This window comes from Rhododendron vialii, chromosome 11a, assembly GCF_030253575.1.
Source record: "Rhododendron vialii isolate Sample 1 chromosome 11a, ASM3025357v1".
NCBI classification, from domain to species: Eukaryota; Viridiplantae; Streptophyta; class Magnoliopsida; order Ericales; family Ericaceae; genus Rhododendron; species Rhododendron vialii.
In genome coordinates this window covers 21,010,702-21,082,790 of record NC_080567.1, presented here as the reverse complement: position 1 = coordinate 21,082,790, position 72,089 = coordinate 21,010,702, and the positions used below count along the sequence as shown (strand labels likewise).

The 72,089-nt window shown below is 37.9% G+C and overlaps 4 protein-coding genes and 1 long non-coding RNA gene across 9 annotated transcripts; 1 reads left to right on the top strand and 4 right to left on the bottom strand.

Annotated features, from left to right (window-relative positions):
- The first annotated feature begins 14,851 nt into the window (after window positions 1-14,851).
- On the top strand, window positions 14,852-22,329 carry LOC131307425 (probable alkaline/neutral invertase D). Of its 2 annotated transcripts, none has more exons than XM_058333920.1 (5): window positions 14,852-15,067; window positions 18,015-18,427; window positions 18,688-19,119; window positions 19,924-20,482; window positions 21,809-22,329. In XM_058333920.1, the coding sequence occupies exons 2-5, from the start codon at window positions 18,044-18,046 to the stop codon at window positions 22,102-22,104; spliced, it is 1,671 nt and encodes a 556-aa protein (XP_058189903.1). In that variant the 5' UTR covers window positions 14,852-15,067; window positions 18,015-18,043; the 3' UTR covers window positions 22,105-22,329. The 2 variants fall into 2 exon arrangements, with proteins under 2 accessions (XP_058189903.1, XP_058189904.1); XM_058333921.1 differs by lacking the exon at window positions 14,852-15,067 and adding an exon at window positions 17,530-17,662.
- Window positions 22,330-25,523: 3,194 nt separating this feature from the next.
- On the bottom strand, window positions 25,524-28,147 carry LOC131307424 (uncharacterized). The gene is made up of 2 exons (XM_058333919.1): window positions 27,891-28,147; window positions 25,524-25,939 (listed from the first exon to the last, which is right to left on the bottom strand). Exons 1-2 carry the CDS (start codon window positions 27,964-27,966, stop codon window positions 25,716-25,718), a joined length of 300 nt encoding a protein of 99 aa, XP_058189902.1. The 5' UTR covers window positions 27,967-28,147; the 3' UTR covers window positions 25,524-25,715.
- Window positions 28,148-33,207: 5,060 nt separating this feature from the next.
- LOC131307422 (probable LRR receptor-like serine/threonine-protein kinase At3g47570) lies at window positions 33,208-44,522 on the bottom strand. 4 transcript variants are annotated; one of them, XR_009194127.1, is made up of 2 exons: window positions 34,899-34,964; window positions 33,208-34,062 (listed from the first exon to the last, which is right to left on the bottom strand). XR_009194127.1 is itself a non-coding variant. In XM_058333915.1 (2 exons), the coding sequence occupies exons 1-2, from the start codon at window positions 43,311-43,313 to the stop codon at window positions 33,722-33,724; spliced, it is 1,161 nt and encodes a 386-aa protein (XP_058189898.1). In that variant the 5' UTR covers window positions 43,314-44,516; the 3' UTR covers window positions 33,208-33,721. The 4 variants fall into 4 exon arrangements, 3 of the variants coding, with proteins under 3 accessions (XP_058189898.1, XP_058189901.1, XP_058189900.1); XM_058333915.1 differs by lacking the exon at window positions 34,899-34,964 and adding an exon at window positions 42,494-44,516; XM_058333918.1 differs by lacking the exons at window positions 33,208-34,062; window positions 34,899-34,964 and adding exons at window positions 41,036-41,139; window positions 42,494-44,522.
- Window positions 38,551-40,194, bottom strand: LOC131307423 (uncharacterized). The gene is made up of 2 exons (XR_009194128.1): window positions 39,957-40,194; window positions 38,551-38,751 (listed from the first exon to the last, which is right to left on the bottom strand). It is a non-coding gene; the product is annotated as an uncharacterized LOC131307423 (long non-coding RNA).
- LOC131306986 (putative receptor-like protein kinase At3g47110) lies at window positions 43,350-45,148 on the bottom strand. The gene is made up of 2 exons (XM_058333420.1): window positions 44,582-45,148; window positions 43,350-44,525 (listed from the first exon to the last, which is right to left on the bottom strand). Exons 1-2 carry the CDS (start codon window positions 45,131-45,133, stop codon window positions 43,350-43,352), a joined length of 1,728 nt encoding a protein of 575 aa, XP_058189403.1. The 5' UTR covers window positions 45,134-45,148.
- Between the last annotated feature and the right edge of the window lie 26,941 nt (window positions 45,149-72,089).

Genomic DNA, 72,089 nt, shown 5'->3' with positions numbered 1-72,089 from the left:
TGCATGGGGGTTACTAACCTATGGGTATTGATGTGTTGTTGAGTTGAGAGGGATTTAAGGAGTAAATGGAGGGAAGGGTTGGAAACAGAATACAACAAAATAAAATTTGATGTGAATATATACCATGTCAACCGAAACAGAATACAACAAAATACAAAGTGGGGAAGGGTTGGAAAAATGCTCCGGTACAACACATGTGCACACAAACGATTACGGAATATTTGATGTGATGCCATAAATAAAATTTTGCATTAAATAAACTAACGAGCAAAATAATTTTTTGTTTTGATAATAATAATTATTTATTAAAAAAATCGGATCTTTACACATTGCAAAGCGGTTCCACCCAAACCCAATTGTAAAGGTCCCCAAGGCCGGCCCCATCACCAAGGGCAAGCGCATTTGATTTTCTCCAGCCGCTCAAGATGTATGACCCCATGCATCCCATCACCATGGGCATGCGCATTTGATTTTTCCATGCCGCTCAAGATGTAAGACTCCAAGCAGCCCTCGAATTCAATGAAACAGTGGGATTTGAAGAATAATGTTTTGGAGGATAAAAGGAGACTGGAGGGTGGTAAGGCATCGGATGGGACGATTGAGAAGGTCTTGAGATCGCGTAAAGTAACGTATCTTTTCGTGGATAAAAGGGTGACGCGAATGACGTTTAAGGTAAATGGCGATTTAGAGAAATAGGAGAAAAGGAGGAGTTTACTGGAGTATAGAGACCTTTATTTAATTTAAATAATTGAATGTTTTATAAATGATTAAGTTGTGATAAATTCGGTATATGTGGTGAATAATTGATTTGGGGTCTAAGTGATATAATTTCGAATTTTGGATGTTAATTGGAAGTGTGTAGAGTGGTGGGGTATGAGTGCAATTTATGTGTTTGTAGACGCACACACCGGTTTCAATTTTCTTACTATCCGCATCTCTCATTTCTTGATCAATTTGCGATGATCTGAGTATTCAAAATGTGATTTTAATGGTTCTCGCGAGAAATCGAAAAAAAATATGACCGGGAAATGCTTGATTTGCGCAATTTTTTTTATCGAACTGTTCAATGAAAACTGCTCGGATGAAGTCTTTTTCGGTCATATTTTTTGTTGATTTATTGATGTGACCCTTAAAATCATATTCTGATTACATAAAACGGATCAGATCATCGAAATTTGATCTGAAAAGAAGAGGTAAAGACGGTAAGGAGTGTGGATTAAAAAAATTACTCTATATGTGTGCGTGGATAAGATTTCAATTTTCACTCTGTCACCTCACGTCTTCTCTCTCACCCTCTCCTGATCTCACTCTCTCTGCCTCGCCCGAGCTCTCTCTCCTTCACGTTTATACCTCAAACCCACATAGATCGTCTCCCTCCTATTGTGTTCAAGCAAGGTTGGCTCTCGGTTCGCGAGGATTGAACTTGGAGTAGGTGTTCTTGGAGGATTTCAAAGCTTGGATTCTAGGGTTTGCTTGATCTTGGAATTCGGCTCTTCTAAGTTTGAGGTAGAGATTTCTCACCTCTTTTTTGTGTTTATGAGTTGATTGAGTGTCAAAATCGTGTTTAAAATGTTGTCGAACTTGAACGAAATCTTTCACGTCTGTGTTCTTCGCGTTCAAAACCTAGATTAGTTCCGGAACCCCTCTTTTGCCTAGTTCCAGAACCCTTTTGTCCAGTGGTGAATTTTCAAGTTTCTTGGGTTGAGTTTCGGAACCCCTGTTTTTGCCATTTCCGGAACTCGGTCAGTTCCGGAATCCATGTTTTTGCCAGTTCCGGAACCCAAGACAGTTTTTCTAAAACTTTCCTGTTTTCATGTTTTGAAGCTTTGGGTCATTCCGTTGGGTTCTATTACACATGTTTATGAGTTTATGGATATTTTTATTTGTTATGCACTTGGTGCTTTATTTGTTGGACGTAGATGAATTGATTAACATTGAAAGACGAGTTTATGACATATTGTGGACAATAAATGATTAAAGTGTGATGCGTGAACATTTGTCCAGAGCTGTGGACATTATTAAATGTTGGACACGTAGTGTATCATCTTGGGTCTTGACAGAATTAATTATCATTGAAATGGAAGTTATGGGCTTGTCATAGGCAATTGACAATCAAACTAGAACACATGAATACCTATTACGAAATGATAAAAATTATAGAGAATGTGATGTGAAATGGTTGCAAGATATATGGAAACTAGAAATGGGGATAATTTAAGTATTCAAAACCCGAAGTTATATTAATGTCTCCTAATATATGGTTTCGTTCTCGTAGTGTGCCACTACACCTTTGGCACACGGTGGTGGGTTAAGCTGATTTGAGGATAGGTTTAGGAATGAGTTACAAATACACATAGTATAATGAATGATGGGCGATAGGAATTGGTATATGAATCCGTTTTTAGCTAGATTGAGGTTATGAAATGATTGGTTGTGAAATGAGACACATGGAGGAAGAACGATAGAATGCGTATCTACGTGCGATTGATATGCCTTTGGAGGATAAGTTTATTGAAAGTATTTCCTCATGATTGATTGTGCTTACTTTTGTAGTTGTCTACACGTCAACTTTAAATTTATTTTGAAACAATCCCTGTTTGGGAGATTATTGGCGCGTATGCATTGTGTTGAGCAGTGATACATTGTTTAAAGTTTTGTGGGCTCCCCAACTGATGTGCTTGAGAGTCGCCACCAGAATTTTTGATATGGATGATCCGAGAAACCGAGAGTTTGTTTGAGAGAAAAAGGCTTTTGATCTAGTGAAAACGTTGAGACTTTGGGTTTGGGAGCCACTTTACGAACTGAGAAAGTTTTGTTGAAAAGTACCCCGCTCGCCCGGTAAAGACTAGTCTCTACTAAACATTTTTAATAGGGGATTTAATATCGTTCGAAAAACTTAACTTTGATTAAAACATGTACGGGAAAAGGACGTAGAATTTAATATGACACACAAACGTGCTTGGTATGCTCGTTGTACAATATGAAATGGATGTACAATGTATAAACAGCAGAAAGCTGTACAGAGTCAAAAATTGCTATTATCAAAACAAATGTTGTGCGGCAGAAAAATACACCGCACAATGTACTAGGAATGCCGTGCGATATACTATCTTTCTACATATTCCAGAATGGTTCGAGTTTGCATCATAAAATGGACCCTTGACCTCAAAAATAAACTCTTTTGTATTCTGAGTTTTCGGAAAACAGATTGTGAAGCTTTTTGATTAATTTTTGCCGTATCAAACCATATTAAAAACCATTTCAGAATGCTTAGGGATCTTATTAATGTTTAGAAACAATTTTCAATATGCAAAACTCTCTTGGGATAAGACCCGCGCAGAAAAGTAATAAACAGACTAAACAGGATAACATAAGAAGGAGTATGTACAAGAAATAAAATAATGCATGGTGTAATACACTATGCCTTGCGGTGTTGTAAAACGCCGCATGATGTAGCATATCTAGTGCAAAAACTATTTTTTTGTGTGCTTTTTGAATATAAAGCTCGTTCGAGGCCAAAACCCAGTATAGAATGACTAGGAAAAGCCTCAGTGAGCTCCCCTCAAGGCCATAATATTGTTTAGCCCAAAGAATTTATTTATACCTTTTTTATCGAGGCTTGGATGTGCTTGAAAGTGGAGGAGCAGAGGTTGATTTGGATTGGGTTTTGAGAGACTTGTGAGCAAATAAGTGTAGAGAGAGAAGAGGGATCCTAGAGAATTTCAGAATGATTTTTCTCAGGATTCAAGGGGTGCCTTTCAACTAGAGGACGAGTATATTTATAGGCAAAAATATGCTTGGAGTGCACCCAAGGGCAAAAAAAATGTTTTGGCCAATCTGCTGACGCGCATGGGAATCTGCCAGATGCTTCTTCTGACGGTGTTTCAAAAGGCCATATGGTGGAGTGATTTTTGGAATGCCACGCGGTATTGTGTAATAGCACAACATACCAAACTTCACGGGGGCACCCCAGGCACTCTAGAACTCGGATTTGAGCGCGGTTCAAAGCGTTAGAAAGCTTGTCGAGTCCTCTTTCTAACCCAATTGGTTTCACTCAAAGATGTTTTATAGATTGAAATGTGTGCCCATTTTACCCTCAATGTGTCATGGAAAAAGTTATTTTTGACAAAGCAAACACATCTTTCTCTTTTGCAATTGAACCGGGAGCAACCCCATACATTTAGAAAATGGGTTTTCTTGAGGTTTAGAGGAGTAACAAAGGAGCAATAATCCAAGCCTTGAAGGTATATTTTTCCTTATTTCATTATTGAGAAACTTAAAAATTATTCGGAGGCCTAGATTGAGGTGTCTACAAGTTTCTATTGGCATGTGCATGTTAGACAAATAACATAAATTTGAAGATAGTAATTCAGTAGACGACGGATTGAGGCAAAAGAAAAGGGAAATGCGATAAAAGAAGACACGATGATGGGTACAAAAGACATTAACTTGAGGTTCGAAAGATTGATTTAGATGTGCGTGTCAGTGTCTGGATGTCGTGTCACTAGGAGTATTTGAGGTGTCATTATTAACTCTATATTTCTCTTCTTTAAGTGGTGTGGGTATCTTTATGAGAAGTTTGTTAGTGAAATAAGACAAGAAAGAAAATGTTCGTCTAAGAACCAAGAAAGCTTCTAAATAGCTGAAATGAGAATGCGATAGATGGTGTCTTGAGAAGAATAGGTTGACTTTGAACAAGGGATTTGATAAGCAATGATGGGTTAAATACAAGTATGAAGTGTGAGTTCGTTTGTTTCTACCATAGTGTTGTACCATATCGTATGTTTCAATGTTAAGTGAATTCGTGTTTCATGAATGTACATGTCATCTTATTTGCATATAAAGTTTGTAAAGATTTTTCTACTGAGCTAATGTAGCTCAACCCTTCATTTTTAGGTGCCATTTAAGGTGTATAGCATGGAGTGTCGGGGTGCATTGCCAGATGTGTTTGAAAGCTTACATAGAGAGAGTTTCTTTTTCATTTTATTGAATTATATTTTGAAAATGATAAGTGTAACTTATGTATAAGTCTTTTGATTTCAACATTTAGGAAATGTTAAGTTGTAATCTATTGAGATGTAGTTTTGAAAAGGACATTTGTGTTATGTAGGAATTTGGTATGTCATATATGGGTTCATATGTATGGAGAAAGATGAAAGTTTATTTATGAGAAATCTATCAATATTATGTTTTTAAAAATCAAGCGCGTGACAAGGAGAGTACTGGAGGAGTTTATTGGGAAATCTTTTCTCCTAAACGTTAAGATAAAGTTAGTTTTTCATAATTTTTTTTTTTTTGCATTTGTTAGTTTTACGCCAAACTTTTGTGAATTATTGATTTGTTTCGATGAGAGGAATCAGAGAAGTAAAAAAAAAAATTAAACTCCTCCAATACTCTCCTCTATTAAACTCTTTTTTTTTTACTTTTTTGATTCCTTTCGTTGAGACAAATCAATATTTCACAAAAGTTTGACGAAAAACTAACAAATGCGAAAAAAGTTCAAATATTGACAAACTGACTTTATGTCTTTATCTTAACGTTTAGGAGAAGTAATTTTCCAATAAACTCCTCCAGTATTCTCCTCAAATAAACTCATTTTCCTTCACACTTAAAATAAAATTCACACTATTCCAGAAACCAACACCAAAAACTCAACAGAAAAGGGACCACAAAAAAAACTACTTCCCCTTCACAATATTTTCAGAAGCACTTCTCCACATCCTCGAGGCGGCGAGGCTGAAGCCCTCCCGATCCTTGTACCTGTACCAAGAAAAAACACAACAAAAAAAACCACTTTCCCTTTACAAAAATCCCCCAAAACACTTCTTTCACATACCCGAAACAGCGAGGCTGAAGCACCCCCCTGTACCTGTACCCTTCGTCAATCTTTCTCTTCCTCCAAACCCTAGGTTACTTGCACCAATAATGGCAAAACCAAAACAAAACCTAAACCTAATCCCACCCAAAACTGATTATCCATTACTCCCACCACGACTTCCGAACCCACATTGCAAAGCAGTTCCGTCCAAACCCAACTGCAAAGGTCCCCAAGGCTGGCTCCATCACCAAGGGCATGCGCATTTGATTTTCCCAAGCTGCTCAAGATGTATGACCCCATGTAGTCCTCGAATTCGATGAGAAACGGTGGGGTTTGAGGGATAATGTTTTGGGGGGTAAAAGGAGACTGGAGGGTGTTAAGGTATCAGATGGGATGATTGAGAAGGTCTTGAAATCGCTAAAAGTTACGTATGTTTTTGCGTATAAAAAGGCGACGCGGAAGAAGTTTAAGGTAAATGGTGATTCAGAGAAGAAGGAGAAAAACCAGAAGATAGAGTGTTATGAATTGAAGGTGAACATTCAATTCCAACTTCTTAAGTCGTGTTTTTCTTCACCTTGTGATTTGTAGTGTATTGCAATTCGTTTTTCTCTACTTCTCTACTAGATTTCCTCTGCCGTATTCTTTTTTTTTCTAATCCTTATTAAACCTGAGAAAAACCGACCAAGTCAAATTGATTTATTGATTAATTGTTATTCTCGTTTCAAACACCTTACTCAGGTATTTGAAACGACGACACTGCTCTCTTTTTCTTCTAAAGAGCTATTTGCAATCACAAATTTTCTATACGTAGTTTGTTCTAAATTTAATCCACAAATTTTATAACAATTTCCTAAATGTAACTTAACAAATATGCATAAACTTCCAAAAATACCCTTCCTTTTCTACCAGCCATCTCCTCCCCATCCCCCTTCTCTATCTCATTGTTCTCTCTTCTCCACCACCACCCAACACCACCACCACCACCACACAATACCAGTACATGTACACCACCAACGGCCCATCACCACCACATCCAACAACGCCACACCACCGGCCTATCACCACCACACCCAACAACGCCACACCACGTCACCATTACCACCTCCATAATCGCCGCACCACTACCATCACCAACACCACGTCCTTCAACAACATAAAAAACGACATGTTCGGATACACATTTCTGAAAATTTTAAAAAATTTCAGATTTTAAAACTTGAAAATGTTTACAAATTTCAGATTCTAATACCTGAACACTTAATAACGCATCTTGAAGATGCATCACGTAATTTTTTTTTTTGGTTAAAAATGTAGATTCTGACTCAAAAAACGCAAATTCCGAATGCGTCATGCTCCGTATAACGCATTCACGAAATGCGCGATTAAATATCACGCATTTTGCCAATGCGCGATGGGGCTAGGTTCGTCGGCGAAAAAATGCGAGTTGACGAATGAATCTAGGTTTCTCTAGGGCTTTTTCAGATGAATGAATCTGCGGCCGATTCGTGAGGCCCTCGAAAATGAGAACAGCGAAGGGGAGGAAGAGCAAGACGGGCCACCATCTCAGTAGTTCCCTGAGGAATTGCTGGGCCAGCTTGTTCTTGCCTCATGGTTTTTTGCGCTTTCTGAGGACTCTGGGCTTCATTTTTCCAACAAGGGAATGGCGCAGCACGAGGGAGCCTCATTGGAACGAGCACAATAATAAGGGTTCTCGGTTTCGCCGTCAACGACCATCTGATCGAGCTGGAGAGCTGCCGGATTAATTTTTTTTTTTTGCCGACTGTTTCTTGTACAGTGGGAGGTGGGTTGGGGAAGAAGGGTGGGGAGGAAGATGATAAGATACCTTTGCCAAAACGACGTCATTTCATTGGGGGTGTTATTGTCCATTTTTTTAAAGGGTATTTTTGTCCGAAAGTGATTAATTTTAGAATAGATTACGTATAGAAAATTTGTGGTTGCAAATAGCTCGCCCCTTGGAATTTACTCCCCACGCATATAATTTCTGTTAAAACGACAACAGAAAGTTACTAACGTAAATTATTGAGCTCGTCATTTGGCAAAGCTCCCTCTTATACATCAAAATGGAAAATAGAAGTTATAAAATACTCCCTCCGTCCCAAATTGGATGACAATTTTTGATATTTGTGCCAATTTCAATTTCTTATATATTTTAATATGAATATCAAAAAATATACAATATGAATCTTGTTTGATAGTTCTCGATTAGTTTTACTATACAAAGTTTTCAAATTCGTAAAAAACATTATAGATTGAAAGATTTAGGCAATGAAAAATGACACAAATTTTAAAAATTATTATTCTTTTTTAGGACAAAGGGAGTACATCAAAATGGAGTATCTTTTAAGTTAAAACATTTCAAAAACATCCCTCAATCATTGCTCATTTTGTCCTTTAGATTTGGTATCTTAATTACTGAGATAAGAGAAAATGTGGAAAATTAATGGTATTGTCCCTTTTACATTTCAAAATAGACAAAGATCAATTGGGACAACAAAAAGTCTCCAAATAATCTAGTTTGACTCAAAACAAAAAAATGCAAAAAAGATTTGAATAAGGACAAAAAAATAAGTCTTTTAACTTTTTAATCCAAACCCTATGCGGGACTAAACACGAGAGAAACTTATTCACGGCAGAGCCGTGAATACCTGCAATTTCACAAGCCCATTTGCGCAATCAATGGATGAGATGTGTTTTCAATTTTGACTGGTCAAAAATAATTGTTATCGGGCACAATTGATTTTTAATCCGGACCGTCTAAAACATTTTTGGACGCGAATAATTTAGTACAGAAGAATTAAATAAACGCTATGCAGAGAGAGAGAGAGAGAGAGAGAGAGAGAGAGAGCTTCCCATGGAAGAATCTTTTCATTCCGTTGATGGACAATGGAGTACGTAAAAGCCATGGATCCCATTGTGGCAGACGACTCCCATTCTGCCGTTAAACTTTATTTTTTGGTGGGTTACTTTCATGACCCATTGGGTTATTTAAATTGACCAAATTAATGCCCAATTAAGACCCAACTAATACATGGGTTGGGTGGATGTAGTTGATGGGTATGAGTTTGTTAATGAGTCTGAGTTCAATTTGTCACCCCTAAAAGGCACCAGAGTAAATAGTCAAAAATATAGTTCGTAATATATTGCCCATATGGTACAGATCTATTTGTAATTAATTAAAATAATATGTAACAAGCATCATAAAAATGTCGTGACAAATGACACAAAAAAATAAGTAGTAATATATTGCGCGATTTTAATATTTATTTTCGATTATTGTTAATCCAATGGGCTATCATTGGCATGATCATTAACAACTTAGAAATTTGCAAGTTAAGTTGACCCACCTATCATTTTTTTTTTTTATCATAAAAAAAGTGACGAAATCATGTGATCACTGATCACCGTAGTATGATCTCTTTAGATGATCCTCACCACCTTTTTTATTTTATTTTAATAAACGGATGTTTGGCCAATTTGCGTGCAACTTGACTAATTTCGACGTTTTGAAGTTAACGATCGGACAAACTTCCAGTGACCCCGAGGTTTGAATTATTTTTTCTTCTTGGAATTCGAATTTGCAACCTCTTGCAAAACAATCCCTTTTGGTATTTTCTTGTGCTCACTTGATCGAACCCTTAGAGTTGACGTGGTCAAGTCTGGTGATAAACTATTAACTGTCATGAGATTTAGTCAACTTAACAAAGCCAAAACTTTATTAGGCGTGCATCTTCCATTTACGTTAAGAATTCATTGTATCTAATATTTTATAGACTGAAAACTGAGAGAGGTGGATTATTTTTCAATTTTACTTTAAAAAAAAGGGGCAGGCATGCATTGCTGAGGTCAAAATCAATATTTCCTCTGTCTCATTTTGTTTTCTTGTGTTCCAGTTTGGGCCGACCGAAAATATTTGCTTTATTTTTATAAATAACCACCAAAATTAATCGGGCAAAATTTTCAATTTCTACCCCTTTAAGTTTTTAATTGAATTAAATACCCAAGTTTAATTGTGAGGTAATCCTGAAAATCTAAAGTTTTGACTTTGGCCTCTTTAAAAGGCTGGAATCCTCCTAGCAAGCAAACAATGGGACGGAGGGAGTATCAGTTAGAACGCTAACATCTAACTTTATATGGTCAATGATATGGAAAATGCCAATTGAGATTGATTGGTAAGGGCTCTTTTGGTTCACATGTTGCTTGTTGCTTTGTGCTTAGACAAATGTAATATAGAATTATTTTAGTATAACCCCTTTTGCCTATTGAATAATAATGTACATCCACATTTTCTCTTCAATGAATTAATCCTATTTTCCATACCAATTCACATCCAGGTTCAGTTGGGTCATCACGGAATAGCTCGTCGTCGGTTGGGGGAAGGGCCGAGATAATTATCATTATCGATCCCTGTCCGTGTATCGTACCCGCAAATACTTATCAAAAATAAAATGGAACCAAACGATTCATCTTACCATGAAGAATTGTGCTTATTGTTGAATTGTTATACAAGAAAATAAGCAAAAACTACATGTGAAAAATGGATTGAATAAAACGAGCGATAGTACTGAAATAGTTTAGTAGGGCTTGTGGTCCATGTCCAATGCACAGTGGAAGGTCCCTTTCCTATATAGGTATCTGGTATATATATAATATAATGTCTGTTAACTTGTTAGGCACCTAACAAGAGCTATATTGGCATGTGATCGAACAAACCAAATGAAAACTTATTGCACGGCGGTCGTACAAATTCTACCAAACTATCTTCCTTCCTAATGACATCGTAAACAAGAACGCGGGCATAGGATTTCAGCTTTGGGTAGGCGAACGGTACTAATGAAAAAAAGATTACGTTATAAATGCGATATTATGTTATGCCCGTACAAGTTGCAAAATAGGCGGTCGTACAAATTCTACCAAACTATCTTCCCTCCTAATGACATTGTAAACAAGAACGTGGGCATAGGATTTCAACTTTGGGTAGGCGAACGGTACTGATGGAAAAAAGATTACGTTATAAATGTGAGATTATGTTATGCCCATACAAGTTGCAAAATACTTCCCGAAAGATTGTCGGAAGTATTTTCGATCTATTTATACAATTGCAAAACCATGGTGATCATATAACTATATATCATGCATTGCATCTATATATATTGATATTGATTTCAGAGGGGAATTGAAACACAGAAACTAGTGTTATATTTTCTAATGCAGCATACAAATCTTACAAAGGGTTTGTTGAATCTCTCTCTCGAAAAAAAAACCTTGGATGGGTGGGTACTAGATCTTTTCAAAATATATTGGCTGAGACGGGAGAAGTTATATAACTGAAATTTTTTGAATAAAAACTTGTATTATCCTAAAAAAATTAAAATTTGTATAAGGTAGCATCTAATTAAGCTCATCTGCTCTTCGGTCCAATTATTCATTGAAGTATCTATGTGAAATTCATGCAAATTTAGAAGAAAAAAAATGAGAAAAAGCTGAAATTACCGTATCCATGCGAACACATAAAAATAATAGTACATATATATATTTATGGATATAGCTTTTGTGACGCTAAGTCATGAAGTTCAAAATTTTCGAAGTCTTAATCCTAGCTTTTGTATTCTTGTTAGTTTTTAATATATTGTCTTTTGATGTTATTCACACCCTCTGGCGAAAAATCTATAGCAATTAATGGCGATAATTAATAAAAAAACGGAATAAAAAGTCACGTGCAAGAAAAAAGCTGGGAGGAGGCTCAATCTGATTTAATATCCTATTGATGCAACAAATTTATATGCCCTGCCGATCGAGAAAAAAAAAAAGGAAGAGAAATTGATATGCCGGCTACTTATGTTAGTTAGGAGATCGAATACTGACTCAGCGCCACATACTATCTGTAGGAGACTCTCTACCCCATCTATGTTGAGGCTGATTGATTTTAGCTTATGGTAGCCCAGTGAGGGGGTGGACCGACCAATGAGGGCTCGGAAGGGTAGGGGATTTTTGGGTAGCTGCTTGGTTAGACATTGAATTCGCATTCAAAGGCCTTGGCTATTATAGTTTCAATATTGGTAAGGTTGGATGTGCACGAAAGAGTATGTTTATCATCAAGCGACAAACTCGAAAACACTTATCCGTTGAACCAATCTTTTTTTGTTAATATAGAAATAAAGGATCGAAGGAAGGACGAAGGGGGTGTTATACTTGTATTTGCTTAAGAAAACCATAAAATGAATTATTTTCATTTGTACCCAATAGTATGATATTGAATTAAATACCTTTACTTTGGAAATGATACTTTTATGTCAATTATGGTGGTATTTTTCAACATAAATTTCTAGTTGATCAACTAGCATTGCCCAATTAAATTCTCTTTGTATTGTAGATAGCTAGGTATCCATCTTCTTCTTTTTTGTTTTAAATACCATAACCAAATCATTCATTCATTCCTTACTTTAGTTTTCCTTTTTCAAGCGTGAAAGAACCATGGAGTAGAGAGGAGAAGTGGGGAGGATTTTACGCCACACGAAATTTGAAATCTTCTTAAAAAAAGAAAAGAAAATAATGTACACTTTATGGTTTACAGAAATGCTAGTAGAGAATCTAGAGATGTTATCACCCGATAACGCTGCCGAGAGATCTTTGGTCCAATTGCATAAATTTTATGGTACAATATAGACTTCCGCGGACAACCTCTGACAGACCATTTTGAAAAAGAAATTTTGAAACTCTGTCGGCAAACCCTCTTTCACCCAATCAAAGTTTTAACAAAATTATTTTACGAAATTCCCAGATACTATATTTTAGTTTTTGGAGGCCATATCTGACTAGACATACAGTCACACACACACACACACATATACATATAGCCCCTAAAAATTCCTCCTAATTAATCACCCCTAAATTAAGGATCTCCTCCTCTGCCTGCACTTTGCCCACTGGTGCCTCTTTTTCTCCAACTTTCTCTATAGAAATAAACTCAACGATGTTACCTAGAAGCCGGTAACGTTCCTGCAAGAAATTAATATTCACTCACTCTCACTTTGTTTAAATTACTACTCCTCAATAAATAAATAGTCCCCCTTTGGTTTTTTTAATAGCTTAGGTGTCCGGGTCAATATACGTTCACCTCAATTTATTCTTGGGTCTAGTTCTGTCATCCACTTGCGAGTAGCACAATTAAAGTTAAAGCAGAGTTTCGTGTAGACTGATCATAAATGAGTTGATATATAGCACACAAGAGATTTTGAGACTTTAGAAGTGTTACAAGAAGAGAGCAAATTCCTAAGTTTTAGGCCCTGAACACCGGACCAAAAACTCCAAATTATTTTGGGATTAGAGAGGTGGAATCCAGTGGCGGATTTACATGAAGACCAGTGGGGGCATGAACCCCCACTCTACTTTCCATAATTACAGATTGGCCTACAATATTTAGGAACTATTCTAGTTTACCCCCTTTAGTTATATACTACTATATGTCTCTCATGTAAGAGTAATGCTTCATGTTTTCTTTCCCTTTATGCAAGCAATGCCCTACAAATCTGTTCCACGTATTAATGCATATGTTTTTTTTTTTAGCCATTGATGAGTAGTGATTTTCAGTTTTCACTATGAATTTTCATCTCTCTAGTTATTTTATTGATTATTTTCTCTCTTTTTTCACTTCACACTTACATAGCTTAAGGTTCTCTTGGTTAGTGTTAGTGTATAATGGTTTACTATGGTGCTTTATAATAATAGAAGAGTTTTAATACATTTACTCTTAAAATTTCATTCATTTGGTTGATTTTGAGCTAAACTTACTTATAGACATACAAAATGCATTTCACTTGATTACATCTTGCCCAAAGAAAATTAAATTTCCCTAACCTAATGGTATATGGTGCCCCCACTCAATCTAAATCCTGGCTACGCCACTGGTGGAATCACGGAGTGATTATTCAGTGCAAGAAGCCTAGAACCATGAGCACAAACACTCACATAAATGTGTGACACGATATATATACACTCGTGGTGTAGTGTGTTAGCCCTACTTATTAGTGCGTGTGTTTGTGCATTTTGCTTGTGCTTCAAGACTTTTTGTATTCAGTACCCCAAAAGCATTATCAAGTGGCGCCCCAACTCCCTCGTCGCCCCACCTTTGTGTGGACTCCGAACGATGGGTGATGGGGACCTCACATATATGTGGTGGAAAAATAAGTTGGAGCACCACGTGGCAATGCTCTGGGGCATTGAATAATTCTTCAGAATCATGTTGTTGAGATGTGTTACATAAATTAAAAAATGCTAGAGACTCTAATCGAAGAACATAAATTTATACACAAATGTGTCCAAAATCGTTAAATACACGTGAGGCTCACACGATACATGTGGATCCACTATCGAATGATTCTATACACATCTACATCCAAATCCGTATGGGGGCCATCTATGCAGCATGTTTGTTAGAACAGAAATGATATGAGTACAGTAAAACTAGTACAAACAGCTTGCACAGATCCGTTTTGGATCCGTTTCGGGTTCCGCAAAGATGATCGGAGCCGCTGATGCAAATTCTGAAGCAAAGTTGGGTGATTCGTAAACGCCTTACCGATATTGGATTGAGATGATTTTTTACAGGGATCCTAAAAATTAAATTTTGAACAAAATGAGCTGTTCCGATCATCTTGCGGGATCCGAAACGGATCCAAAACGAATCTGTGCAAGCTGTTGTACCAGTTTTGCTGTACCTCTAGCACGGCTCTTGTTAGAAACTGCTCCTATGAGCAGAATAAAAGTGCTACGAACACGTAGATGTCTGTACAAAAATCCACATACAAATGCATCCAAAATCGTTCGATACACGTAAGTATGATATTTACCTGCAGGCTGTAGATCCCACTGTATATTCTCGCGGACGTGTCTGGTAGAATTCTCGTTTTTTTGTTTTTCCCTCCTTGCAACCGGCTATTGGCGGTAAACTTCTTGCAATAGTAGTTAGGACCGGTAATACCAGACGCAGACAGTCCGCTCCACTCCCCTCTCTCTCTCTCTCTCTCTCTCTCTCTCTCTCTGTGTAAAGTCTCCTCTCTCCCACTATATATACCTACCCCCGCAGTCATGGGCCCTTTTTTCCTTCTCCTCCTCCTCTTTCTCATCTACACAGTCTTCTCCCCGACCACTCTCCGGCTTACTCGCCGTCCGATCCTCAACGCTCATCCTCCACCCGGAAAATCTCATCAACGCCCATTTGAGCTCCCCAAGGTCCGCTCTCTCTCTCTCCCTCCCTCTCTCTCTCTAGCTCTAAGCTTCTTCTTCTCGCATGTAGATCTGGTTTCTCCGTTTCAATCTGGTCAATTTATCCAATATCTTTGCCCAAAAATTTAAGATTTCGGTTTTAATTTGAGATTATTAGAGTGTTTGACTTTACATATGGTGCATACTGCTGTCAATAAGCATAGAAAAAAACTCCAATGCACACTCTCACAGACTTTCATACATTTTCCACACATTTCAATGTACTTGTAACCGATAGAAGACATCATTTACTTATATATGAAATACAAAGTACAAACTCGGGACACTACATGAATTATGAGAGTCTACGAGAAAATCAAGTTCAACAACTTAACAAATATACAAGAAATAATCCCATTATAGGGTAAAAACAAAGAAAGAAAGGAAAAGCCTATCTATGGGAAGAACATTCACACGCAAGTAGATATATTCAAACTTCTGACCTCCTAGCGAGATACAAGAGTCTTGACCAATTGAGATAGCTATAGTTGGTTCATATGGTACTGTTTTTTTTTTTCCCTTGTAAATGCTCTCAAAATTTTGTCTTTTATTGGTTGAATGTACACAACACGAAAGCACTAAAGATGACATATTTGGAGTAGAAAGTGGAGGTCAAGTTGTCCCAAAATAATAGTTCACTACAAGAAGGGGGGCAACTTGGGGGTAAAAAATAAAGTATTTTTGTGCATATTTTTTTAAATCTTCGCACCAATTTAAAGAACTTAATCAGGCATGGAAACGAGGCTGGGCGGGTTTTGCCTTACGCGACCCCGACCCAAAAAATACCACACGTCTTGAACCCAACCAGGTAATTCTTGGGTGCTCTCGTGGGGACAGGTTTACCCTCCCCACCCCATAAAAAATGAGAAGAAAAAATTAACCGGAAAACAAAATGGAAGAAAATAGCTATATCTATTGTGGTATTTTGGTACAATGATACAAATATAAGGGTAAAAATATACAGTTTTAGCTTAATGATAATAATTTTAGGGTAAATATATATATGTATGTGTGTGTGTGTGTGTGTGTGTGTGTGTGTGTATATATATATATATATATATATTTATGTATAGTGAGAATTATATTAAGGTAGAAATATAATTGTTTATATATATGTATAAATAAATACTTCGGGCAGGTTCGGGATGGGTAATGGTAATATCAACCCGACCCCGATCAGGTTTTTTGGAATTTTTCCCCTGAACACACCCCAATGCCATAAACTTTGATGAAAATGAAAACCCGCCCCAATTGCAGCGCGAGCGGAGCAGGGCAAGGCAAATTGCCATCACTAAACTTAATTATGCACAGGAGTAATTTATTTATTTTATGAAAAAATTACACGCTTTTTCGAGGAGACTATTATTTTGGGATGGAAGGAGTATTATTTACTAGATTACATTATGAACTGATGTCAAATTTTTTTATCTACGTAATTGTTTAATTTTAATTTTTTGTTTTATAATGAAAAATAGGAATTTAACCGTATTTTGTTTTCCCCATATTCATCGATCCTAAGTGGATGAGAATATTTCAATTTGGTAGTCCGGATCTTCGATGTTAACTGCAAGGTTAACTGTAAAGTCAACTGTAATGTAAGGATTTAATTGGAGGGATTGGATATACATGATTCTCTTAAAGGTGATTCTTGTCTCACAATATTATGAAGAGTTTTGTTGTTGATAATTACTACGTTATTTTATTTACCTTATTCGAAAAGGAAACATTTGTAAATCATAGAATGGAAAATCACCCAATCAAATGAAAAAAAGGAAACATTACTCTCATTGGCTTCTTCTCTCTTCCCTCTCCTCCTTTCCCTTTGGGTACTTTCTCGTCTGTAAATGTAGATAGTGTTTTTAACTCAGAAAATTAACTAAAAAAATCCAGACAAGTATTGCAGTTAAAAGGTACGTTCATGCTGTAACAATCTGTATAACGTAGCTTCGGTTAATTGAAGAGGGGGAGTTGAGACATTTGTCACAGTTTAAATGGGATGGGATACCACATAAGCATATTTATTTGACGGAGCCCAAACATCCAAGTGAGCAAAATTCGTTAGTAATTTGGCAGATTTAGATGGTAGGTCCATAGGTGCATAATTGAATGAAGGAGCATTAGTTTAGGTGTAAAGTTTAAGTTTACGAAAGTTTGGATGTCTATTTGAAATTGAGGTCAAAGTTTGGGGATTGTGCCAATCTGTAGCTAATTTGGGTTTGTTGAGGGGTCGTATCCTGAATCGTGGTATAATTTGGCAGATTTAGATGGTAGGTGTATAATTGAATGAAGGAGCAATATTTTAGTTGTAAAATTTAAGTTTACGAAAGTTTGGATGTCTATTTGACATTGAGGTGAAAGTTTGGGGATTGTGCCAATCAGTACCTGTCTTGGGTTTGTTGAGGGATTGTATCCTGAATCGTGGTATAAAAGACTGGTCAATTTAGTCTTGAAAACTTGGCACAATTAGTAGATCCACATACTACTTTCTTCCATTAATTTGCAAATTATTTGGATAAACTTAATGGTTTGGTTTTGTAGTTCCTGTGGTTAATCTGGATGAGAGTAAGCAGTTGTAGGGCTTCATTTTTTTTTTCTTGTTGTGTATTCTGTGGCTGGATTAGTTTACTATTGGGTTTTTATCTCTTTGACTTACGGCTCCCGTACATTGATTTGCTTAATCTTTTTAATCGATCTGTTTGGAAGGTATGCCTTTTGCATCGATTGATATGCTCTTTTAAAAGAAACACTCATTTTCCATAAGCACTATTCGAGTTCATATTGCTGTGATGCTGTCTGTGTTCCATTTTTCTTTCTGATCTTTTCATTTTGGGTGGTTTTGAATATTATTTTCATTTAATGTTTGCAAAATATTTATAGTCAACCTTTCCCTAAAATTTCACTCTATTTGATGCAGAATATCTTTGGCTTGAAGTGTTGAGTACTATGGATGGTTCTAAGGAGTATGGACTAAGAAAGGTAAGTTCTCATTGCTCCATCTCTGAGATGGATGATTATGATCTGTCAAAGCTTCTTGACAGACCGAGGATCAACATAGAGAGAAAAAGATCCTTTGACGAGAGGTCGCTTAGCGAGTTGTCCATTGGATTAGCGAAAGGCCTCGATAACTTTGAGGGTGCTTACTCACCTGGTGGACGGTCAGGATTCAGTACTCCGGGTTCAACAGCTCGGAATTCTTTTGAGCCACACCCAATGGTTGCTGATGCCTGGGAAGCTCTTCGTCGATCTATGGTGTATTTCCGTGGCCAACCAGTTGGCACAATTGCTGCATATGACCATGCTTCAGAGGAGGTTCTTAATTATGACCAGGTAAATTGGTTTGAAGTTTTTAACCATGCATTTTGAAAACATCAATAGGTCGATTTTTTTTTCCCTAAGTGCTATGGTAAACTTTTTGAAGCAATGAATGAGCACAATTGATATTTGGAAGATCTTGTTATTGATATTGACAGTACACCAGACATGAAACATAAGTAGGTTAAAGTTCAAATTCAGACTGGCAGCTGTTAAAGTTTGAGTGATTTTGGTATTGGAGTCGAAATTTTGCTCAAGTATTATTTGCTGTGTAGGTTTTTGTACGAGATTTTGTTCCCAGTGCTTTGGCTTTTCTAATGAATGGGGAGCCTGACATAGTCAAGCACTTTCTCCTAAGGACATTACAGCTTCAAGGGTGGGAAAAGAGAGTGGACAGATTCAAGCTTGGCGAAGGAGTAATGCCAGCTAGTTTCAAAGTTCTTCACGACCCAGTTCGTAAAACAGATACTGTAGTAGCAGATTTCGGCGAGAGTGCAATTGGAAGAGTAGCCCCAGTTGACTCTGGATTCTGGTGGATTATTCTGCTACGTGCATACACAAAGTCTACTGGAGACTTAACTCTTGCTGAAACTCCGGAGTGCCAAAAGGGAATAAGGCTTATATTGACCCTGTGTCTGTCAGAGGGATTTGATACATTTCCTACCCTGCTATGTGCTGATGGATGCTCAATGATTGATCGAAGAATGGTAACATTATGCAATGATTCTCTATTGATTGTGCTATTGAGGTTCATATACTTTGAAGTTAATACATTTGCGATTATTGGTGTTTGCAAGAAAAGTAGTCCTCATGTGTAAAATTGATACTATGTGCTCCTTCACTATTCAATGACCTATCTCGGTATTGAGCACAATCCGTTCTGGCTTTCCACAAAATGTTTAGTTTCTTGAAATCTAGTTTTAACAATACCTCTTGTACTTACGAGTTAAAAGTCTTATGGTAATCAGTTCTTCCAAGACTCAAAAGCCTTGTTCGACGTTCGTTTGGGGGTTTTGAGGGAGGTTTTTGAGAGTAACGAGTGGAGATAGATAGAGAGAGTTTATTGGAGACCATGCCCAGATGATTTGAGTCCCCTAAGAGAACAAGGTCAAAGATTCTATGAGTGAATACATCATTGAGTTTCTTCTTTTTCCATGACCAATTGTAGATTAGGGATTAATTGGTACATGAGATTTGCTTTAATACTCGTGTAAGGTGTTCCAAATGAAAAACTGCACCAGTTATCTGGCTTTTCACATTCACCAGAATGTATATGCCCAGTCTGGTCCAGTCCAGATAACAGTGATTATAATATAGTCACAGAATCATTGCATGCACCTTGATGGCGCATCATGCATAGTAATTGCAGAATTATTTCATGCACAGAATGTTCAAATTTCAAAAGCATATATAACTCTGCATGTTATCTTTTCATGCTTTTTTAAGAGCTTTTTCTTGTCTTCCGCAAACTGGATATTTCCTTGCTCTAATGGGATGCATTCTAATTTCAGGGTATATATGGTTATCCTATTGAGATTCAAGCACTTTTCTTTATGGCGTTGAGATCTGCTTTGCCTATGATTAAACTTGATGCGGAAGGGAAAGAGTGCGCGGAGAGCATAGTAAAGCGCTTGCATGCATTGAGTTATCACATGCGAAGTTATTTCTGGCTTGACTTCCAACAGTTAAATGACATATACCGCTATAAAACAGAGGAGTACTCCCATACTGCTGTAAATAAGTTCAATGTCATGCCTGATTCTATCCCAGAATGGGTGTTTGATTTTATGCCAAAGCGTGGTGGCTACTTTGTTGGGAATGTCAGCCCTGCTAGGATGGATTTTCGATGGTTTGCTTTAGGTAACTGTATTGCTATATTATCTTCTTTGGCGACTCCAGAGCAATCTTCTGCTATTATGGATCTTATTGAAGCACGCTGGGAAGAACTGGTTGGAGAAATGCCTTTAAAGATATGCTATCCTGCAATAGAAAGTCACGAATGGCGTATTGTGACCGGTTGTGATCCAAAGAATACCCGATGGAGTTACCACAATGGAGGATCTTGGCCAGGTTCTTCATATAGTTTCTTTTGTTTTTATTTTATTTTATTTAGGCTTTTGTTTCTGCCATTTGGGCAGGTTCTTCACACTTCACCGGTGGTGCTTTTGTTTGCCTTTTCCTGGAGTCCATTGCGTCATTGCTAGGAAATATGTTTTTAGCCTTTTCCGACCTATTTTTTTTAGTTTCGAACTAATTTCTGGGAATCCCAAGGACTGCAAACCCAAGATTCTATTCGATAATCAGAAGTTTGTAGTGTACATCGCTGTCTGCAATTTCTTGGGTACAAGGGAGGGTTTGTAGACTGATAGAAGGAAAGAATCAGGGGGGAAGAGGAATGATTTTAGGGTGGGAAAGAAATATGGTCAGGTCAGTGAGTTTGCCGGTGGCGAAGTTGAGATGGTGGAGACTGAAGATGCCGTGAAATATCACAAGGCTGGTACACTATGAGAGAGAGAGAGAGGGTGGAATGGCATTTTTGCCCCTTTCATTTGGGATATAACTTATAAGTGCCCTTGATACGTACATGACTTATTTTCCGTCCAAAAAGTGAAGCCCCGCCAACAATTGAACGAAGTAGGAAGCAATCAGAAACTTGAGGAGATAAATTTGTCAAATTAGTAATTTAGGGACGAAGTAGAAAAAATGTGGATAGTTTAGGGATAAAAGCAAAAAAAAAAAAAACTCTTTAATTTGTTTCTTCTTGACGTATTTACTTTCAAATGACGAAAGAACTGACAAACACATCTAAGCTGCTATTCCTGGGTGCTAAGGCTTCCTTGTCTCTGTTCTATACCTATCACATTTACATTTTACTCTCGGGATTCCAAGATTGTACCTTGGAAAAAATTACCTGACATTGGATTAATTATATGCATATCCCTCTGTATGATTTAGATATTCTTGTGACCTTTGTTGTTGTGAAACAAAACACATCATTTTGCATGAAGGGATTCCAATTTACTGTCAATTGCAAACATAGGGGTCACAAAGTTCATCATTTACTTTGTAGAATGACTTTTGGGGGAACTTCATGAGTGGCTCGCTCTGCATGGTTTCATTTCGTAACTGCATTAGTAAGGATCCAGTAGCATTGTTGTCATTATTGTAGTTTTCATGACTGAGGCATGGAGAAACCCCTGATTTTTGCGAACTGAGTTTATTTAGCAATCAACTGCCAGTAAACTAAGTTTATTTAGCAATAAGAGAGGACGAGTTCCTCATTCCATATCTTTTATACACTTTTTGAGAGATAAAACAACAATGATGTGGATTTTTTGAATTACACAACTCTGGATTTTCTGAGTTTATAGTGTGCTGAGGTTCGTTTTACTGCAGTTCTTTTGTGGTTGCTAACGGCTGCCTGCATCAAAACGGGACGGCCCCAAATGGCAAGAAGAGCAATTGATCTTATCGAGAGCCGTCTGCTTAAAGACAGCTGGCCAGAATATTATGATGGTAAACTCGGGAGATATGTCGGTAAACAAGCCAGGAAATATCAGACGTGGTCAATAGCGGGATATTTGGTGGCAAAGATGATGTTGGAGGATCCCTCGCACTTGGGAATGATCTCCTTGGAAGAGGACAGGCAAATGAAGCCTGTTCTTAAGAGATCCTCCTCCTGGACCTGCTGAACTTTCGGCTCAAGCAAAGCGGCGGAACATAGCACAGAAGAGGAGGGGTGAAACAGAAGGTGAGAGATCTTGTTTATGTACTTTATAACAGCAAAAAGAAAAAAAGGAAAACAATTGATTCTTGGGCAATTTCGCCATTGTTGGCTTTCATTGTGTATATTAGCATCTCCCGGACTACCCTCTTTGTTTCTTCAATAAGAGAGACCTTTTGATTTGTGTTTTAAATGAACTGTGGATGCTTCTGAGCGATATTGAACTTGGAAAAGTTTCTTTTTTCCTTTTGGTGAATTGCTTTGAACTTGGAAGGTTGCGGGGTAACAACCCTTTTAAGTTTTTCATGTGGCCTGTGACCTGTGGCAAATAACTACTTCCTCCGTCCCTTTTTAAATGTCCTATTTCGTAACTCCAACTTATTAAAAAAATATCATTATTATACCTTTTACATCAATTTTTTCCTCCACTTTCCTTACTTACCCATCATCATTACATTTTTTACTTACTAACTTTTCAAAATGGAATCTACTTTTAGGGACAAAATAGATAATGTACTAACTTTTACCCACTAACTTTACCAAATTGACACTTATTAAGGGACAGTCCAAAATGGAATACTGGACTATAATAAAGGGACGGAGGGAGTACAATTTAGAAACAACTATTGACTGGTTTTAGCAGTTTATTTAGGATGCGAGATGGTTTCGAGAGAACTAAACAAGGAAAAAATGTTAAGAGTAGATGATAATTGCAAGTGACAGGACTAGTGATGAAATTTGACTGCCACTTGCTTTCAATGGTTTCTTAAATTAGTTGGTTGAATTTTTCAGGTTTAATTTGGATGCTTGGCCTTTCTGCATTTGTTTCTACTAAAAGAACCATTTAGTTAGAGGAAATGACTCATCTTGAATAATGAAAAAAACAAGAGAAAAATACTGAAACTATCTTCTAGTTCATAGCGGAAACTCGGTAAGTTTGGCCTTTCTTGCCGACTTCTTCGGATTGACCAGTAAGTAAATTCTTTTATGTACTACTAGAAACGTGGTTTGGAAAAATGGCAATTACGTGGCACTGCTCTAATTATGCCCATTAACAAGGATTTGGAAATGATTTTGCCACTCCATTTTTTGTTAACGCTACTCCTCTGCAAGTGTATTTTTTGTGCAATTGCAGGAGGGTGGCGTTAACAAAAAAAGAGTGACAAAATCAACAGCCGGATTTTATCATGTTGAACATCTAAGCTTCATAGCCTTGCTAGTGTATGCATATTCCACTTGAAAGTCAAGATAATGTACATAACACTTCATCCTAGTAATATGCAGCTTGTGTAAAAAATAAAGCTTGACGAAATTGACGGCTCTGATTATGGAGTTGGATTCAGTATGTAGATGAGTGAACAAAACTACACTCATAACAAGGAATGTACAAACAAAACTATTAGAGAAATAAAATGGAATTTTTCTCTGTTTTAGTAATTGTAAAATAAATGAGCAAAAATAGATGTAAGTAATAGAATTATTTGTGCAAGTATAATTACATTTGTACAAATAATCGAAGTGTATAAATAATTAATTAATCGATCCTATAGCGAATAGGTTGAGGGAAAATACCTCTTTGCTTTTCAAACCTAGTAGTAGCATTTATTTTGAAATTTCAACAATAATTGAAGATAATATTTTTGTTCAAAAATTTGTACTCCAATATTCCTTTTTTGCTCAGCACTAAAATGTTGAATATGGGACGAGGGGAGCGGTTATGGTGCATAGTTTGCACCCATCTCGTGGCATTAAGGGTATCCCAAAAAAAAAAAAAAAAAAGTTATGAAAGTTTCCATGCAGTGAACTATTGAACTTCTTTGTTAGCCAAAAAAAAAAAATCATTCTGTTCAGAACACTTAGTAAAAATGAACAATAAATTGAAACAAAGCACTTGAGTTCCCTCTAGGTCCAAACAGAACTCAAAGGCACATTTGATAGCTGAATTATTTCTTGAAGAATTATAAAAGATGGGACTAATGACGGAGACAAAGGTGACAGACGTGGATACTCCCGTAGTGGCCAAATAATTTCCCACTAATCTATCCTAACTTTAGTTACTAGTGACAAACGTGGAACTAACTAATCCTGAGGGACATGTGGATTCAAATCCCACCATCAAACATGCCCCATGCTTGCATTTGGACGCGCGAGGAAAGGAAACACTAAATAGACAAAACATAGGAAACAAGTATCCGAACTCAGCCTACCGACGACAAATTTGCAGTTCAATAGTCCATGGTCACACACTCGCATTATCTTCCCTGCATTCAAAGGCAGTGCATGGACCTGGCGTAAATCATTTACTAATGAGTAATGACCGAGAGTCCTTCAAATATTTAGGGTCATAGAGTAACTGTTTTAACATTGTTCAGTATATTTGTGATTCGTCCAAATGAAGTCCACCAATCAGTAAGATAAACAGATGATCAGGGAAAAAAAACCCAGTGAGATAGACCGACAAGGTGAGGGGAAAGAAGCAAATCACTCATGATCACAAACGCATCAGAAATCCTACAAAAGGGAAACAACATTCTCACTGCATCTGTTTATGATAGCGCTCCACATTCGTATCCTAATGCACACTAGCGTTCAACCTGTTCTATGCATGGGCAAGATTAACATACACGATGTGTTAATCATGGACATTCTCCATACGATTAACCCATTCTAGCGTTGTGCCCGTTCGATGCATGGGACAATAGAAAAAAGTAGGTTCACATTGGTTTTTTTTCCATTTCGTGCATCAAACAGGCACAACACTAGAACGGATTAATCTTATGGAGAACCACGATTAACACATCGGGTATGTTAATCTCACCCGTGCATGTTAGTTTTGCCCGTGCATAGAACGGGTTGAACGCTAGTTTATTAAAAAACATAATGGTAGCATGTTTACATTAAACACAATTACTGGTATTCAAACTATGCGGTGACAATTAAAGAAACAACTCTTGTTACGACAATGATAAATACTCCCATACTCATATAAATACTTTCTGTCAAGGGCAGGGGGTGGGATAGTTCTAGAGAGAGAGAGAGAGATAGAGAGAGAGATGGCGGAGTGTACGTGGGGGGCTAGGGCTGTTTTCAGTTGAATTGGAGTAGTGGGTTGTGTGTGAGACGGTGAATGTGAGGCAAAACGCGGGTATTTTTATTTTTATTTTTAAATGGAAAATATAGGAAATGTGTGAGAAATGTGAATGTGGGGTTTCATTTTTATTTTTAAAGAAAATAGAAAATCTAGGAAATAAGGATTGGGGGTTTGGAGGCTTTGAGCGGTCCACTACATTCCCTTAGGATATTGATAGATAGATAGATAGATTAGGAATCACATCGAGCATAATTTTGCACAACAAGACGAATTCCTACGTGCATTTATAAGCAATCTGGGGCGGTAATAGCACTTGAATTGAATACCAGAAACTATTTCCAAGTTAGAGCAGAGAAAGCAAAAAGGACAGCAAATACAAGAAAGCTTTAAAACAGTTCAACCAACCAAACCAAGTCCGTACCCACAGTATACCAGGAGGCATACAAAAATGGTATCGCTTATTGCAACAGAGGATTCATAAGGTCGAATTACCCAGAAGCAGTTTTCTTTTGCTGGAAAACCACAGCGAAAATGGGGACACCAGCACCAATGCTGAAGGCAGTGAGGACAGCAAGGGACATCGTCAGCTTCTGGTGCTTCATCCTGTCCAAGTTATACATGTGCTTTGCATGCATGTAGTATGGCTCATTGTGGCCATGGGCATGTGCTCCTCCCATCCTCTTCACCCCAGTTGAATGAAACCCTCTGTTAGCTGTCACCAGAAACAAACAGTGCTATTGTTATTGTGGTTCACAAGCTGGTTAAGGCATCTCAACATTCACTTTCATGTGAATCTCGCAACTACCAGTTGAAACCGTGTGACTATAGAAGAGGATTATTCGTATTTCCAAGTAAAAACATTAGTAGATGAATTCTTTGGGAATCAGGATAAGCATCACTTTCAGGGATCGATTTCTAGTGACATAGATCCACAATACATATTAGTGTTTATGTACGTGGAAATGTCCAATTAGTCTTCCAGTCAATGAAACCACCTTATCTACTGAAATGTGAAATATTATGCCTAAAAAGCATCACAATTATTCAAGAAAATAGCTTGATTTGTAGCTGCAATATGTCATTCTTCCTAAAACTTGATTGCTAACTGTAACGATCCGCTCCCGCCTTGTACAATATTGTCCACTTTCGACGCCCAGATCCCATGGAATTTCTAGTAGCCAGTAGGTCACCATCTAAACAGCATAGTTTGTAAGGGCTTTGGCACGGCTTTAAAAGGCCTTGTACAAGGTAGGGTCACTATCGGAACGAGGCCTTTTAAAGCTGTGAGGGTGCCAAAGCCCTAACGAACTTTGCATCCACCAAGCCATGCTAGACTTGTGACCTATGTAGCACGGACACAGACACTGACACGGATACGGATACGGATACAGATACGGATACGGACACAGCAATTCTAAAAAAACAGGGATACAGACACGGCGGGGGACACGCCACATGTATAAATATATACACATACATATATACATATATTTTTTCTTTTCTCCACTGTTGATGAAGACATGTCCTATATGAATGTTATAAGATTACCATGGTCCAAATAAAGGCATAATTACAGTTTAATCCAAATATTTTTGAATAATTTCATATTAACCCCTTAAAATTAAAAATATATATTACATTTAGACCCCTAGCTGTGTCCCTGGCGTGTCCCTAGCTGTGTCCCCCACGTGTCCCCCATCAAAAAATAATAAAAATTATTGGACACGCCATGTGGCGTGTCCAATACGTATTTGGCCGTGTCCCCGTGTCCAATATGTGGACACGGCGCCCTTTTGGAGTGTCGGTGCTACATAGCTTGTGACCACCCATCCGAAGGTCTTCCGGGACACACAACCGGAGCCTGGTCTCATAGATGTGTGGGCTGTCATTGAGCTGCATGTGAAGGAGGAAGCTGTTTCATGGCATGTGACATCTCAGGATCTTGACCTAAATCTGTCAACGACACCCCGTCGTACATAGGCCAAGTTATTGGGTTCCCCCATGGTCAGAGCACCGTCGTTTCTTGTATGGTGTTGGAAATGTAATTGAGATGTGGTTTTAGGATAGCTTTCCTTCGCCTATCTTATCTCTTGTTTCTTGGAACCAAAAAACAGAAAAAGCACCTCTTATTGACGGTTTTTTTTTTTAATTCTTCTTTTACTTTTCAGCACTATGAACTTGCTACCCAACCTTATTAGCTAACACACCTACCACGCATCTAAGAACTTGATTAACTTCGAGACCCTTTAGGCGGTGAAAAACTAAAATCAATCGTCTCTCTCTCTCTCTCTCTCTCTCTCTCTCTCTCTCTCTCTCTCTCTCATTTATCGAACAAATTATATAATCCCCATTTCTCTCTCTATTTTTTTTTTTCTCACCGTATAGCGCAACACTCAAAATTGAAGCATACGAATCATAACTCAGTCAAGTCGACATTTTACACGTCCCATGTTCCAATCCCTTTCACTGACTTTCGTGGGTATCATTCATCCAAAAAAAAACAAAATTTAACAAGAATCGAAGCCCAAAATCAGTTAATCCAACGGCAAATCTGCCAATTTCCACTGAAGTAAAACACAAAGCAAAGATCTGATATCCCAAAATCCAAACAAAGGAGTTGAAAAAAAAAACCCCTAGAGCGATACAATCGGCGGCGGACTGACCTGATCTGGGGAGAAACGATTCGGTCGAAGTCAGGAGCTTGGAGGCGCACGATCTCAGAACGTTGTTCGACGCCATGGTCGGTTACGCTTTCCACAGAGAGAGAGAGAGAGAGAGAGAGAGCGCTCGAAGGTAGACGAAGGGTTGGGTTTGTTCAGGGTTATCTGGGAGAAATGTATACACGTGTGGTTCGTTCGTGTGAAGTCGCTCGAGGAGCCAAGATCCTCTGTACCGAAAAACTGCTGTGCGACTGTGCCCATGAGTTTTTGGACCGTTGAATTTTGGGCTTTAAAAAAAGAAAAATAAAAAACAAAACAAAACAAAACAAAACACACAATTTAATGGTAGAAAATCCTTCGGCACAGAGGGAAACCTTTGTGCCTCTGCGCTGAGAGATTTTTCGGTTCTTAAATGTTGGTCCTTAAAAAAACGAAACAAAGAATAACAAACAATTCGATGGCCAAAAACCCCTCAACATAGAGACACATAAATTTTTGGCATAGAGGAATCTAGGGGTGATACCGGTCCGGTTTCAACCGGTTTGGGTGTATTTTTCAGTCGAAACCGGTTAGCCGGTTTGAGATTTTTAAAAATCGGAACCGATTGAGATAAATCGGTCCGGTTTCGACCGGCTCAATCAGTTTCGGTCCAGTTTATCCGATTTTCATTCATGGGTCATATTTTGGGCCCAATACATCAAAAAATTCATAATTCAACTCACAAAATATCAACCAAAATTCATAATTCAACCCTTTTTTTGGGCTCAACAAAAAATGATCAATTTTGAGCCCATTACATATAAAAAAAACCCATAAAAATATAAGGAAGCCCATAAAAACAGTTTATATATATATATATATATATATATATATATATATATATATATATATATACACATATACATATACATATACAGTTAGGTTCCGGTGAGGGATCTCTTATTTTTTTTAAATGCGGGACTTTCCTTCCCGATTGAATTTCGATGATCCGAGCCGCTCAAAGTGATCAGAACGTGATTTTAAAGGTCCCCGCGAGAAATCAGCAAAAAAAAAGACCGGGAAGGGCTTCATCCGAGCAGTTTTCATTGAACGGTTCAAAAAAAACTGCTCGGATGAAGCCCTTCCCGGTCATTTTTTTTGCTGATTTCTCGCGAGGACCTTTAAAATCACGTTCTGCACACATTGAACGGTTTGGATTTTCAAAATTTGATCAGAAAATGAAAGTCCCGCATTTTAAAAAAGTGAGGGATCCCTCACTTGATAATTTGTGTGTCTATATATATATATATATATATATATATATATATATATATATATATATATATATATATATATATATATATGAATGATTGATTTTATATAATAAATATATTTATTAGACCAATATACACCACAAAATATCAACCAAAAATCCATAATTCAACCCCTCCCCTATGTTTTTATATATATGTATATATTATACATATATATAACCGGTCCGGTTTCGACCGGTTTTTAAAACACATAAACCGAATCGAAATTATTTTCTGGTTTATAAAATTTTATAAACTGGAACTGGATCGAAATTATTCAACCGGTTTTAAAAATTCGGTCCTGTCTGATTTTTCCGATTTCGATCGATTTTTCAATCTTGGCTAACAGCCCTAGAGGAATCGGCACCTCGCTCAAGTGGTATGAGGCCTTGGGCCTTGGGGTATGCGAGAAGGCATAGCCCATAGGTCATAGCTAGGGCTGTAAATGAGTCGAGCCGAGCAGAACTTTGTCGAGCTCGAGCTTGGCTCGTTTCTTAAACGAGCTCAAAATTTGAGCTCGAACCTTAAAGAGCCGAGCTCTTATCGAGCAGAGCTGAGTCATTTACTAAACCAACCTTTTTAATCGAGCCGAGATTTTGTCAAACAAGTCGAAAACTCGAGCTCAGCCCAAACCTTAATGAGCTAAGCCGAGCTAAGCTTGCGAGCTACTCAGTTCGTCTACAGCCCTACCCATAGCCCAACCCAGTCTTTTTCGAGGACCGATTGGGCTAGAGTTTTGGAGCCTTTTGCCTTCTCTTCTCTGCTTAGCTTCAACTTTACGTAGGGCTAGGGTTTGGCAATTAATTTACATTTTTTTTTGGAGAAGTTCAAAACCAGTTGAGTAGGGGATAAACGAGTCAAGCAGGTGGTTAATTAAGCTTATGTAATCTAATGAGCATTAAAAATATATCCAAGCTTACCTCATTTATGACGAATTGATCTCAAACGAGCTTTAATTGAGCTAAAGATAAGTCGATTTCAAGTAGCTTGAAATTTTCATACATCATGAGCCGCAACGAGTCGAGTAAGAGCTTGTTCGAGCATGGTTAATTTGAAATTTTAACAAGCTTCAAAAAAATGATCAAGCTCGGTTTGTTATATAAGCAAACCAAACTCCTATTAAATAGGGTTATAATGAGCGAACACAAATGTAAACTCGAGTAGTTTGGTTCGTTTAGCGGCCTTGGAGTTACCACCTTGCGTGAGGCACTTGGGTAAATGAAATCAACGAGCCAAAGAATTGATTATTTCAGCCCAGTATGAAAAATTACCGAGATTTTTAAAAATTATGTTCAATTTCGGCATGTTTATGAGGCGATTGAAATCTCGGTAGTTTGAAATTTTTAAACACCATAAATCCAACAATCCGAGGACTCACTAGTAACTTGTTCGAGCTTGATGTGAAAGCGCTTAACTCTCTTTAAAAAAAAGTAATCGAGTTCGGTTTGTTTATTTAACAAACTGATTTCAAACAAGACTTCAACGAGCGTACACATGCTAAGCTCGATTGGTTTGGTCTGTTTATTAGTTTTACCTGGGTTCGAAGTGTCATAATTTGCATCGTGAGCAAGAATGTAAAAACGTATTTTAAAAATATTTTAAGCTACTCGAGAGCCTAAAAGAGAAAGCATGGAGCGAGAAGTAAGAACGAAAACGATGAGTTTTGCTGGAAGAATATGTGAGTAATTTTTCATTGTTGAGAATAGACACTGATAAAATACGAGCATGATGATTTATAGCAATAGTGATTAGTCGTGTTATTTTAAAAACCTGGATGCCCCTTTTTTTTGTCAATCGTTAGAAGAGATTATTTATATCATGTATAAATTACAAAGTACGTATAAAACCGTGACATTGAGTTGTTTGTTAGAAAACTGGGACAAGAGATCCCCAAGAACAGTCCACTACTTCTTAATAAATTTCAAGAGGTTGAAGTATTCTAAGTATCTGTTTCTTTGGTATGGAAGATGGCAGATTTCCAACGAGAACTCGAGGACGAGTTCTTCTGAAGAAAATGAGACTGATGTAGGACAAGATTTTGAAAAATTTTATTCTTATTTTTATGATTTCAAAATTATAAAAATAAGAATACAAAATCTTATTTAGAATTAGAATTTTATTTTAAAATTATATTATTAAGAAATCTTATTTGTGCTGCCTGTTTTGCACATTTTTAATTTTCTTGTTTTAACAGGATTTAGGATTTCTTCTATGAATTTTATTTCCTTTTCTTTTAAGATTTTTTTAAGTCTTTTATTTTATTTTATTTTATTTTCTTCTTTATAATTTCTGGACTAGTAAGAAATTGTCTTATCTAGATTCCTACCTAAGATAGGATTTCTCTACTAGTATAAATAAGGGTTGTAGCCTATTCAATTATTCAACTTTTACATCAATTATATTCAAAGTTTCTCTCTCTTTTCTTTGTGCGCAAGGTTTGCTCGTACACTCGAGTTGTTTATCTCTTTTAGATTAGTACGCAACTAATCTCTTTGTGAATTCCGCTGCGTCATTTTTAGAAAGTGGACGCATATTAATTTTGGGACATCCCAAAATAAAAATATGAACACTTAAATTGGCACGAAGGGAGTAAATTATTTTCCCACATAAAGCAACCAAAATATCATAAAACTACTATTTATCCATCTAGACATTTGTACTCTTATTTATGCTACGAATGTCAATCTCAATTTCATTAAAGTTTAATGTGTAACTTGAAAAATCTAGAAGTATCCTTAAAACTATAAAGAATCAATCCCGAGGATCGGATACATAAGAAAGTATCATATTGTTTGTACCATAAATGGACCGCTCTTATCAAGGAGATCCGTCACGGAAAAAATATCTCCTGGAAAAGATATCTCCTGAAAATGGAGATATCTCCTGACACGGATATCTCCTACTATGTCAGCACGATACATCCTGAAAATGGATATCTCTTGTTATGTCAGCACGATACCTCCTAAAAACTGATATCTCCTAACTCATGGCGATACGTGATAGCATTTGCAACTCATCTAACTGCTTCAAGTTCATGGGGCTTAAATCAAGGAAGGTGGTTGAGATAATGAGGGATAATGGGCCACTTTCTAGATAATGTTGAGCAATTGGAGGAAGTTACAGAATAAGTGAACATGAGACATGTGTCACGTAGAGAAGCCAGCCAAGATATATTTTGGGGCAATTTTTCTATATGAATTCCTATGTGTAGGAATTAATATATTTTAGCTATAATCATGGGAAAATTAAGTGGTCCCACCTACCACCACATGTTGAAGTGGTCAAAGGAAGTTACAAAAGTGTGGGACATTTGACGGCTCAAATTTTATCTTTAGTAGCAAATAAAGATAGTGGACTTGGTCAAAGGGACATATGGCAGCTTGGGAGAGTTTTTTGAGGAAGTGGGCAGAATATGTGCATCATGGAGTCCAATTTTTTGAGAAAGTGAGCAGAAGATGTGCATCATGGGGTCCAATTTTTTCTCAGCCCACTCAAGGAGGATTGTGCCTATAAATACAAGAGTTGGATTATGGGCCACGACCAAAAGCTCACAGCAGTCATACGTATCTTAGAATCTAGTTCAACCCTCTCATGGCTTTTGTGTTTTTTAGTTTAGTATCATCCTATCCTATCTAGGTAGAAGAACTACTCCAAGTAGTTAGTTATTATTTGTTTTTTACTATCTCCTTCCATTCAATGCAAATAGTTTATTTCTCTCGCACTTTGTTAGTTAGTTTCTTGTTAGATTAGAAGTCCTCTTCATTTAGGCAAGAAAAAGAACCAAATGGTCGTTTCTTCTTAGGATATGCACATGTAGCACCTGGAGGAGGTTCAAATTAGGCGCAACATCAGCATCAACACTTGGAGCAGTTTAGCTCCTGGCATGCCCACAATATCTCCTGTACTCGCTAGGAGACATCTCACTCATCGCACGCCAACTATTTGTTAAGGCTCTATTTCTCCTGCTTCTTGGAAAAAAGTGGTGCAACACATATATGTATGCACAATCCGATAGGGATACAACTCCCTTATAGAAGTAATCCTTGAATTTCAACAACAGAATTAATAGGGAAAACAAGATCAAGAACTATAACGACATGCAATTTTAGAATAGTGAGAAATTAAGACTATAAGGTTGTTGTTCCATAGGGCAAAAGTAGACATCCTAAGCATGAAATCTCAATTGGAAACTTCCCACATGAACCGATGAACAACTATTAACACATATTAAACACTTAAGATATATACTTCAAAGAAACCAGGTTCTCAACTGGCTGTTGGAGCAGCATATTGCGGAGGTACCATTATTGGAAGGCATTGGTAGTCCTGGACAGTGGACATAAAGGCACACAGGTGCTTTAGTTGACTTGCTCAAACTCATCTTCGCTACACGAATTGATTGGAACAACAGGGAAAGAGCAAGAGAAATGAAAACGTTGTAATGAGAAAAAAGTAATTGAGATCTATTAGTAGGTGAAAGAGAGTGGGGCACACACCTTTGGTTTTAATGTTGCAAATTCAACTTTCCAATGTTTCTACACTTCATTCACCCAAGTATTTTTTTTTTATCTTACATAGTTTGCTCACAACGGTTCCCATCTCCATGCGATCTCTTGGTGATTCCGATGAACATGCAACTCCAATTGTCAGAATGGAAACCATGCAATCGTTGATCCAACTTCCATTGTTGTGCTCTAGCTGGATGGAGGGATCGACGATATCCATCACTCGTTCTGGCAAAGCATTCTTAACGAAGTTATGAAGATTTAGATGATCTTGAAACAAACTATCAGTTGGTCTTTTGCCAGTAAACATCTCCAGTAGAAGAATGCCAAAGCTATATACATCCCCACTGGTGGAAGCCATGTCACCCACGCCATACTCTGTAGATTGATTCAATTGTTAGTCTATTTTAGTGTGGAAAGTGAATCTGATTGGATGGCACGGTTCTAAACTTCTGATTCTTATATAGAAAATGCATGCAATAATCTGTGAAGCCAGATGGTATTTATGGATATCTGCTACTTAATATGGTGGTTTTTGATTGATGGGGAGAACTTAGGACACTTCGAAGATAGCTACTATCAAATCATTGTGGAAATGTCATATAGGACGATATAATTTTTTAACCATATTTTTTAATAGATTTTACACAGTTATTGATTTTTCTTTTCAATATGCAAAAGATTATTAGGTAAAGCTTCTAACACAAAAAAACAACATATCGAAATAATTAGGCTTGTTTTCAAAATATTTGCTTTTTACAAAAAAAATATAAAAAATATAGCCATAAAGTTCCAATTTGGTAACTTTGCCCTTAATCCTTTGTTTTCTGGGCAAACAAGGGGTATTTTTGGTAACTTTGCCCTTAATTCTGACGTCCCCAAATCCCAGGACTATCTATCGCCCCCCTCCCCCCGGACTATATTTTCCCCTTCAAAAATGACTAATAATCCTATTGGGATTATTAGTCCCGGGATTCAAGATTGCACAAATACGGGACTAAAGTGGATGGGTGGATTAATAGTCTAATCCTAGATCTACTCCCCCTATCAAACCGTGCCTAAAACATTAAGGATATTAGATTATGTATAGAAAGACATGGAGTTTGTATTGGCGAATGCTTTAAATGAAAGGACAAACATATGTAGGGGTCCACTAGTTTACACAAAGCCAAGCTTTATAGCTTAAATTTTATAGTTGATTGAAGATTTTGTACCTGGAGCGATGTAGCCTATTGTTCCCCTTATTGCACTTGAATTGCTTTGATGTTGCGATACATTTGAGTGAGAATCATTTGAGTGAGACACGAATGTTCCTAGGTGCGTTTAACTATTTGAATGGTCTACCGAGCCTTAGGGTAGTAGGCTAGCACACTTGGAAAAATGTTTGTTGACACCTAGAGAAAGTAGGAAGTTGAGATGGTTGATTGTATATTAAAGTTGGATCGGGAATACTCGAATGACGATGATTGATTATATTGATGGAATGAAAATGTGAGTTACAACTATTAATTTCCTCTTGAACTATAAATCGGAAGGTGAAGTCGTCGTTCGTAGCTACTTGCATGAAGCTGTGTTTGTGTGATCAATTAGTAAATACTTGGTAGTAGAGTAAATGGGTTGGTGACGAGATTAACGATGAGAATTGTGGGAAATGTGATGTGAAACGCTTAGCTAAGGATACATATACAACAAGGAATCCTGGAGCCATGTTTGTCTTCATTTGCCAAGTGATATATATACTTATTGGAATTGTTTTAATTGGTGGAATTGTGGAAGGATGAAAAAATGAGCTTCATGCACGACACTTGTATGAATGGTACACTTAAGTATCTGAACAACGCTCAAACAATTGGGGCCCATCGATGGGTGGGTGCCTGGCAGGGGATATCGGGGTCCCATAAATAGCCTGGCAGGAGCTAATGCTCATATTAAACACTCAAGGCCTAACCTTTAAGGTAGGTGCTTGGCAGGGGATATCGGGGTCCCATAAATAGCCCGGGAGGAGCTAATGCTCATATTAAACACTCAAGGACTAACCTTTAACGTAGGTGCTTGGCAGGGGATATCGGGGTCCAATAAATAGCCTGGCAGGAGCTAATGCTCATATTAAACACTCAAGGCCTAACCTTTAAGGTAGGTGCTTGGTAGGGGATATCGGGGGTCCCATAAATAGCCCGGCAAGAGCAAATGCTCAAATTAAACACTCAAGGCCTAACCTTTAAGGTATGTGCTTGGCAGGAGATATCGGGGTCCCATAACACCCGGCAGGAGCACTCGTTCATGACACAGACTAGGCCCACCAACGGGTGTGGTGCTAGGGCAGGGGAAGCGGGTCCCATAACGCCTGGCAGAAGCATTCACTTACGAGAACATAAATGAGAGTTTGAGAATGAAAGACGATTTTGAATGAGGAGCAATTCATGTGAAACACCGATGACCTTATTCGTAACTTATGAGCAAATTCAAAAGAGTTACGGTCATTCTCTACTAGAGTTGTTATATTTTGTTTACCATAAAACATGGAGTTGTGGTGTATGAAAAGGATTTGGGATTTACGGGTGAGTTTCCTTATTGTCGAGGTGCGGTACTATTCGATGTGTCATTGTTATTTCGTACTCTAACTATGCATTGTGTGTGTATTTTTGGTGAGAGGTTGGCTAGTTATTTGAGACAAGAAAAATGATACTTTCCATTAAAGAACTTAGATTAACCTTTAGGTCTTTGAAATGGAAATGAAAAAGTAAGGATTGATTTGGGTAACGCCGTAACGGTAAGCTGAGATTTTAAGAATATTTGTGTGTGTAGGTGAGAGTGTCTGTGTTTGAGAAATGGAGTTAAATATTTTCCAGCATGAATATGGTATTTTGAGTTTCACTTCTGATAAAACCAATATGTTATTGAAAAATGTTTTTCCTTGATATCTGTCTTCACTTATGCATATAATTTAGGCATGGATATCTCTACAAGCTAGTGTAGCTCACCCTACCCTTTCAGGTACTCGTCATGACACTTAGCTTGGATTGCATGGAGTGCACATTGAGATGTCTCATGAGAGCTTCATTGGAATCTTTAAGGAGTGGTTTATCATCAAGTTTACTTCACGTCATGTACTTTACTTGCAATTGAAGGTTATACCCTTGTGATTAGATCATATGTAAAGCAATGTATAAAGTCGTCTCAATGATTATTATGAAACCCATTTAATTGTAAACGTTTGGGAGACTTTATGTAGGAAAAAAAAATTAGAGAGAAGCGACTTGATTTGCTGTTTGGATTTACATGACATTTAATGGTAAATATAATTGAGAGAAAGACTTTTGTTTGTAGAAAATATATTATTATTTTAGTTAAAAAATTGAGGGCGTGACAGATCAACTCCGTCGGCCAATATATATTTCAGTTTCCTTACTCATTTGTTATAATTAAAATGACCCGGTGTAGCATTTGGTTCTGCATGCATCAGGCCATTTTTCAGACACATCTAACCATTCCATTTATAACTCAAGGTGTCCGGATCAACTTACCGACTAATCCCCGGAGACAATCACTCTGTCCGCTTGGAGGGGGAGGATTTGACCGCCATACCAATCCCTAAGTGAGGGTTTTGTTGAATCCCTCTGTCCTGTCTTCTCTTTTATTCTTTTTTTTAATCTTTCTTGAGTTAACTCATTTACTTGTTTTATTCGAGGTGCACATAAGCTAGCCCAAGCATCCTAAGTGACAAGGGAGAAAAAAAAAAAACTAACTTCTCTTTGCTTCAGGAACTGATAGAAATCGAAAGAGGGAAAACAATAGTAAATTTTTACATTTTGAGCAAATTACTGAAACTGATGTCTATGCAGAGATCAAAGAGGGTAAAGATGGTACTCGTCTTTGCCTTTAAATTCGCTAAGAAACAAAACCAATCTCCATTCAGTCTCACGGGCGATTCCATAGAGCAAGCGACTCCAATTTCAAGTAGTGGTAGAAATTTTATACACAACACGGTCAACATGAACTTCGCAAGTTGGAATTGGTTTTTTCCCACATGAACACAAATATAACACGACACAGCGACATAAAACTTTTCCCTATGAAGTGACCATATTTCGGGAGAGGTCATTGGAGGATAAGATCTTTGTTTGTAAAAACTTTTCCCTATGAAGTAGTAAGGTGTTCTCCAAGGGCATGACTCGTATCACTTCTAACTTTGAATCTACATCAGACAATTTTATTTTACAAATATTTTTAAACAAATGATTTCCCACACCCATACGTTATAGGTTGACAACCATTTTTTGTCTTTGCTGTATGGTTTACCCATGTGGGCTAACTTTTCATCGACTTTTGGTATTGCATTTTTGTTGTTTTCTCTTAATTTTTATTTGATTTGAGATTAAATTTTATGTTACATCGTTCGGCTCAACAAAGGGCAATCAAAATAGTACTCCCTCCGTCCCATAATGTTTGACATTTTCAAGAATGCGTGCCATTTTTAAATTGCATATATCTTTCAATCCATAATGTTTTAGGCAATTTTTTGAACTTTGTATAATAGAACAAATTAAACTCTATCAAACAAGATCCATAGTGCTTATAAAAAAATATTATGGATTAAAAGATATTATTGTTAATTTTTTCATAAGGCTGGAATAGTGAAAGTGTCAAACATTTTGGGACGGAAGGAGTATAAAAAAGGCCCAAAGTTGGAAAAAAAAAAAAAAGGTTTACTAAGAATGACCACAAAGACATTATTTTGATTCCCCTCATCGAGCCAAATGAAGTGAAGTAGAAATAATAAAGTGAAAATAACACCAACAAAAAAAACGTGCAAAAAAAGTCCTAAAAAGTAGCCCAAATCACACCATATTGGGACTCCAACCAGAATGATTCACTGCTTCTTATTAGCAGTAATAAATTTCATTCCTTTCCTCCACATTTCCATTTCTAATCCATCAATATAACACCGTGCCTATGACAGAACATCAATTCTTGTCACGCCCCGATCTTGCAAGACCCGAGCACGAGAGCTCAAAAAAAAAAAAAAACAAATCAAACGCTATCATGTCTTCGGATCCACCGCCTTACCTGAAAAAGGTTGGATTATACAACGTGAGTCGACACGCAATAAGAAACGTGCTAAAGGCGAAGATAAGAGAACGCAAGCAAAATGCACAATACACAAAATAATTTGTTCTTGTCTACTTCTTTTCGAATACATCAATTTGAGAGTATACACAATATCCTAAGAAAATGCGCATTTTAATGATCCCAAAAGAAAAACATGGAATGAAATACTAACATTTGCTTCTCAACTATCAAACCGAAGTAAATAAATAAATAAAACAATCCGATACGGTACGATACGGGGAAAATCCAATTCCCAAATACCAAGTTATAATCAAATCACGTAAACTCATCTCATCTTATATAATAATCAAACCACGTAAACTCATCTCGTCTCATATATCCAAAATCCTTCAAACACAAAACACGTTAAATTATTTAGTCAAGTAGGAGAAAATAACAGCACATAAGACCGACGGTCCAAATTAACAAGTTGTGTACCAATCCTAGGCGACTGATCAGGTCCCTAATCATCCAAATTTATGGGCTACTAACCCAAAGGCCTATGGAACACCTTATCCCGCGCGGGTTTACGGACTATACACCGACGGATAACTCATTATCCATATGCTTCCGGCTACACAACAAGTACAAAATGGTCAAGTCAACCTCCAATACATGGCTCACTAGCCCAAACAACAAGTACCAATTCCAAATCATCCAAACTACGAGAAAGATCATACAATCTAGTCATAGTCTCAACAAAGTCATAATCTAGAATCCCGATTTACGGTAGTAAAATTATCATCAAATCAATATATAAGTAGAGTCATTATCAAGTGTGGTGTCTAATTACAAGAATTGGTTTAACATTTCTCTCTGTCATTTTATCAAACACCTTATAGGAATGTATCAAATCATCACATATTAAATCATCCTTTACTCAAACCACGCGATCCTTAAACCAGTCCAACATACTAAAATTTACATAATCTAGTAAATAATCATCAAGGTCATTAATCAATCGTGAAAATTCAAAACTCATGAATAACACACGCTACACATAGTCCACATATACTTTGAACAAAGCATACTACGCATAAAACACCTCTACCTGGAACATATTGGAGTTAACTTAAAATTGAAAAGAAAAACAGTATAATCACAGATTTTTAGGTGTATCTCACTATACTTTCCCATATCTAAGCATTTAGCAAGAATCCTACCTCAAAAATGAAAACCTCCGAATTTGCTAAGAACTCCAAAGTTAGCCGATCAAGATTTTGTTCGGATAGATGCGTAGCCCTCTGTCCGTAGATCACGTTTTCTTCTTGCCTTGTTGCGACATTTTCGAGTCTTGACCTTCGATTTTGCATTTGAACGATGAGGGTTTGTTGAATGTTTAAGAGAGAGAGAGGAGATGACCCAGGAAGAAGAAAAGAAAAAAAAAGAAAAGATCGGCTCTCTCTCTCCTGGACCCATTAAGTATATAAGTAAGCATATTACTCTAACCCCCCTTTACTTACTAGCATTCTCTCTTAAGACCTACTTAACCACAATTCTAATTATAATTTTATGTGCTATAAAAATAAATCTTAACCAATTTTGAAAGCTATCCGACATAGGTCCCCCAATACTCTCGCCCTATGGCCCATGGACTCGGGCCCGCATAACCAACATACGTATATATAAAGAAATCCATTACTCTAAAATTATCTAATTATAATTCCACGTACCAACATCAATAAAATAAATAAATTTAAAATTACACACGGGTCTCTACAATTCTGCTGCCTAAGCTTGTGCCAATAATTCCCTTCATTAACTAGAAAGGTAAAAAAAAAATTAACAGATTGTCCTTAAAAATTGACAATTGTTTTCCCACAAAAAGTAACCAAAATATCCTAAAACTACTCGTTTATTCATCCAGACATTTGTACTCTTATTTATGCTACAAATGTCGATCTCAATATCATAAAAAGTTTTAATGTGTAACTTGAAAAATCTAGAAGTATCCCGAAAACTATAAAGAATCGATCCCGAGTATCGGATACGCAGGGAAGTATCATATACATATGCACAATGCGATAGGGATGCAACTCCCTTATAGAAGTAATCCTTGAATTTCAACAACAGAATTATAGAATTAACAGGGAAAACGAGATCAAGAACTATACTGACATGCAATTTCAGGATAGAGAGGAATTAAAACCATAAGGCTAGCTGTTGTTCCATAAGGCAAATGTAGAAATCCTAAGCACGCAATCTCTGTTGGAAACTTCCCACATGAAGTGATGAACAACTAATACACATATTAAGCATTAACGAAACTTCAAAAAAACCAGGTTCTCAATTGGCTGTTGGAGCAGCATATTGTAGAGGCACCATTATTGGAGGGCATTGGTAGTCCTGGACAGTGGACACAAAGGCACACAAGTGCTTTAGTTGACTTGCTCAAACTCATCTTTGCTACACGAACTGATTCGAACAACAGGGAAAGAGCAAGTGAAACGAAAACGTTGTAATAAGAAAAAAAGTAATTGAGATCTATTAGTAGGTGAAAGAGAGTGGGGCATGCACCTTTGGTTTTGTTGTTGCAAATTCAAATTTCCAATGTTTCTACCCTTCGTTCACCAAGTATTTTTTTTTATCTTACACAGTTTGCTCACGACGGTTCCCATGTCCATGCGATCTCTTGGTGATTCCGATGAACATGCAACTCCAATTGTCAAAATGGAAACCATGCAATCATTGATCCAACTTCCATTGTTGTGCTCCAGTTGGATGGAGGGATTGACGATATCCATCACTCGTTCTGGCAAAGCATTCTTAACGAAGTTATGAAGATTAAGATGATCTTGAAACAAACTATCAGTTGGTCTTTTGCCAGTAAACATCTCCAGTAGAAGAATGCCAAAGCTATATACATCCCCATTAGTGGAAGCCATGTCACCCATGCCATACTCTGCAGATTGATTCAGTTGTTAGTCTATTTTAGTGTGGAAAGTGAATATGATTGGATGCATGGTTCTAAACTCCTGATTCTTATATAAAATGCATGCATTAATCTGTGAAGCCAGATGGTATTTATAAATATCTGCTAATATTGTGATTATTAATTGTTAGGGAGAACTTAGGACACTTCGAAGATAGCTACTATCAAATCACTATGGAAATGTCATATAGGACGATCTAAATTTTTAGTCATATTTTTTAATAGATTTTGCATAGTTATGGATTTTTGTTTTCAATATGCAAAAGATTATTAGGTAAAGCTTCTAACACAAAAAAATAACATATCGAAATAATTATGCTTGTTTTCAAAATGTTTGCTTTTCACAAGGGGAAAAAAAAAAAAACAGAGCCATAAAGTTTCAATTTGTAACTTTGCCCTTAATCCTTCGTTTTTTAGGCAAACAAGGGGGTATTTTGGTAACTTGGCCCTTAATCCCGACCTCCCCCCGGACTATATTTTCCCCTTCAAAAATGACCAATAATCCTATTGGGATTATTAGTCCCGGGATTCAAGATTGCACAAATACGGGACTAAAGTGGATGGGTGGATTAATAGTCTAATCCTAGATCTACTCCCCCTATCAAACCGGGCCTAAAACATTAAGGATATTAGATTATATAAAGAAAGGCATGGAGTTTGTATTGGCGAATGCTTTAAATGAAAGGACAAACATATGTAAGGGTCCACTAGTTTACACAAAGCCAAGCTTTATAGCTTAAATTTTATAGTTGATTGAAGATTTTGTACCTGGAGCGATGTAGCCTATTGTTCCCCTTATTGCACTTGAATTGCTTTGATGTTGCGATACATTTGTTGAGGCTGCAGAAATAATTTTTGCTAACCCGAAATCTCCGACGTGGGCAACCATTGTATCATCCAAAAGGACATTCCTTGGCTTCAGATCACCATGAATGATTGTTGACTCACAACCACAATGAAGATACTCAAGTGCAGAAGCAACATCAATAGAAACGTCTAGCATCTGGATGGCTTTCAGGTACTCATGCTCCCCAACTCCATTTTGATGCAGCCATCCATCTAGTGTTCCATTTGCCATGAATTCATATACTATAGCTTTGAATTCATTACCATGGAAGTCTATGCTAGAACATACACTTAATACCTTCAAAAGATTGCGATGCCTTATGGTTTGAAGTGCTTTGCATTCTAACATGAAGCTCTTTAAAGCTCCCATAAGCTGAAGATTGAGTACTTTCACTGCCACAACAATCTGGTCTTGATCAAGGATCCCTTTATAAACAGAAGCATAATTCCCAACCCCTACTAGATTAGCCTCTGAAAATCCGTTGGTGGCTTTGAGAAGATTTGCATATGAAACTCTCAGAATTTGGTGTTCGAAAGATGGCTTAGAAGAGTCCTCCTTCCTTGAAACACGTTGTCGGCGACGAAACATAAACAAGCTAACTGCCAAAGTTGAAGATATCACAAGAGCAACCACCACATATAGTATTATCTTCGTCTTGTAAGATAGTTTGTTTGTCTTGGACATTGAGGATGGACATGGAGGAAGATTTAAGTCAGCAACACCTCCACATAGATTATCCATTCCAACAATTGAAATCGAACTGGCATTTCGAAAAACTCATTGTGTTGGAACTTCTCCATACAGCATATTGAAAGACAGATTCAGTTTTTCTAATGCAAGCTCACCAATATAACTAGGGATCAACCCCGTTAAATTGTTGCGTGAAAGGTCCAACTTTCGTAAACCCGTAAGCTTGCTCAAACTTTGAGGTATCTCACCTTCAAATGAATTGCCTTCCAAATGAAGAACTTCCAAGCTCAAACATCCACTCAACGAATTTGGAATAGACCTTGATAACCTATTATTGGACACATCAAACTCTACGAGGTTTTTCAAAGACCCGACTTCTGATGGAAGAGAACCAGTCAACGAATTGTAGCTTAAATTGAAAGAAATCGAAATCGATGAAAGATTCATGATTTCGAGAGGTATCAAACCATATAGATTATTATGAGAAAGATCTAATGCTAACAACTGTTGACAGTTGCCCAGACTCAAAGGTATGCTTCCACGGATGTTATTTTGCCCCAAGTAGAGACGATTCAGTGCACTTAAATTACCAAGTGAAGAAGGCAGTTTTGTGAATTTGTTCATTTGTAAATCTAGACAATTCAACTTATGAAATCTACCAATGGTGTCGGGAACATGGCCGGAAAAATAATTGTATCCTAAAACAAAGAAAGTGAGATTGAGGAGGTTCCCGATACCCGAAGGAATACTTCCATGTAGTTGATTCCACCCTAGAATCAAGATGCTAAGATCGATAGAGAGATTGGCTACGGAGTTGGGCAATGAACCTTTGAGAAGATTCTCGCCAACAAGAAGAAATTTCAATTTGGTGCAATTTGTTAGAGATGAGATGAAAGAAATGTCATCCTCCAACTGATTGCCCTCGAAGTTCATCGCTTTAAGACGTAAAAGTTTTCCAAGATCTTTTGGCATCTGCCCGATGAAGTTATTCAAACTAGAGTATATATATTCAAGACTGGAAGCATTAGACAACGAAGTAGGAATCATCCCTGTGAACGAATTATTAGTGAAGCTGAGAAACCGAAGATTAGGAAATTTTGACCCTATATCTGGAGGAATCTTTCCTTCAAGACGGTTATCTCCTACTGAGAATGCAGTGAGAGTGGAGATGTTGTATATGCTAGAAGGAATATTTCCAGACAGGTTGTTAAACTCGACGCCGAGAAATTTCAATAGCCGAAGCTTAGCAATGCCCTCAGGAATCTCTCCTTGCAAATTGCATTCATCAAAGAAAAGCCCGTAAAGTAATGATAGGTTACCGAAATTTTATTTTTATCGAGGGTTAAACCTCGAAGCTTTGACAAAGACCCTAGCTCAGATGGGATGTTTCCACTCAGGTGGTTGTTATACAAGAGCAAGTACTCAAGATGTGTGCAGCTTGACAGGTTCTTGGGTAGTCCACCGCCAAACGAGTTGTTGCTGAGCTGTATAACTTGAAGGCTAAATAAACGACCGATCTCTTCAGGGATCGGGCCGTGGAAGTTGTTGTTTGAAAGATTGATTCTCCTCAGGAAGCTCAGGTTTCCTATGTGAGGGGAGAGTGATCCGACTAGGCCTTTGGATGTTAAGTTCAACTTCACGACTCTATTGGGATGCCGGCGGCTGCACGAAATGCCGTGCCAGTCGCAGTAGTGGACAGAATCATTCCAAGAACTGAGGGCACCAAAAGAGGCTTGATCATCTATGGCAGCCTTGAAGGCTAACAGAGCAAGTCGATCAGTTTCATTTGTTCTCATGGCAAGAGTGGAGGGTGCGTTGCACCACCACACAATTAGGGCAGTGTAGAGCACAAGAAGGAACCACTTTGCCATGATTCTGATTTTGATTTTCTGTTAGGGGAATCAATCAGACATATTTCAAGGTGGTGTTTTATAGTATGAAAATGTCTCTTTAATGTTTACAAGGCGGCAAGTGGGAATCAGAAATTTTTGTATGGACCATGTACGTACGTAGTCTAGAGTCAAGTCAATCAGACATATACATAACAAATAAAGTTAATTAGCAATTAACTCAGTCCTTTGAAATTGTTTCTTCTACAAAGCACTGAAAATTGATCGTTTTAAAATCGTGCTTCGGTCAATATAAGTTTTAGGAGCAAAGGGAAAAATAGGGGTGTCGAACCTGAGAGACTTTGAACAAATTACAATTTTGGAAAATTGATTTCTAAACTAATTATTTGGTGTTTTGAGGTGTGGACTAGATTAAAGAAAATTAAAGATTTTCAGATTTGTTCAATAAATAAATGGAAGCTTAGGGTGTTGGGGTCCACCGCTAGTCTTGTTATGAGGAATTTTATAATCTTTGTATCAATCTCATGATTTAATATCTTCATGTGACCATGACATATTATTCAGCGGCAGAGGCTAAGGATATTGGGAAAACAAAATGGAAACAGAAGTCGATTGAAGATATGTTGGACATTCCGAAATCAAAGAAAAGAGGTGGAAGGAAGAAGCAAAAATGTGTTATGTTGAGGTTGGCAGCAGCAACAGCCATATTTTCATTTGAAGAATATAATAGTAATAGGAATAGAATCATTCTCGATGAGGCTCGAGCAGTTTGGGACTTCGAGAAGACTCTAAGTATGGGCTATGATGGTTAGGAGGAGCTAGGATGTGATCAGGAGGATTGTTCGAATTGAGGAAATTGATGAGGAGCGTTAAAGAGCCATGTTGACTTCGGATTAATGTTTGCGGGTTTGCGAAGTTAAAAATTTGTGTTTTGTTTTTTTATTAATCATCCGTCTTGATGAGGCGAGCCTAAAAAGCTAAATAGCTAGCCTCCACAGTTAGACAAATAAAATATACAAGAGGGGTTAACCTCCTGAGTTAGAAGTCAGATGTAAGAACAGATAAAAGAAAAAAAAAATTTTAAAAAAGAAAGAAAGAAAAGGGAGTGGCCTCCAAAAATAAAGTTAATTAGCAGTTCGATATCAAGAAATTAGGAAGGAGGGGTTAACCTCCAAAGTTAGGAATTAGTAGTCACAAAAGAAAATAGTTAATAACTCATCAGTCCTTCGAAATTATGTCCTCTACAAAGCTATGTTAAACGGTTACAATGAGCAGTTTTGTTTTCAAACAATTTTAGTTTTCGTGATGTTTTCTTTTCTTCTACATTACATATATACATGTACTGTATGATAAATTAGGCAATTGGCAAACTACCTGCAAAAGTAGTGAAATCAAATATAAGATAAATTAAAAAAAAAAATTCTAACCTTCAAATTCAAATCAACATCACTTTTCTACTACTAGTAGTTATGTGGATGTCCCCGCAACAGCACTGAAAATTGCTCGTTATAAAATCGTGCTTCGGTCAATAAAAATTTTAGGAGCAAAGGGAAAAATGGGGGTGTCGAACCTCAGAGATCGGAACAAATTACATTTACACGGAAAATTGATTTCTAAACTAACTGAAGGAAGGTAAATTATTTGGTGTTTTGAGGTGTGGACTAGTTTAAAGAAAATTAAAGAATTTCAGATTTCTTCAATAAATAAATGGAAGCTTAGGGTGTTGGGTCCACCGCTAGTCTCGTTACAATGAATTTTACAATCTTTGTATCAATCTCATAATTTTATATATTCATGTGACCATGCTTGGGCATTCCGAAATCAAAGAAAAGAGGTGGCAGGAAGAAGCAAAAATGTGTTATGTTCAAGTCGACAGTAGCAGCTGCATTATCATCTGAAGGAATTAATAATAGCAATAGAATCAATATGGGCTCTCGACGAGCTAGGCTCGAGCTGTTTTGGACTTCAAGAAGACTCTAGGTATGGGTTACGATGGTGAGGAGGAGGAGGATGTGATCAGGATGATTGCTTGAATGGAGAAAATTGATGAGGAGCGTTATAGAGCCATGTTGGCTTCGGATTATTGTTTAATAGTTCGAGGAGTTAGTTTGGGGTGCTTTTATATGGGTGTTTTTATCTTGGTTGGCATTTTGCCAATCTTTGGTTGTTATTTCATTATGTTTTCATTTTTTTGTTCTTCTTTCTTTTTACCCAAAAGTGCTCCCTGAAGTCTTCTAAAATCACTTCTCCTTTTATAAAGAAAGACTCAATAAAGGAAAAGACTCAATGTGCTTTGGTCTAAAGATTGGATGGAAAATGGAAAAATATGCTTCTAGCCACATGGAATTGCATGTGTCTGTAATACCTTTCAATATGTGTGCTATTAGCTTTCTTGATATGATGTTCAAGCCTTCTGTAATTCATAAGTTTTCTTTAACACTGATGCCAATAGCTTCTTTTTGCAATATATTCGGATGCTGTTGAGTTGTTGTGGGCAGGTGTCCCAAAATTTTCAATTTTTGTTATTTTCAAAATATCGGGTGCGGCCCTCTTTGAAAAGCGCGGTGAAACGCCTCAATTCAGAGTCGCCACTCGGGTTTTAGCGGTGAAAACACCCAAGGAACCGAACTCGAAAACGTTTGCCACGTTTGTTCGATTTTGAAAAAGGCGTAGACCGGTCCGTTGTCACCTTCGATATCTGAGGTTCGGGAGCCAGTTTACGAGAGGGGAAGGGTTTTATGGCATCCCTCTCGCCCAATCCGGAGATCGGTCTCTACTCAGACGTTTTGTTTTATAAAACATTTGCATTTCTCTCTTATTTGATCATTTTTGGCCAGTTAGGGCGGGGGAATAGTTAATGGGGATTAAACTGTAACAAGTTGTGGTTTATGTGACAAAATGCTTTATGGACGATTTGTTTGCAATAATAAATATGGATTGAGAACAAGCACTGAGAACAGCCTGAATAAGTTGGAGTACGCTGCTTAAGAGGGGAATGAGCAGGCTCCGCACCAGCATGCACTGGCTGAGCCACCGCATGCTGATCAAACCTGCGCACGCCACAACCAAACTGGCGTACTCCATTTATCTGGTCTCACAGTCTTTGTTCGCAACCCTCTGGGCTCTGGAAAGGGACCAGCGCACACTCAGGACCAACCATGCAGTTAATAGAGTAGAATAATATATTTACAGATAGATGAAATGGCTTTAAGCCTCGAAAGACAGCAGAATACCCCAAAACCAGTGTGGGGATGTAAAGGAGGCCAAGACTAAGCTGAGATGCAAGGGACAGCCACTGGATCTTAGGAAGAACTGCCGTACGCCAGTCAGAGACAGTCGTACGCCACTTTTACCTTAATCCAGTGCTTGGCTTTGCATTATCTGGGCTCTGAAACATGACCAGAAGGATCCTAGAGGCCTTTTGAACAGATAAAGAGTAAGCATAACCAACAACATCTAAGCAGCTCGAAACATACCGAAAGTAGTAAACTGATTATTATCATGCTAAGGTGATTGACAGAAATGTAGATTTCTCTTTAATTAGCACGGGTTAGTTCACAACTTAAGTATGACCAACAATATTAAGCCACTCCAGGTGTTGTAATGTTCTCAGTTGCTTTTCTTGCTACAACTTTGTTAGCACGGGAGGTATAAAGCCTTTTTTTTTTTGTTGATGCGGAGATATAAAGCCTTGAAGAGCAGTAAAAGAAGAAAACAATAAGTACGACATCGTCTCGGCTCGTCATAGTGTGAAGTACTTTCTGCATTTTGCCCTCACTAACAAGTTCGCCGGTCTTCACCCGTTTGGCTACATGGTTCCATTTCTATTGATTACCTTATCTAGAGCCAGAGGCAACCAAATGCACTCCAACCGCTCAATGAGTATGGAATTTAGTTGAGAAGGAGATTATTTATTTGTCTGCTTCATTTGACTCTTGGTCAAGCATGGAAAATAATGCACCTTTGGTTGAAAAGGAGATTATTGTCTGCTTCATTTGACTCAAATTTCTCTCACTTTTTTTCTGCATAAAGACACAGTACTCATTGCTTTCCATGGTGTTACAATAGCGTACGAGGCCCGAAATCTAGAGTCCAAAGCATTGTCAAGCATTTTATCTTTTTTCAAAAATTTCTGCATAAAAAGACACGGTACTCAATTATCTTGGAAGAAAATTGTTTATGAACCATTAATGGGTCAATTCCTTTTTTTGAACGGCATTGATGCATGGGCCAACTCTGGGCGTCTATGTGGGAGCAGAGAAGGGGGGAAAAGTAGTCATTTGTGTGGGTGCGATTTTCATCCTCTGTTCTTTGGATAAATACGTTTCATTGTATCTTAATCTTCGGTTTTTCGTCATGCCAAAATCCGTTAAACATCTCTTCGATTTCTGAAACTGTAGCATCGGTTTGTATTGAAGAGAAGGAAAATAGATAAAAAGGTGAACTGATATCTAAGTAATTTGTTCGTGAGATATATGTATATATTTGAACTTGTTTGGAGTTATTGGCATATTATCTTCCGCCTAGTGGGCGGAGGTTAGCAAAATCGAAAGGGTAAACATTGATTCTAAAAGTAGATTCTATTTTAAAAAATTAGTGGAGTAAAAGTGTAATGATGATGTTTCCATAGAGAGTAATTAGAAAACGTTACAACTTTTAGAATAATAATGTTGTCTTCATAAAAAAAATTGAATTTACGAAATGAGACTCTTAAAGAGGAACGGAGGGAATGGGAATACTATTATCATTTGTACGAAATATCGGATAAAATATTTGTAGGATGTCCCCACAATGTTGTTAAATTGCATGCAAAGACAATATATAAATTATGCCATTTAAAGCATAATTTTCTGCTCACGTGATAAATTTTGCCCGAAAAGTAACAATCATGCTTACAAGTGGTGGTGGAGTCTAGTGTAGTTTGATTGCTCACCTAACAAGATAATTTGAATCATTTTTTTAATTTTATTTTGATTCTCATGATTAGTTGACGTGCGCGTAAATTGATCTTGACACCTTAATTTTACAAATAAAAAATAAAAATCAACAAGCTTCTAATCAGTCATATTAGCTTCCCAAAAAATGGACAAGTAGAGTTAAATGAAACTAGTGGACCTAAAATCCTCTAATATCCCTCTTCGATTTGAATTTTGAGGAAGATTTTTTTAGGGTAATGAATGAAAAGAAATAGATAAAGAAAATTCATTGAAAACCGTGACAAAAAAATTTTGAAGCTAGGATGGACTCTAGGCATCTGTGCCTGATTAATTTTGGTTCCTAAAGATGGACTTTTGTCAACCAAATTAATTTTGTCCCAGCTGATTTTTGTCTCCAAAACACCAATTTCTTTCTTGTAGTTAGTCTACATTTCATAAAAGGTTTTCAATGTGTAACTTAAAGTAATCCAAAAGTATTCTTGAAACTACAGATAAATCAATCGCATGCAAGTGTAGATAGAATTTGTATAACAACAAAACCACTTCGTCATGATTCTTTCTTTGCTGGGTGTGTTTTGTTTTCTGTTAGTGAATCAGTCATTTCATGGTGGTGATTTATACTATCAAAATTTATCCGTAACGTTTACTAGGCGGCAGGCAAGTGATGAGCCCCCACCTAACCTTGGAAGAAATTTTTGCATGGATCATGTAGTGGGTCAATTTGGCTGGCGTGTCTGCTAGGGCATGCAGACATGGGAGAAAATCATTCCATGAGCTTGGGCACTAAATCATTCAATTTTTTTTTTTTTTTGGTTTTTTAGTGGAGTAGGTAGGGTGAAATTAATCTAAATCCAAAAAATTACTATTTCTTCAGGGCGGGGTAAATTGAGACAGGGTCCCGTTAGGCGGGATAAATTGCCATCACTGTTTAAGAAGGTAGAAGGTTCCTAATACCTTAACAGCTTTCAAAGTTGATGCAGGGTGTGTATGAACTAAGGATTAATCGTGCAACAAACATGAACACAAACTGTAAAAGATAGAGAAAGCTCTCTAGACTCTTTTAATTTCAATAATAATCAACAACTGTATAGCCTCGAATCGACAGTTTCGCCCCTACTTATCCAAAAGTAATACTTACCGATATCCATTAAAGCTGATTTTTTACAGGGCCCCATAAAATAATATTAAAAAATTTATAGGTATTTTTTTAGATTTTTTCGGGATCCAAATGAGGCCAAACGAGTTTGTCCCTGCGGATTGTCCCTACTCATAGTTTTTTTGTTATTAAATAGGAGGAGAAACCTTAACCCAAATTGATTCGTCCCAAAATGGAAACCGAACCAATTAATAACAAAAATTTCCAAAAAGGGAAAATTTCAGAATAATAGCAAACTGGAAAATAGAGAAAATTCTGAGACTTCTCCCAAAAGAACGGCTTAATTCGTATTCTCCTTGCCCAAGTTATAAGCAAGTCAAATCTTTCCTTAAATGGCAAATTTGGATTTTCAGGACCCTAAATGGCCGTAAACGGCTAAAAAACACGCGACACATAGCCATAGGCAATGTGTCAAGAGCCATAGGCAATGTGTCTTGACCATTGGGCCGTTTCGGATCGAACCCATATGGGTCCGTCGCTTAACTTCACAGTCGCGTAATTACAGTTTTGCCATCCTAGGCTTAAAATGCCTAAGATACTCCTCCGCTATGGCATCTACATCAAAAGTGGATGGAGAAACTTCAAAAGTAGACTAAAAAGACTCCAAAACCATTGCAGGATCACTCATTGAGTTATCTTTTCCGTGTTTGGGAGGAAAGAAAAACTAATGTGTGGACAGAATTGCTAGTGAAGAGCAAATGGAGGGACTCTTGGCTGTCGTATGTTGGAATCCAACTCTCGATCCGTCGGCTAAACAATTCCAACATTTTTTTCCAGTCAGAACTTTGAATATCATGTATCTTTCCGTGGTCATTAGACATGCACATAACTCCATCAAATTTGGACTGTCATGCCCCAAATCCGGGAGCATGACCGGTCGTGTACCATGAAGCAATCATGGGACACGAAGCCTAATTAAAAATATTTTTAACAACTTAAAACAAATAAAGTAAAAATTGGATATTTTATTCAAGCAAAATGTGCAAACCCAAAACCAATATTTTTCCATAACAAGTTGGCCACAATATCCGATATTCTCTAACTCCAAATTCCCCAAGAACTGCCAATTAATAAAAGTGCGGAAGCTTTTTGACAATAGAAAAGAAATAAAAATGCAAACTCCTAGAGGTCCAAACAGAAGGTCCCGACAACACCACAGAGTCCACTACAATGCCCCATGCCCTAACCTGAAAAAAAAATGTGGAATAAATCCGTCAGCTTACGAGCTCAGTGAGTAGTTAAGCATGCTAGGGTAAAGAATACAACGTGGCATACTTTTAAACAAAAGATACTGTTGGTTCCAAGAAATGGTTTCAAATAATGAGGGTCGATGGTTTAACAATTCATATCGACGAACTAAATAACGAACGACAAAGTCAATGGCTCACAAAAGGTATCGACGAGATGAATCACTATTTGACGATTTATCACAAGAACAATCCGGATAACAATAACATGCCTTTTATACCAATAGGTCTGCTCAATAATATTAGAACAATGAACCACAATACGCGGAAATCCAAACCAAAGTGGGAACCATATCTTCCAATTACCAAGTACCAAATGCCAAATATTTTCTCAGGGCTTAACCCGTTGGATCCAACACCGTACATAGAGTCACCACAGGATGGCGCCTGGAACCTTTTCCCTAAGCCCGTCCAGAATAGGGTCATAGGGTATTTCACAAGTCTTTTCCCTAACCGTTAAGCACTGGAGTCACAGGATATTTCATAAGTCTTTTCCCTAGCAGCCAAAGTTACCACGATATTTCACGGGTCTTTCCCTTGGACTTTCACAAATATAAACATATCCATGGTCCCAAACACAAATAGAACAATGGCGAGCCAGAAGCACCTGCACCAGGATTATTCCCCGTGCCGTTGCAGAGTCACAATAATATTATGGAGTCAATGAATCGACGACAGTAAAAGTAAGGGCAATCGATCAATTACAAATATTCTCAATTAACCTTGTATGCCAAAGGGTACGTCAATTGTCAATAATTATGAGAGCCATGAATAAGATTAATTATCATCGGATCATAAGAAATAACGAAATTTCAAGAATAGATTGGCTCAAGAGAATTCAAAGAAAAGGATCACATGCTTAACCACTCATCTTAAGTCCGAAAGAATGCAACCAATTGTGATGTTGTAAACAATCCACTAGTCTGTTTTGCAAACAGAAGAAACAAATAAATTTGTAAGTGTTTGAATGATCCACTACTGTACTGTAACCAGTCAATGCCTAACGTGCCACCGACCAACTATACTCCAACGTGCAAATCACCGTAAGCTTAATTTGCAATTGAATACCAGCATTACCTCTCACCTTCACACACGGCATGCACACACAGCACCACATGCACGCACTCCCCCTTCTCTCTCTCTCTCTCTCTCTCTCTCTCTCTCTCCCCACCGCACCGATTCACTTCTCAAACAACAAAAACCCATATTCCATTATATGATCTAAAACTAAAGGGTAAATTACATAATATAATATCTAAGAGAAATTAATTAGAAGACTTACTTAAAAATCACAACTCCGGTGAAAACCTTCCCACGCCGCCGCACTATTTAGCTCTCACAATTCTCTAGAGAAATTAAAATAACCTAGGTCTCTCAACACTTATATATGCAAATAATGACCCACTCTCCCACAACCCTTAAAACTCTCTCACACGGATAAATAATTATACACATCTTATAAACTGACATTTAGTATATATAAAAACACATATTAGAAAAATAGCCCTGATATTATGAAATTTAAAATAGAAGTATTTTATTTTATTAAGAAGTTTGAAAAAGAGAAATGAAAGATTTAATTATTTGGGTCAAAAGTTTTTTTTTTTTTTTTTACCGGAAAAAGTAGGATGTCACATGGACTGCATAATCTTTGACGGTATTTATCTAGATCTACTATATGCAGACTGCCACGTGGCCCAACTCCGGTCCCTTTTAGCTCTCTCAAACTTTGAGGTCCTTGAAATGAATTACTTTCTACTAAACCTATTTATACAACTTCACACTTACTTTATTTTCTCCGTGTTTTTTCGCACAACATGTAACTAGATTTCCCTTGAATAGTGCCACCCGTGCCCGAATCTTGGCTCCGCCATTGAACAGCACTTGCAATTGTATATAAGCAGGGTATTAATGAATCAAAATTAAGAACATCTAGGGGTAACAGGTGGAGGATTTTTGAGGTGTTACTTCGGAGATGTGTGAGGATTGAGTGCTGCAAGTATCTGATGCATTCCTTTAAGGATAGATAAACAGGTTAACTGCATCATTTTCAGGTTATGCAGGTTGAACCCAACCTAGACCTGTTTAGCAATTGTGTTCTCGAGTCGTGTCATATACATGTTTCATGTCAGAAATAGTCAACTCTAACCCACTAACTTCGTGTCGAGTTCGAGGTATGTTATCGTGTCGTGTCACGTGGACCAACTCCGTCGGCCAATTATATATTTGGGTTTCCTTATTTATTTGTTATAATTGAAATGACCCGGTGTAACATTTGGCTCTACATGTATCAGGCCATTTATCTAATAAGATTTCTTTTATTCAAAGCATAAGCAGCCATCCAAAGCAATATGAAATCTTATTAGATAAATGGCTTCAAGGCATAAGCAGCAATCCAAAGCAATATGAAATCTCAGTTGGAAACATCCCAGGTTATTTGGTGGCTGGTGGAGCAGCATTGGACGGCATTGTTAGTAACCTTGAGCATGCTTTAGAAAACTCACTTTACTTGTTTTATTCGAAGTGCACGTAAGCTAGCCCGAGCATCATGAGTTACAAGCAAAAAAAAAACTTACTTTTCTTTGCTACATGAACTTATTGAAATCAAAAGAGGGAAAGCTGTAGTAAATGATAACATTTTGAGTAAATTACTAAACTGATGTCTATGCAGAGATCAGAGAGGGTAAATATGGTACACATCTTTGACTTTTAATTCGTGAAGACACTAACAAAGGAATCCCATCTCCATTCGATCTCGTGGGCAATTCCATTGAGCAAGCGACTCCAATTCCTAGTGGTGGTAGAAGTTTTTTACACAACGCGGTCAACATGAACTTAGAAAGTTAGGATTGGTTTTTCCCCACACAAACAAAAATATAACACGACACAGTGACATAAAACAATAAACAGGTCATGGTAGGATCGATCACGAATAACCGAAAGTAGGCACGTTAAACACGTGTAATTGTAATTTGGATTCCTACATTATTTTAATCCAATCTACCACGATTACTATGCCTACTGTATTTATCGACCTTGTACCATGATTTGTAGAGACTCGAGATGGTGTTTCGATCTGGGTTGTTTGTGATGTAGCCGAATATTTGCTCTATGATTTCTTCTGGGATGTGAGGCATTGTTGCTTTCGATTGGGAAGAAGATGATCGACCTGATTATGAGATACTTCATCTGGGTTTTGTTTATTTGTGATCGTTGGAAATGTAGAGCAAGAGTGTTTTAAAATTTGGCGGAAATGAAAGGTGTAAATTGGATGCAGGAATTTTTGCAATACATTGTTATGATTCCTAAATCCACTCAGGGCCACTAAAGGAGGGTTGACATTATCCGTACATGTAAGCGATGAACTTTGTGTGGTGCCAAGATTGTCCTCGTGTGTCTGTGAAGTTGTGAAGTTGGATGGTTTTGTACAGGGTTGTTTTCGTCGTTCTCCATGCAATCAGTGGTGGATCCCGCAGATTGGGGGTGTGTAGATGGCGTTGATTTTATTTTACTTTAATGGGTTTCTGACTTTCCATGTTTTCCTTCCGTATCCTTTTTTTCCTTCTTTGGTTTACTGTTTGGATTTTTGTGCGGGGGTGCACGTACTTGCTCTGCGTCTCCCCAATGAGTCAGAGTAAAATCTGATTTCTTGTGCTAACTATTGAATGGAAAATCTCTAGAATTGATTTCTTCTGCCAAATATTTAATGAATCTGATTTCTCTCTCTCTCTTTATGCGAGTTATATCCACTGGGGATCACTCGAGGAGGATTGACGACGTTCGTACGAGGAAGGGATGAAGTTTGTGACATGGAATTTGTTTGCTGAGGTCAGGTGTTTGTTGGGATTAGTAATGTTTGTTGGCGTGGGAGGGCGATTGAGAGCCTCGAAGTTGATCGTGAGTATAATCGACGGCTTAGAACTGCTGGACTTCGATATCGACGGTTTCGGCTATGGGACTTGGTTTATCAATTTCTTATTGATTAAGGAGTGGACTAATAATTTGCTTGAAACATTGTTGGTCCATTCAATAGTGTTTGCTGGGATTAGTAATGTTTGTTGGTGCGGGAGGGCGATCGAGAGCTTCGAAGTTGATCGTGGGTATAATCGACTGCTTGGAACTGTTGGACTTGGATATCAATGGTTTTGGCTCTAGGACTTGGTTTACCAATTTCTTATTGGTTAACGTGTATGTTAATAATTTCGTTGAAACATTGATGTGTGACGTTGTTTAGATTTGCTATGTGTTGCTAATGATTGAAACCTGAAGATGAGCTGACGTGGGTTTATTTAGTGTACCTGCATGAATCTCTGTGGAATTTTGTCTGTCAAGAGAGAGAGTGCTAGTGAATAGTGAGAAGAAATTTTGTATTTAATGCTCGACTGTGGGTGGATTTGACGGTGATGTTGTACGGGAGATCTTCTGCTCTGAATTTTTTGTTCAGTTTATTGATGTTTGTTTTGTCATTATTAATCGCTCTACCATTTATCAAGCTGGCTAAGGGTTCCTGAAGTTGGGATTGGTAGCGTTCGCTGGTGTCGGAGGATGATCGACGGTGCTATAGTTCTTGTGGGGGTTATCGACGGTCTTGAATTTTGTTACACTTAGATATTTGTAGTTGCAACTCTGGTTGTCTGTTTATTGATTGGATGTGCTTGCATCGTGTGCTATTCCTAGCGCTGGAGACTAGGCTGAATATGAACTGGTGTGGGTTAAGAGAGGAAATGTCTGCGGAGGGTAGGAAGAAATGTTGCATTCAATGTTCGGATGTACTTGGAAATCTTGAGGTTATATCCATGACGTCACCGTAATTATTGTACCATCGTTCTTGACTATTATATTCCCTCCTTGTGTATTTGTAGGATTATCTCTGCCGTTTAAAAGTAAAATTGTATATATATATATATATATATATATATATATATATATATACACGTCTTGTTGACATTGACATTGTCCGTGCATGTAGGCGATAAACTTTGTGTGGTGCCAAGATTGCCCTCGTGTCTTTGTGAAGTTGTGAAGTTGGATGGTTTTGTACAGGGTTGTTTTGGTCGTTCTGCATGCAATCAGTGGTGGATCCCACATACTGTGATGTGCAGATGGTGTTGATTTTATTTTACTTTAATGGGTTTTCTGACTTTCAATGTTTTCCTACCGTATCCTTTTTTCCCTTCTTTGGTTTGCTGTTTGGGTTTTGTGCAGGGTAGCGAAGGTTATGACATGGAATTTTTTTGCTGAGGTCAGGCAGATTTGATGGTGAGAATGTACAGAGGATCTTCTGCTCTTGCTTTGTTACTCCGTTCATTTGTGTTTTGTTGGGATTAGTAATGTTTGTTGGTGTTGAAAAATGTATGCATTATAATTTGTGAAAATTTATATGCATCTCTATTAATTATTTTGATGATTAATTCAATGATATTTTTATTCGGCAAATACAAAATTATCGAAAAGTCGATTCCCGAATTAAATATTTTCGTGACCTTGAAATATAGCATAAAGTCTCTTGGATTCATGATTTATATTTACAAAGACTTTATTGAGCTCAATACATGCTTTAACGGTTTATTTAGATGAAATTGTGAGCCACATGTTGACGAACCGGCTGACAAGCCGGCTGTCTGAACAGAAAGCTGTGACAACCGGACGACCACCCGGATGACCACTAGTTTCCAACGGCTAGTTTCCAACGGCTAGTTTCAAACGGCTAGTTTCCAACGGCTAGTTTCCAACGGCTAGTTTCAAACGGCTAGTTTCCAACGGCTAGTTTCAAACGGCTAGTTTCCAACGGCTAGGAAGCATATGGATGGCTATATAAGGCATCAAGAACTCATTAATGAGTACATACACAAGCTACAACATTCCATATTATTGCAAGAGCAAATTCTCAAAAGATCAAAGCCAAAAATTCTCATTGTTCTTCCACTTTCATATTATTCTTGAGAGAAAATTTGTACAAGTCGTGAGCGATAATTTTCATACCTTCTTCACATACTTGTATTTCCTAAGTGAGTGTTTGAGTCAAACACTTGAAAGCTTAGAAGACCAAATTCGGGTTGGAATTTGGGTGTTATTGTTTTTGAGAAGTTTTCGGAGAAAATTCTTGCGGTTGTGCTAGCTCCTCGGGAAAGCTAGAGGCATTCGGTTCTTGTAAGCACCCGCAAGACTTACAAGTTGTAATCTTTTAAAGATTAGTCTAACCTTCAAGTAATTGCTTGAGGAGAAGTGGAGTAGGGCCGGACCGTGGACAAATCCGGACCGAACCACTATAAACGGGTTCTATCTCTCTATCTCTCTATCTCTCTATTTTGATTGCATACTTATTGTTTGCATATATTGTTAGAGATAAATTTTTATTGGTAATTATTACTAGCAATCCTATTCACCCCCCCTCTAGGTTGCATAATTTGGGTAACAATTGGTATCAGAGCCTCGGCTCTTGTTTGTAGATTTAACCATCTAAGAGTTAAGATCCATGGCAACCACTAGTAATGTTTCTTGTATCGAAGGTCAATCGTCCAATAGACCTCCCTTGTTCACCGGAGAAAATTACTCTCATTGGAAAAATAGAATGATGATCTTTATTCAATCCACGGATTATGATCTATGGAAAATTATCAAAAATGGTCCCATTATTCCTACTAAGAAAGTTGGAGAAGAGACTATGCCTAAACCAGATTATGAGTGGAGTCATTTGGAAAAGGCTTCAATAGAAAAGAACTATAGAGCTATGAACCTTCTTTTTTGTGCTATTACTCCCAATGAATATGATTGTGTTTCCGCATGTGAATCGGCTAAAGAAATATGGGATAAGTTAGAAATGTCACATGAAGGAGATAGTCAAGTTAAGGAGTCCAAAATTGATATTCTTGTGCATAGCTATGAGCTCTTCAAAATGAAACCGGATGAATCTATATCTCAAATGTTTGCTAGATTTGCTAGTATTACTAACGGTTTAAAAGCTCTTGGAAAGATTTACAGTCAATCCGAAATGACAAGGAAGGTGCTCCGTTCCATGCCAACCAATTGGGACACTACCACCTCCATCATCCTACAATCCAAAGATTTCTCAACATACACGATGGACAAGCTCATGGGATCTCTCATGACGGAGGAAATGCATCACAACCTCAAGGGTGAAAAAGAGAAGAAAGTTAAGGATCTTGCCTTCAAAAGTACAACAAGCAAATCAAAAAGCAAGGAGGATTCAAGCAACGAAAGTGAGGATGATGAAATGGCGCTCATCACAAAAACGTTCAAGAAACTCCTCAAAAATAGAGCATCTCACAAAGGCAGAGGATTTTCAAGAAAAGATGGAGGCAAAGAAGAAAATAGTAAAAAGGATCCAATCATTTGCTACGAGTGCAAGAAGCCCGGCCACATCAAAAGTGAATGTCCATATGCAAAAAAATATTCAAAGAAGGACAAAAAGAGAGCTATGATGGCCGCATGGGACAATAGTGACGATAGTAGCTCCGATGAGGACGATGAGCAACAAGAGGTCGCTAACTTGTGTTTCATGGCCATCGAAGAAAACGAGGTAGATCTCGACTCATCCTATTCCTTTGATGAATTATTTATTGCCTATAAAGAGTTGAAAGTAGAATTTGAAAAGGTTGTTTCTAAAAACAAATTTCTTAAAAAGGTTGCTAAAGATCTTTCACTAGAAATAGATGATTTAATTGAAGAGAAAGATATTTTGGAGGAAGAAAATGAAAGTTTAAGAACCTCTTTGGAAAAAGAAAAAGAGTATTTGAAGGATACTTCCAAAAACGAATCTTTAGAAAAACAAATTGATGATTTAACTAATTCTCTTTCAAAACTCACTAATGGAAAAGAAAGTTTAGACATTCTTCTTGGAAAACAAATGGTTTCTTTTCACAAGGCCGGAATTGGTTATAATCCCACTCAACACAAAAATCTTTTTGAAAAAGATGTTCCTCCTTCTAGCCATTCTAAATTGACATGTCATTATTGTGGTAAAATTGGTCATATTTCTCCTACATGTCCTATGAAAGGATACTCATCTTCTAATGCAAAAAAGGTTTGGGTTCCTAAGAACCGTATCAATGCTAACCTTCAAGGACCCAAGATGATTTGGGTACCAAAAGTCAAGAATTGATGTGCTATTGTAGGTATGCTTCAAAAGTTCTCTCAAGGAAGGAAGTTGGTACCTTGATAGTGGATGTTCAAGACACATGACCGGTGACAAGAGGGCTTTCAATTCTCTTTCGTCTAAAGATGGTGGACATGTCACATTTGGAGACAACAACAAAGGTAAAATCATAGGAATCGGCAATATAGGTAATTCTCCTATTATTGAAGATGTTTTACTTGTTAATGGTTTAAAACACAATCTTCTTAGCATAAGTCAATTATGTGATAGAGGAAATCGTGTTATCTTTGAAAAATCCAAATGTATCATTGAAAATGACAAAAGCAACAAGACACTCTTCGTTGGACAAAGATTTGAAAATGTATATGTTTTTAATCTCAATGATTTAAGTAATTGTGATATAAAATGTTTTTCCGCTTTGAGTGAAAATAGTTGGCTTTGGCATAGGCGCCTAGGACATGCAAGTATGGATGCTATTTCAAAACTCTCTAGAAAAAATTTGGTAAAAGGTCTTCCTAAAATCAAATTTGAAAAAGATAGGCTTTGTGGTCCTTGCCAACAAGGAAAACAAACCAAGGTTTCTTTTAAGTCCAAAAATGTTGTTTCAACTACTAGACTTTTGCAATTACTTCATATGGATTTGTTTGGACCAACTCGCTCTCCAAGTCTTTGTGGAAACTATTATTGTCTTGTTGTTGTTGATGATTTCTCTAGATATACATGGGTGATGTTCCTAGCTCATAAGAATGAGGCTTATCCTAATTTCACTAAACTTTGTAGAAGAGTTCAAAATGAAAAAGGATTTGTTATTTCTAACATTCGTACGGATCATGGAAAAGAACTTGACAATTCTTTATATGAAAAGTTTTGTGATGAACATGGTATTGGTCATAACTTTTCCGTACCTCGTACTCCTCAACAAAATGGAGTAGTAGAGAGAAAAAATCGTACTCTGGAAGAAATGGCCCGCACTATGCTTTGTGAAAACTCTTTGCCAAAATATTTTTGGGCGGAAGCCGTTAATACCTCATGCTATATTTTGAATCGAGTTTTAATTAGGCCTATCCTCAAGAAAACTCCTTATGAGCTTTGGAATGGTAGAATACCCAACATTAATTACTTTCATGCCTTCGGTTGTAAATGCTATGTATTAAACAATGGAAAAGATAACTTGGGTAAATTTGATTCAAAATCGGATGAAGGCATTTTTATTGGTTACTCTCTTACTAGCAAAGCATATAGAATTTATAATAAGCGCACTAATCTTGTTGAAGAATCTATTCACGTTTCCTTTGATGAATCTAATCCTTGTGCTACTAAGGATGTTGTTGATAATGATGACTTAGAGATTACACATAAGATTCATGACTTGACAATTCAAGAAAAAGTTGATGGTGATACTCAAGTAGAAAGCTCTCAAATCAAAGAAGATGAAGTTATTAATCAACCTCAAGATGCCATGGGAGACAACCAAGATCTTTCCAAGGATTGGAGATTCGTGCAAAACCATCCAAAGGACTTGATTCTTGGAGAAGTTTCGAAAGGGGTAACCACTCGCTCGTCTCATAGAAATTTTTGTGAAAATCAAGCTTTTGTTTCTCAAATTGAGCCTAAAAACTTTCCGGAAGCTCAAGATGATGAAAATTGGATTTTGGCCATGCAAGATGAGTTGAATCAATTTGAAAGGAATAAAGTTTGGGCATTAGTACCTAAGCCTCTTGATCACACTATTATAGGTACTAAATGGGTTTTTCGTAACAAGCTAGATGAATCCGGAAATATTGTTAGGAATAAAGCTAGACTTGTTGCTCAAGGTTATAATCAAGAAGAAGGTATTGATTTTGAAGAAACTTTTGCACCGGTAGCTAGATTAGAGGCTATTCGCATATTACTTGCCTTTGCATCTTTCAAAAATTTCAAGCTTTATCAAATGGATGTGAAAAGTGCATTTTTGAATGGGTTCATAAATGAGGAAGTTTATGTCAAACAACCTCCCGGCTTTGAAGATCATGTATACCCCGATCATGTTTTTAAACTCTCAAAAGCTTTATATGGTTTGAAGCAAGCACCACGTGCATGGTATGATAGACTTAGTTCATTCTTGCTTGACAATGGCTTTACTCGTGGAAAAATTGATACTACTCTTTTCATTAAAGCCAAAGGTAAAGATATGCTCATTATTCAAATATATGTTGATGATATTGTCTTTGGTGCCACTAATGATAATATGTGCAAAGAGTTTGCTAAGTGTATGCAAGGTGAATTTGAAATGAGTATGATGGGGGAGCTTAACTTCTTCCTCGGACTTCAAATCAAGCAAACTAATGAGGGGATCCTAATCAACCAAGCCAAGTATGCGAAAGAACTTATTAAGAAGTTTGGCATGGAAGGATCAAAGCCAACGAGCACACCAATGAGCACATCAACTAAGCTAGACAAAGATGAGAATGGTAAGGCCGTCAATGAAAAGATGTATCGAGGTATGATCGGCTCATTACTTTATCTCACTGCAAGTAGACCGGATATAATGTTTAGTGTTTGCATGTGTGCTAGATTTCAATCATGTCCTAAAGAATCGCATTTAAAAGCTATTAAACGTATCTTTAAATATGTTGGCGGTTCTCATGACTTAGGATTGTTTTATCCACGTGGAGTTGCATTTGATTTAATTGGTTATTCGGATGCGGATTTTGGAGGTTTCAAAGTTGATCGTAAAAGTACAAGTGGGACTTGCCAATTTCTAGGGCACTCTCTAGTGTCTTGGCATAGCAAGAAACAAAATTCCGTAGCTCTATCTACCGCCGAGGCGGAATATGTAGCGGCCGGAAGTTGTTGTGCCCAAATATTGTGGATCAAACAACAAATGGAGGATTTCAATTTGCAATATGATCATATTCCTATTAAATGTGATAATACTAGTGCAATTAGCTTAACCAAGAATCCAATTCAACATTCTCGAACAAAACATATTGAGATTAGACATCATTTTATAAGAGATCATGTTCAAAAAGGGGATATTGAACTTAACTTTATTAGTACCGACAAGCAATTGGCGGACATTTTCACAAAACCCCTTGGTGAAGAACAATTTTGTTTCATTCGACGAGAACTCGGCATGTCTAATCATTTATGAAAAAGTTGTGTTCTTGATGTCAAAAGTTTTTTTTTGGATTCAATGTTGAGTTGATTGAATTCGTAAATATCATACTTGATGGAGAGTACAAATGATCTTGATAAAGAAATCACCCTCCAAACATTTTATCATATGTTTCATTTTCCTGTGTTTGGTATGAAGAAAATCAGTTTTATGGTCTTTAATGTTACTCCTCTTAAACGATTTCTGGACTTAACCTGCATTTGTCAGTCGGATGTCCAAGCGGATGTCCAACCGGACAACCGTGAGGTTGAGACTTATTCAAGCTTTTGCGTTGCTAACTCTGATTTATTAAGTCTGTTACACTTAGTTTGTATGAACTTCATGGCTTAGTGCTTAAATTGTCTCTTATATACTTCGCCGATATGAATTTCTTGTCTCTAAGCTTGCAGGGATAATCATTCTCGGTAATACCCCTCGCATTCTTTAAAAAGCTCTCTTTTAGGGGGAGCATGTATTAAGGGGACACAACAATAAACACCCGAACACAATTTTCTTCCCCTATTCTTGTTCTTTTCGGCGCCACCCCTATCCTATCTCTATTCGGCGCCACCCCTATCCTATCTCTATTCGGCACCGCCCCTATCCTATCTCTATTCGGCGCCGCATCTCTATCCCTTTTCCTCAAACACTTCTCTCATACTCTATAAATTCAACAACACTCTCTCTATCTCTTCATCTATCTATCTTTCCTTCTCTCTCGGCCTAAATCTCTCATCAAGCAATGGCAAACATACCGCAAGGGTTACCGTTTGAGTTTTACGAAAGAGATGCCGAACGAGCAGAGTTCAGGTTGTTTATCCAAACCATTTGGATGCAACTCTTTATCTTCATTCTGCTGTGTGCGTTACTTACCATGAGAATACCACCATGGTTCGGATGGAATGTAAATGTGGATACTCTGTGGTATTGGATTGGCATTATAGCTGCCGTTGTAGCAGCCATTATTCGAGAATACGAAAATCAAGGACGCCAAGCTCTCAATGAACGAAGATAGAGTGCTACAGGGCAAGAGCGGCATGGTGCTGGAACCATGGCCCTATTGTTTTTCTCTTTTTAGTTTTTTTTATGATGTCACAGGGGGAGAAAAAGCCAAGTTTTAATTGATCTATCTTGCCATTTTGGGCAAATTTAAAAAATTGCTTGCTATGATCTGATGATTATTGCTATTACTCGTTGATCATAGATAACTGCTTTGGTGCATGTATTAAGGGGGAGATTGGCATAACTCCTACTTGAATAAAAACTATCATTTTGTGTCATCATCAAAAAGGGGGAGATTGTTGAAAAATGTATGCATTATAATTTGTGAAAATTTATATGCATCTCTATTAATTATTTTGATGATTAATTCAATGATATTTTTATTCGGCAAATACAAAATTATCGAAAAGTCGATTCCCGAATTAAATATTTTCGTGACCTTGAAATATAGCATAAAGTCTCTTGGATTCATGATTTATATTTACAAAGACTTTATTGAGCTCAATACATGCTTTAACGGTTTATTTAGATGAAATTGTGAGCCACAGGTTGACGAACCGGCTGACAAGCCGGCTGTTTGAACAGAAAGCTGTGACAACCGGACGACCACCCAGATGACCACTCTATCAAACGGCTAGTTTCCAACGGCTAGTTTCCAACGGCTAGTTTCAAACGGCTAGTTTCAAACGGCTAGTTTCCAACGGCTAGTTTCAAACGGCTAGTTTCCAACGGCTAGTTTCAAACGGCTAGTTTCCAACGGCTAGTTTCCAACGGCTAGGAAGCATATGGATGGCTATATAAGGCATCAAGAACTCATTAATGAGTACATACACAAGCTACAACATTCCATATTATTGCAAGAGCAAATTCTCAAAAGATCAAAGCCAAAAATTCTCATTGTTCTTCCACTTTCATATTATTCTTGAGAGAAAATTTGTACAAGTCGTGAGCGATAATTTTCATACCTTCTTCACATACTTGTATTTCCTAAGTGAGTGTTTGAGTCAAACACTTGAAAGCTTAGAAGACCAAATTCGGGTTGGAATTTGGGTGTTATTGTTTTTGAGAAGTTTTCGGAGAAAATTCTTGCGGTTGTGCTAGCTCCTCGGGAAAGCTAGAGGCATTCGGTTCTTGTAAGCACCCGCAAGACTTACAAGTTGTAATCTTTTAAAGATTAGTCTAACCTTCAAGTAATTGCTTGAGGAGAAGTGGAGTAGGGCCGGACCGTGGACAAATCCGGACCGAACCACTATAAACGGGTTCTATCTCTCTATCTCTCTATCTCTCTATTTTGATTGCATACTTATTGTTTGCTTATATTGTTAGAGATAAATTTTTATTGGTAATTATTACTAGCAATCCTATTCACCCCCCCTCTAGGTTGCATAATTTGGGTAACAGTTGGCATGGGAGGGTGATCAAGAGCCTCGAAGTTGATCATGAGGACAATCGACGGCTTGGAATTGTTGAACTTGGATATCGACGGTTCCAGTTGTGTGATTTGGTTTACCAATTTCTTATTGGTTAAGGAGTGTGTTAATAATTTCCTTGAAACATTAATGTGTGAAGTTGTTTAGATTTGCTATGTGTTTCTAATGATTGAGACGTGAAGATGAGCTGGTGTGGGAGGATGATTGACGGTCCTGTAGTTGTTGTGGGGGTTATCGACGGTCTTGAATTTGTTGCATTTGGATATTTGTACTTGTAGCTCTGGTTGGTTGTTTATTGACTGGATGTGCTTGCATCGTGTGCTGTTCCTAGCACTGGTGACTAGGCTGAATATGAACTGGTGTGGGTTAACAGTGGGAATGTTTGGGGAGGGTAGGAAGAGATGTTGCATTTAATGCTCGGATGTACTTGAAAATCTTGAGGTGATATCCTTGACATCACTGTAATTATTGTACCATCATTCTTGAATATTATATTCCCTCCCTGAGTATTTGCAGGAATACATCTGCCATTTTAGTCTACTTCTATTGGTTGGCATTGGTTGGTATGTCACAGCCAATATAGCCAATACGTTGTGCTTATTTACGGATCTAGCCAACTTTGGAACGGGTTTATAGCGCACCAAACTTATATATCAATATTGGTTTCTAGGTTCCCTGGTTGGGATGAGTTTATCAAGAGGTTAGCGATGATGCAGGGACAGAGCATTTCCGATGGTAGCAGGCGGCCATGCCACGTTACACGAATACCAACCTTACCTGAGGAAGGAAGGTTGCCTCCTACTGCAGCAGGCGAAGGTTCGATTTGGGCTCTTTACTGGCAGCTTAAGCTAGAATTATGCGCTATGTTGCGACGATTGCAAGAAACAGGTGATGGATGTCGAGTGTTGAATCAGGTTCTGGCAGGGGCGCCAGAATTGCCTTTGATAAAGTATCTCGATGAGGAAATATAGCAATACATGGCTGTTAAGAGTGCTATTAATACAGATGACAGGGCAAGTGTGAGCACCATGGAAGATGAACCGGTGGCTGAGAGAACTGAAAATTCAACGGATTTGGTGCAGAATGGTTATTAAATTTATTGTATTGCCTGTATTGAGTTGAAATTGATGTGCGGTTGGGTTCTGTGTGGTTGTGATACTTATTCGCTCGTGGTTGAGTCGTGTCCAATTGATAATAATTGAGCATGCAATCTTTATGGTTGAGATCAATGTTCTGGTAGCTTGTTGGTTAGTTAGGTGGTGTTGGATGTTTTGTGTTACAGTAACCATGGTGTTAGTTTAAAGAAATAATAGTCTTGTGTTTAGTTATGTTACCATTTTAAGTTATCAATGGCTGAACTGGACATGCAAATCGTAGGACGTGGCTTTGAGAGAAATATTAAGTGTTTATATTGCTTCAGGTTAGGGATCCTTGACCCGATTCTGGTAAGCACCTCTCTTTTCTTTTTTTTAATCGAATCTAGATTTTTTAAACTGCTGAATATGATTAGAAAGCTATTTTAGGGATACATGGGCTCACTAAGGGAATATTGAACTGTTGCGAATGTGTGAGTGATGAGATTAGCATATTGTTAGTCTAGCCCGTTTGTTTTGGATTATTCTCGGCATATGGCTGGTTCTTGCGAGGGCGTTCTCGTCACCCCAAGTGTCTCGTGGTGGAATGGAGCTATTGTTTGGTCATTTCCAAATTACTAATATGGGCTTTTTGAATTCCTTGATATTCCATACGTTATGTCAAAAAAGGTGCCTGTATTTGGTTGTTTAGCGTCTAGCATTTGAGGCTCTTCTATTTTAGGTTTTAATTTCTTTTGGTGTTTTAATTGTTTTCAATTGCTCGTCAGTACTGTTGGAATCGCATGCTGAACACGTTCGCTGATTGAGATTATTGAAATGTTGAATTTCAAATTGTTTGGATAAAGCCTTTCCTAATTAATTCTTGTTTCCTTGTTGTGGGCACTTTTAAGGGGACGTCCTAGGTGCGTTCAGTGGTTAAGATCGTTGAAATTTTATTGGAAAATGAGAGGTGGGAATAGCGTCGATTGTAAGAGGTGTGCACCTGATTGGGATTGGGTAAATGTTTGTGACGTGATTATTGATTTGTTAGTTGTTGCTAATGGGTAAAATGCGTGATTTGTCAACAATGCTCCAAAGTTGGCCTGATTCTTTGTAATGCAAGTGTACTTAATAAATGGGTGGTAGCGATTGCAGATTATCTTACGATTAATAGTAGAATAGGCAGATTAAACTTTGGGTGTGATGAAATAGCTAAGAAAACGCTTGCATTTCGGATTAAATGTTTCTGCAAAAACTTTTATGGTTGATTCAAAAAATTTAGGGTAATTATCTTTTTGTAGTGAGGTAATTTGGGACCGGAGAGATGATTGAGTGGTGGAGCGATTTTGGAGCTTCAATATGGTGGAAGGTAGCTTTTGCTAATGAAAAAAATAGCAAAATGGTACTGTGCGTCTTTCGGTGAAATAGGTATTGTCTGATGTCCATTGTAATTTGTTTCAAAGAAAGAGAGGAAAAACATATAGTGTGGTGGTAAGTTTAGGGTGCTACTATAGAGCTTTTTTAATGTCTATTTATTGTAGGCGAGAAAGAGATTAATACATGTTATTATGGTATTAAATGGTTAATCCACCGAAGAAAGTTGTGGAGTGTTATTAGTACAATTGTGTTGGTTCAGGAGCTATGGAGACACGAAAATGAGATAGGGCAAATTTGTAATAATAAAGTGTTTATAGCAGTTGATGGAGGTACGGTATTGGTATGCTTGTAGCATTACCGCAATACATGGATACAATATTGAAATTGCAGTTACGAACGGGACAATTCCGTGGAGGTTGGGATTCCAAGAGCGAGGTGTTGAGTTACTGCATTTCTTGATCGAAGGACGTTTCATCATCTTCAATATTGGTGTACCAGTAAAATGTTCACTCACATCCATTTTGATCAAACACCATTGCTACCAAATTTAGATCAACATCCAAGCTAAAAACAATTATATCATCTTTGCTCAGGGTATGAGCTATCACAAATGATTCCCAACCCAAGCCTTGTAGGCGGCCATCAACGTACAAGATATACCAAGCCTCTTCTTTGGTTCTGATGGTAAATTGGTTTAGACCTTCAACGTATGCTAGTGTGGGCATGCGTGCCCGTTTTCGGAATTTCCGGATTCCGAGACGCAAGGCAAGGGGCCTGGGTCGAGGGAGCGCGAGCGGGGAAGCAAGCGCTCGCAAAATACAGAGTCGCCACTCGGGTTTTGAAGGTCCGACACCCAAGGAACCGTATTTCGAAGCACTTGCCGCGCTGTTTGATTTGAAAAAGTTAAGGAACTGATCCGTCATAACCATATCTGGGTTCGGGAGCCAGGTTACGAGAGGGGAAGGGTTTTATGGCACCCCTCTCGCCCAATCCGGAGATCGGTCTCTACTTAGGCATTTGCGAAAGATGTTTGTTTGCGATTCTGTTTCATTAATCAATTTTTAGCCATTTAGGGCGGGGGAACAGTTTAAGGGGATTAAAACTGTAACATGTTTGCAGGATGTGATAAGATATGGCATGGGTTAGTGAGATGACAAGTAATAAATGGAATGAAGTTCAAAACGTTGATCATATATCAAAACAGCGCTGTGTATGATTTTGGCACAAACGAACAGCCAGCTTGCATGCGTGAGTTCATCCGCATGCAAGCGAACCATCGCGCGACATAACCATATACTTGCGCGAGTATTGACGCTTTACCAATAGTTTGAATTTCACCCCCTTCTGGGCTCTGGAAGGACCAGTGCTCACCCAGGTGCAAACCAAGCAGTTTATGGGTACTTGAAAGTAAACAATATTACAGCCAACAGATGGAAATATTATGAAAATGCAACCCCTAAACAGTGGGGGTGTCTAAACAGAGGCCAAGGCCAGGTTGCTCATGCAAGGGCAATCCCTGAAAGACAGAGAACCATCGCGCGACAGAGTGAGACAGCCGCGCGATTGTTCAGACTGGACTTCCAGGAATTGCTTTGCATACTTAGGGCTCTGAGACATGTTCAGGAGCATCCCAAAAGCATTCCAAACAAAGAGGTGTTATAAACTAAGCCAAACAATGATTTTCAACATGCAAAACAGCAAAGCAGTGAGCTAAAGCTCCTTAAAAGACTTTTAAAAGACTACAAACACAATAATAAACTTAAAGACCAGGGTCCCTTCCCCACGTGGTCCAATCTCACGCAGACAGAATTGTCGCGCGAGGATACGGGACCATCGCGCGAGGGTTTCCCAGCTAACAGCTCTTGAAACTCTGCCGGCTTTAGGGCCAGAACTGGTATCGATTACCAGCCTTGACCCTGCCAGCCCCCCTCAGGGGTTCGAACAGTGAGCAGAAAGATATTATACCTTTGCTTGAGTGCCTTGGAGATGGCTTGAATGATGAGATGGTGAGATTTGGAGGGTGATTATGTGCGAGTGAATGGTGTGAGATGCTTGTGCTTGAGTTTTCCTTCTTCTTTCTTTGAGAGAGCTTTGTAACCCTTTGCAAGGATGCATGGGGGGAGGGGGGTATTTATAGAAAGAAGGGGTTAGTGGATGGCTAACCAAGGCCTTGTAACCAGCCAACAATGCTGGTTACAAATGCTTGGTGGAGGAGTGGGTGGCAAAGGTGATGGGAGAATGGGGGGTGAGGTGGTGCAAGGGGAGCCCCCCCAGAACGCTGTTCAGCCGAGAAAACGGGGTCACATAGGCCTGTAGCCCCTTGACCACCACGCAATCTGGGTGAAAATGACAGGTGTTGACCATCGCGCGATGAAGTGAGACCATCGCGCGAGTGTCCAGCCAACCCCGCGATGGTCAATGGTCAAAGCCTTGACTTTGACCACCACCTGGCAAACGGACCATCGCGCGAGGGTCCTATATTGTCGCGCGACATTCAGACCAAGGTCCAGGTTCTGATTAAAGGTTTTAGGGCTAAGGATGGGTTCCTCACATGCCAAACTCAAGCCATTCCAAGTTCTCGAGACTGTTTCGACCTGATTCATCATCGGGGAATCAAGAAACCAAAGAACAAAGTAAAACGATCGGGAAGTCAAATTCGGGTGTCTATAGTAGTCCCTCTTTGACGGCACGCGGAGCACCATTGGCTGGTACGGGTAACGTCAAAGATTTCTAGACACCCATCCAATCCACCCAAAAGCCGATTTAAACGAAAAGTGCTAGCAAGTATATACAAATACCGTGCGCCAACGAATCGGTGGGCAGATTGATTGCTGATCCGAATTTGGACGGATGGATCGTCGCCGATTGAAATTGGACGGAGGGATCGTCGCTGTTTGAAATTGGACGGATGGATCGTCGCTGATTGATATTTGGACGGATGGATCGTCGCTGATTGATAATTGGACGGATGGATCGTCGCTGACTGATATGGGACGGATGGATCGTCGCTGATTGATAATTGGACGGATGGATCGTCGCTGATTGATAATTGGACGGATGGATCGTCGCTGATTGATAATTGGACGGATGGATCGTCGCTGATTGATATTTGGACGGATGGATCGTCGCTGATTGAAAATTGGACGGATGGATCGTCGCTGATTGATATTTGGACGGATGGATCGTCGCTGATTGATAATGGACGGATGGATCGTCGCTGATTGATGATCGGACGGATAGATCGTCGCTGATTTTAAATTGGACGGATGGATCGTCGCTGATTGATATTTGGACGGATGGATCGTCGCTGATTGATAATGGACGGATGGATCGTCGCTGATTGATGATCGGACGAATAGATCGTCGCTGATTTTGGTGCGGGCGGACCACTGCTGGGGATATATAAATGTGCTTCGGGTTTAAAAAGACATTGACTCGTGATAATCCTCAAAATCGTTGTGGGGCCTAGGCGAAAACCCGTGTGCTTTGAACGGACGGATAAG

Excerpts from the sequence above, each read along its gene's own strand:
- LOC131306986 (XM_058333420.1), bottom strand. The coding sequence starts at position 45,133 with ATGGCAAAGTGGTTCCTTCTTGTGCTCTACACTGCCCTAATTGTGTGG. Across the intron at positions 44,526-44,581 it reads TCGATAAAAATAAAATTTCG|ATTCCTGAGGGCATTGCTAA; the intron begins GTAACCTATCAT and ends TTGCAAGGAGAG.
- LOC131307422 (XM_058333915.1), bottom strand. The coding sequence starts at position 43,313 with ATGGATAATCTATGTGGAGGTGTTGCTGACTTAAATCTTCCTCCATGT. Across the intron at positions 34,063-42,493 it reads AATAGGCTACATCGCTCCAG|AGTATGGCGTGGGTGACATG; the intron begins GTACAAAATCTT and ends ATCAATCTACAG.
- LOC131307424 (XM_058333919.1), bottom strand. The coding sequence starts at position 27,966 with ATGGCGTCGAACAACGTTCTGAGATCGTGCGCCTCCAAGCTCCTGACT. Across the intron at positions 25,940-27,890 it reads ATCGTTTCTCCCCAGATCAG|CTAACAGAGGGTTTCATTCA; the intron begins GTCAGTCCGCCG and ends TTCTGGTGACAG.
- LOC131307425 (XM_058333920.1), top strand. The coding sequence starts at position 18,044 with ATGGATGGTTCTAAGGAGTATGGACTAAGAAAGGTAAGTTCTCATTGC. Across the intron at positions 19,120-19,923 it reads CAATGATTGATCGAAGAATG|GGTATATATGGTTATCCTAT; the intron begins GTAACATTATGC and ends TTCTAATTTCAG. Across the intron at positions 20,483-21,808 it reads CAATGGAGGATCTTGGCCAG|TTCTTTTGTGGTTGCTAACG; the intron begins GTTCTTCATATA and ends GTTTTACTGCAG.